Source organism: Dipteris shenzhenensis, chromosome 32 (assembly GCF_047967505.1).
Source record: "Dipteris shenzhenensis isolate YYH24624 ecotype China chromosome 32, Dip_SZ_1.0, whole genome shotgun sequence".
NCBI classification, from domain to species: Eukaryota; Viridiplantae; Streptophyta; class Polypodiopsida; order Gleicheniales; family Dipteridaceae; genus Dipteris; species Dipteris shenzhenensis.
The window spans coordinates 45,359,349-45,431,437 of record NC_141627.1 but is presented as its reverse complement, the minus strand read 5'-3'; the positions used below and the strand labels follow the sequence as shown (position 1 = coordinate 45,431,437).

General features: G+C 44.2%; 1 protein-coding gene across 2 annotated transcripts; it reads left to right on the top strand.

The window, feature by feature from the left end:
• The first annotated feature begins 11,607 nt into the window (after positions 1-11,607).
• On the top strand, positions 11,608-71,379 carry LOC147880840 (uncharacterized). Of its 2 annotated transcripts, none has more exons than XM_087371328.1 (3): positions 11,608-12,005; positions 44,996-45,123; positions 70,300-71,379. In XM_087371328.1, exons 1-3 carry the CDS (start codon positions 11,874-11,876, stop codon positions 71,135-71,137), a joined length of 1,098 nt encoding a protein of 365 aa, XP_087227454.1. In that variant the 5' UTR covers positions 11,608-11,873; the 3' UTR covers positions 71,138-71,379. The 2 variants fall into 2 exon arrangements, with proteins under 2 accessions (XP_087227454.1, XP_087227453.1); XM_087371327.1 differs by having other exon boundaries at positions 70,297-71,379.
• Positions 71,380-72,089: the final 710 nt, after the last annotated feature.

Below are 72,089 nucleotides of genomic sequence, written 5' to 3'. Positions count from 1 at the left end.
AACATGATCAAATACCCCTGATACATGTAAGGGATACAAAGTCCCACACTTGGCACCCCTGGCCAAAAGCATAGAGCCCTTCTGAATTTTCCAACTCTGAAAGCCAAAAGTGGTGTGAAAACCAGCATCATCTAGCTGACCCACTGAAATAAGACTCTTGGTCAGCTTAGGCACATGTCTCACATGTTTCAAAACAAATGCAAACCCATTTGCAAAAGAAAACTTTATGTCACCTGCTCCCACTATGTCACATGCATAGTCATTTCCAAGATGCACACAACCTGTTTTTCCACTGTCATAAGTGGAGAACCATTCCCTATGGGGAGTAACATGGAATGAAGCACCAAAATCCAAAATCCAATCCTGGGAATATGCATCATCTGAAGTGGTAAGCAACTCTGTAGATAAACTAGACATGAAGAGAACATCATTGTCACTATCATGTGTGACTACATTGATCTCCTCGACCTTCACTTTTCCTTTGTCCTCCCTTGGACTCTCTTCCTTTTGATTTGCACCCCAATTTGCATTCTTTTTCTTATCCTTTTGCTCTCTTTTCAGCTTGTAGCAATCCTTTGTCATATGGCCCTTCTTGCCACAGTGGTAACACTCAATGTTCCGTGCCCTAGATTTGCTACGAGACTTCCCTCTCTCTTGGGACTTCCCCCTGAACTATGATCTGCCCCTTTGCACATTTAAGGCTGCATCCTGCTTGTTGCCATCCATAGACTTTCGTCTAATCTCCTCGGCCAACAAGCTACCCACAACATCATCAAATTTCAGTACTCCACCAGGTGCAGAGTTACTGACAGCTGTACGGAAGGTATCCCATGAGGATGGCAATGAACATAAGAGAAATATTGCCTTAGTCTCCGCATCAAAATTCATCTTCTGAGCCTAAAGCTGGCTGAAAATAATATTGAATTCATTCAAGTGAGAAGCAATGGAGACCCCTTCCTTCATCTGCAGCTCAAACAACCTCTTCATGAGGTAAACTTTATTAGAGGCAGTTTCCTTCTCATAAGTGGCACACAGTTTCTTCCACAAATCTTCCGTAGTCTACTCATTTACTACTGTGAAATAAACTGACTCTGCAAGATGAAGTCTAATAGTAGACTTTGCTAATGCATCCAACTCATTCCAATCATCCTCAGACATATTTGCAGGCTTAGCTTCAATCCCTGCCAAGAGTTTAATCTGCTTCTTTTGAATAAGCACATCCCTTATTTGTTCTTTCCACAAAGAAAAGTTTGTCCCATCAAACTTTTTAATGTTGAAAAACTCCTTTTCAGACATGGAAGAGGATGCCATGATGCAAATGAAAACAAAATCCCAAATGCTAGTGCATACAAGAGAGAATCACACCAAATACCAGGTGCACCCAAATGTGTATGCCATAGTAGAGTGAAATATCACCAAAACTCAAAGCTCAAAGCATCAAAAGATGCATCTGACTCATGTGCATATACTATGCATCCATATGAGCAAATCTGGCCCAAAAGAAAATGCCAATAAGTGCCAAATGACTCAAGCATAAACACCGTCCACTGGCATATGCATCAATAATATCTCATCCAAGAGAGCATAGCACTATCAGTGCATCACCTGCAATGTGTCAAAGCTGTCCCTTAGCTTAAAATAGCATCCATGTGCAAAGCGTCCATAAAAAATAGCATCCCACAAGGCAATTTGGGTCTATCAGCGCATCCAATAAGGACCGTAATGCATCCAAATGGCCTATAAATCATCCACTGCAACCCAATGCACACCACGAATGAGCGCACACACTGCTCAAACTGCAACAAGAGTGATCTGCATAAGGTATGCTCAAGAAATCATAGTCCCACGGTAATGACCGCTACTGAAAATAGAACCTAAGATGCCTCAAAACATGGGTGCCATTGCATAATCGGACTCAGCAAGAAAATCTGCAAATATCTCTCTTCTGCCAGAACTCCAAAATCCCAACCGATGAGTGAGAAATGGGAGTCAATACTTATCCACTGCCATGTGGCATAAATCTAAGGTTTCAAAACCTTAGAATGAAAAATGCATAACAGAGAGACGAAATCGAATACACAGAGATCTATAACTTTGAAAATCCTCCACTGAATCGTGCAAGAACTGACAGGTAGGGGTTTTTGGGCATCCGGAACGCAATGGGACAGACGGTTTTAGAAACCGTGGTCTCAATCACTGGGTCCAACACACGAACTGAAAAACGTTTTTGGAAACAGAGCTGTTTGTAAACTCAACCGGAGTGCAAATGATGAGAAACATAGAGGTTTTAGGACCTCCTGAGTCCATTGGAACTGACAGATCTGCAAATAGTTGCTCCAAACTTGAGTTCCAATACCCGGGCAAAAAACGCAGAAACTAACACAGTGAGCCAAAAATCCAATGAAATGATCCCAGATTCAAGAATGAAGGTGTTTCCAAGCTCCTGAAGTGAAGTGGACACCAAAAGCAAGCAATAGTTGCCTCTACAATCAATACGGAGTCTCTGTAATCGAACGGAACAATCGAACGGAACAGGGAAAAGCTCAAAAAACGACTTTTTCTTTGAAAACTCTTAACAGGCTCTCAAAACCACTTCGCAAAGCCAAAGTGACTTTTCCAAAGGTCTCTCCACACTCGGATGCAAGTAAAGTCACCCACAAAGCTTCCCACAGAGCTTCTCCTTCCTCCCACAGAGCTGCTGAGCTTCAAGCATTCATGCACGCTCAGCTAGATCACCCAGGCTCTGATACCAGTTGAGAGTGCTCTCAACGGAAGCAAGAATGGAAGAGGGAGAGAGAGAGAGACAAAGACAGAGAGCCACAAGTTTTGGTGGGTGCGAAACCACCCTAATCTTCTTTTTCATTCATTTATATATGTGTTTGAGTATTGTACATAACCGGGGTAAAGGCACAGTGACCTTTAACCCCCACAGATACAAGGTCTCATGCTTCAAAAACTCAGGGTTAAATTGTTTTGCATATAACTCTCCCACCTTAGAATATCTAGAATGAGATTCTAAGATGGGTATCATGCTCCATTAATGTTTTACTATAAATAGGACATCATCCAAAAACACCACCATAAACTTGCCTAAATAAGGCTTGAGTTTATAATTCATTATTTGTCGAAAGGTGGTAGGAGTTATGATACCAAAAGGTAAGACTACAAATTCATAGTGCTCATACCTTGTTCTAAACCCAATTTTGTATTTGTCCTTTTCATAGGATTATATACTAAGTATTATATTAAATGGAAAGATAGTCCAAATGAAAATTCAACGTGCGAAGGGTTGCTGCCTTAAAGAAAAGCTTCCCTATATTTTTTTTGAGGAAGTAAATACATTAAGGTGGGAAGAATGGTACATCTCTAGCTAATCTTAGTTAGCTAGTGATTCACCTATGGTTCAAGGGAGACCCTAGTGGGTGGAGTGAGGAGGTTAGGATGAGTAATTATAACTAGAGTATTATATCTAGAAGAAGCTCTAGTAGGGGATGGGACTTGTATACTAATTATAGATGTGGATAGTGGCTATATTGGCATAGAGGACTCAGTGTGAAGGATATTGATCAACACTAAGATACTGATTTTTGCTAAAGGTATGGCTATACTTGACATCCTACATTGATGCATCCCTTATGGATGGGGGTTTTGTGGCATGGGACACAAAGCTTCATTGTTTAGAGTTAGGCCGTGTGTCTTCCCTATGATCTCTGGTGCTTGAGGGTGAGTTGATGGCTCTATAGAGTGATACATAGACAGTCACAGGAACAAAACCCTCATTGGATGATTTGAGAGCGTTTGGCTCTATAGCTTATGCACATATTACCAGTGAACTCTAGAACAAACTTGATGTTGAATCCATCAAATGTGTTCACAAGATATTTGGAAGAATTCAAAGCATACAAATTGCATGATTCAGTTAGGACAAGGTGTTTACTCACTAGAGATAGTTGATACTCTCTAGAGATGTCACTATTGATGAAACTTCATCATACTTTGATCAACTTACAATAAAGAATCACTTTGCTAGCACAATTAGACAATGCTCAATCCACATTGACAACACAGTGCAAAGGAAATAAAAAATGCAAGAGATTATTGACACTCTAACCACCACATTCATCATTGACATGCTAGAAAGTTCTTCCCATGAGAGAAAAGAACCAGAAAGGTGGATGCATATAACTAGTTTTACTTCATGAAAAGTTATGGGAGTTGATGATGCACATCTTTCAAAGAAAGAGTTCAAGTTTGAAATGATAGCATGCCATTTCATGGATGAGGGGTGCAATGCTCCAATAAAGAACCAAGGTTGATCTTTTTTAGGTCTTCCAATAGGAAAGAATAAAGTGGATTAGAGTAAAAGTTGACTCAAGACTATACTATCAAAGCCATACTTTTTACAGTGCATAAAAATATAGCACAAACTATGAAGAAACTTTTGCATAAGTTGCAAAAATGGCAATCGTCAGAATAGTTTTTCTCTAATATCACCCTTTGATTGGCCAAAACATTAGATGCACGTGAAAAATGCCTTGATAAATGGATTTCTTAAAGACAAAATATATATGCAATAGCTTAAAGGTATGTTTTCAAACATCAATTGTAAACAAACATCAATTGTAAAAAGTTTATAGATTACTTAAGTCATTGAATGGATTGAAGCAAGAACTCTCGCAAACTCACAGTTCAAGAAAGTCTTAGATTTTGGAGAGCCGTGAACTTGAGGTCAAAATCTAGTATGATGCACCACAATGCATCCCTTGCCAAAACATGCAATCTAATGAGCGCATTGCATTGAAAAGATCCACATGGCTATCACATAAGCAAAATAATACTAATTTATTGGTAAACCCTAAAGTTCAAGACCATCATGATCGTTTAAACAACTAAAAAACTGAACTTTCATCCTCCCAAATCTATATGTTTATTAGTTCACCTATCGCACTTCATGGTGCTATCTATATGCACTTGAGCACCTCCATCACAGCCAAAGGGCCCATTTTGATATACAAGATGAAAATTTTATTTTGGATGAAATTTGCATTTGAAGGTCTCTAACAAGCATTTGAAAAATTAGTTGAGCAAGGATGCATAAGATTTGGAGCTAAAACCCTTGATTTTTGAACTCGAGTTGTACTCACAAAGATATGTCCATGTAGAGGCAACAAAATATTTTTTGTAAATATTTGCATTTTTGGGACCAATGATCCTCTATGTTTGAAAGCACATCATTCGCCCAAAAAAATGCTCATTAAATTGAACTCAAGTTGTAGACCCTTTCTTCATCTCAAGTGCATGAGATCTTTGAGCCCTATCAACCCAATCTTCATAAATGTGTTGAAATTCAAACTTGAGTAGAGCAAGTTGATATTGAGTTCTAGAGTAATGAGGGAAATTTCACTTTTTTAAAAAGTGGAATATTTGGGTCACAATGTTGCCAAAGATCTATGAAAACAAGGAAGTCTTTATATTATTTGAAGGGGACACTTATAGAAGACTCATTTTGAACTCAAATTTGTGTGTTTGAACTCTAGTAGCAAGAGGGAACTAGGGAGGGGAGACGCTTACCACCATCACACATGACGAGCAAGACATGTAGATATTGATGGACAAAAGCATGATCTAGAAGAATTGCATGCTGAAATGCCTAGAGGTGGAAGAGGCCTATACCTTAAACATTGAGGAAAGCTACTTAGTCTCATTAAACCTCTCAAAATACCCCAATTGAACACAAGTTCATGATATGGAGCTCAAGTTACATGCCATTTTATCTCAAGAGAAAATATAAAAGAGCTCCCAAATGGCATATGCCATCCTTCCAAGGTCTTGAGTGGCATTTTCATGGACTAAGTGCATAAATGCACAAGGAAGAAAAATCATGAACCCCATCAAATCAAGATTTTTAAATATTTGCATCTAAGTTTCTATTATTTACACTTGGAAAAACCACTTTCAAAATAGGGTGATGCGTAATGAGTTGCCCAAGCTACTAAACCCATGCATCACAAAGCATCCTCAGACTACCTTATGGAACTTAGTGTGTGAGGAACGTGGAACTTGGTTGGGTGGACTAGGGTTTTTGTGAATTGACCCTAAAATAATTTAAGAATTACATCCATAAACAAGATCAAAATATGGGTCTTATGTCACATTGGTGAGGTAGAGTAGAGTCCAAGAATGTTCCCCTAGGCTGTTTTGATATGATTGGTGCACGTGGAACTTTGTTGGGTGGGTTTAGTTTACCTTATGGCCCTCGATAATGGCTATGAGCAATAGTTACTCTGTTTTTCATGGTGAACTTTTTCCAATTCTATCCTAGGTTTTTTTCAAGATTTATGTATGTTAAAGGATCATCTACGAGGTCTTGAAATTGCCATCTGGATGCTTTCTGAACATAAGCCAAAATAACTTAGGGAATTAGGTTATGGTCCCAAATTTGGGATTTGAGAAAGGAAAAATGGTGGGTTATAGGCTTTAATTGTTCTTGGTTCTAATATGCATACACCCTAGAGACCACTAGGGAATTTTTCCTAATACCCTAAGTGTTTGGTGGGCTTGCTTTCATATGACCAATCATCTTTGGTCCACTACAAGAGTTGGCTTTGAACTTAGAGTAATGCTTTGGGGTTTTGAATTCTAGTTTGTGGATCCAATGATAAGTCTTATGATTGCCCATATCCCCTATCAAATGATTTATATGAATTTATGGTTCATTTTCCTAATTTGTAAGTTTTGAAAAGTCATACTTCCCCCCCTCCACGTGGAATTCAAAGCTTTCTCAAATGAACTATCTGACTAAAAAATCATGCATACACTTGAAGTTGGACCAACATTTGGCTAGAAATTAAAAAAACTTGCATTGCTTGAGAGATAATCAAGACAGCACATCCCCTTTTGGGAAGGTGCAAAGGTGATTCTAAAATCTACATAGGGCGTGTCCAATAAGGAACACATATAAAGAAAAGCTCCTTAGTTTGTAAGTAACAAAATTCCTAAGACCCAAAGCCTATCCAAAGGGGAATTCAAAGCCAATTAATTGAAAATATTGATAGACACCAATAGCATACACACCCTAAATACTACATGCTTTCATCCATATTTTGAGTGATTTTAATCTACACAAGGAGTAATCTATATTTTGCATCCGGATTTTGAGGGCGTTCTAATCCAAACAAGGAGTGGTGTCTTACTTGCAACTAATCCAGAGTCCTTACTTGGTTACCAATATTGGATTGGGGGAATATAGGTCAAAGGAAGTTTGATAATAACCAAGTCTCACTCCCTTATCCACCTAACTTCAAGAAAGAAAAAATCCCAACTAGAATCTTGTTTTGGAAAAGCTCATAAATAGAACCCACATCGGATACTAATACTATTAATTGCCCACAATATATATACCATAGAGTAAATGCAACAACTAATACAGATTCCCAAAATCAATATGATTACCCCCAAGACATGCCATCGACAAAATCCAACCACTAGAGGCCTTTTAGGAAGGTCTCATTCATGAATCATATCCATATTTGTTTGTGCCCACATTGTTAAGCAGAGGATCTTGTAGAATTGATTACTTTATTTGAGAGGAAGTGGTAAGTAGGCATGTTAATGCTAGATCAAGATTAGTTGAATCGATTTTCTCAAACTTTTAATAGGGGGATCAGTTGATTGGTATCTTGACATAGAGAGGGAAACTTAAATTCATGCCATAGAGCTCTAACATTTATTTATGATGCACTTTAGCTCATTGCCAATCTATCATCAACATGATCTTATAACCGTGAGGGATTCATATATAAGGACTGAAGGGTTCACAATTCCCAAGGTAGTTAAAACAAACAAGGATAGATATCTGCTCATGCACTTCAAAAGGTTGTAGGACATTATGAGTTATAAAATTTGACATTTACATATTAGCAAATGTCAAACGCCTTGTCCAGGGTCTATTATGCATGAGGAAATTCTAGAGCAAGTGGTGCACTATCCATGTGCAAGAATGAAGAACATTTGCAATGCCTCCATGAGAATAAAAGACAAAAAAAACAAAGACTTTGGAAGAATTGATGCAAAAGACAACTTACAAAGGTCCCATTGAGGAGATAGGTGTACAGTTTGAATTAGAATCCTGCACCTATGCTGATTCTCCAAGTTTAATGGCACATGCAAAGAGTCAAGAATCAAAGTCAAAGATAGACGTACTATTTGATGATGAATCTACGGTAATCAATAAGTCAAAGTTTACCATTTAATAGGTGTAACTTTTTGTGATGAAACTATGGTAATCAATAAGTCAAAGATAGATGTACTATTTGGTGATGTAGCTATGGTAGTCAATAAGTCAAAGGGTACCATTTGATAGGTGTAACATTTGATGATGAAACTATTGTAATCAATAAGTCAAAGGGTCAAAAGAAGAAAAAGAAGAAAGACTCAAGAAAGATTTGATAGACATACAATCCATAAATTGCAAAGAGTTAGATGCACAAGGGAATGAAAAAATAACAAATTAGTGTCAAATGCATGAGACTGGCCTCTTTGATGTTGAACAATGAAGTGATAAGGGGGAAACCTGGAAAGGAAGGGTTTCCAAATGAATCACAAGAACAAAGAGATGGATTGCAACCAAATGTGTTTGATAAATCTTAGTCAGTTCCAAATAATAAAGATAGCATGAACATTACAAAGGAACTTCAAGAGATAGAGGAGAATCAAGAACCTCGGGTGACATTAGCCCTAATGACAACACTTGGCCAAAACCACAATTAATCAAGATTGATAAGAATTAGATATTAAAATGCAAATTCGAGAACCATATATGAAGATAGACCAAGTTGACATAGCTTTCCAAGAGCTATTGAGACTAATAAAGAATACTTGGATATAGTAATCGGCTGATCTCAAGGATAAGCTAGTACTTGATACTTTCACTTAGTTTTCCAAGGGTAGTTGAGATTAATGAATGACATGAAGAATGCTTGGATAGAGCAACAAACTTAGATCAAGGATAGCTTAGCAAGAGGTTATTGGGGGAGGCAAGCATGAACATTGCAATGGAAACTTCAAGGGATAGAGGAAAATCAAGAACCTCAGGTGACACTAGGTCTCATAACAAAAGTTGGCCAAACCAAAACTAATCAAGATTGAGAAAAATTAGATACTAAAATGTAAATAATTTGAGAACCATATATGAAGATAGAACAAGTCAACATAGCTTTCCAAGAGCTATTGAGGCTAATAAAAAATACTTGGATAGAGCAATTGATTGAGCTCAAGGATAACTTGATACTTGATAATTTATTTAGTTCTGCAAGAGTAGTTGAGAATAATGAATGACATGAAGAATGCTTTGATACAACTATCAATTTAGCCCAAGGATCAGCCCAAGGATTAATTGATGCTTAGCAAGAACCACTTGGAGGAGGCAAGAGGACAAGGAACTCAAGCAAATTCTAGACAAGGGAATTTTCTTGTGCAAGAATTGATATCACTCACATGCATTGAGAAGGTGATACAGAGAATACATCAAATCAACAAAAATAAGCACATGCTGAAGAAAATGGCAGTGAGAGAAAAAGGAGTACAAATTACTAATTGTATACCATAGTGAAATGAAGAAGAACACACATAGATATGTCTTTGCACCTCAGAGTTAGGGTTTGTTGTCCCCATGAACCCTATGTATTTGTCTCTAAATGGTGCAATTTACACCACAACACCCTATCTTAAATTACACTTTATAAGCAAAGGAGCTAGCAAAATATATTTTTGGATTCTTTTATAAAAAATGTTGCATTATGACATGAAGGTGATAGAAAATAAACGCAATAAAATTTAAAAATATGCGCAAAGACTATAACATTCAACTATCAATTCCCTCTCTTTAGTTGTAGCTAGAGCTAGAAGATACCAGGTTGATGCTGAAAATGCTAAATTTTTAAAGGGAAAATTGCTAGGTGAATATATCTATAACTTGTTTTTTGTGACAACAAATGAGCATGATCAATTTGACCATGGAGGACTTTCTCATAGATGAATAATAATGCACTTCAATATGCTTTGTCTTACCATGAAACACTGGGTCCTTTGCTAATTGAATAAATCTCATGTTGTTGGAGTGGGAGTGTATCACTAGGTTGAACTACTTCACATGCAACATTGGTATATTCCTTTTATTATATTTTTAGTAGTTGATAAAGCTTGCTTCTTGCTTTGCCATGACAAGGTTGCTAAGCCAATACTAAAGGAGAAATCAATAGTACACTTTCTATCATACCTACTACCAAGCCAATCTACATAAGTAAAACCATAAAGGCTATATCTGTGGAAAGTAATTTGTACTATTGAGGGTCTATATTTAGAGACCTATCATAAGGTGAGTCTTTATGTCAAATTCTATGGGAGTATGTAATGTCAAACTCAAATGTGACCTTTGATAGCTTTTAGAGCATTTGTTGTGTATCTTAACTAGCTTGAGATCCTGACATATGATTATACATGTAACAACAAATAATGATGACTATTCTCCCACACCTTTATAACACTTTAAGCAAAGCAAAGCATCAAGAAAAGCTTCAATGTATGAGCAACTAAAAGAAGCTTGAGAAAGGTAACATCCCCTCAGAGTAAGTACCACTTGTACTCCTTAGAGACAACCCACATGAAAGTCTTTTGCTAGCATTCCCCCCTAAGGCAAAATGTGAGGGGAGCAAACAAACCCAAACAAAGAATGCCTAATGAGCTAAATATTGATCAAGACATCATCTCAAACTTTAACTAAATGAGTGCATAACCACAAAGAGCCTAAGCCAATCCATATACCAGGAATGCCCACAAAGACCTAAATCACTCCAAGAAGTTTGTACATCCAAAGAGCACTAACACAACCTTGAATGCACTGGTCAAGGTCTTAGAATGCCCAATAGTCTTCAACCTACAATCAAATCTTTAATCAATACATGCTTTCACTTTACCTTTAAAATCTTCATTTTCTCATCACGGTGCTTTGTGTAGGAGAGTCTTTCAATGTGTCCTTCCTTTCCACAATAGTTGCAAACTCTAGTGTCTTTGTTCCCACTCCTTGCAGCCTTTCTTTTTCTTTCCTTTACAACATATGTAGGTTTTTCGACTGGCAACAGAGCTTCAGAGTATATCGTCACTTAAAAACAAGAGGACAACATCTAGAAAACCTATGTTATCATCCATGTCCATTCATAATATAGTGACAATTTCATAATACCAAGGGGGACAAGCTCGCTACTAGTATTGGCTTAGCATTGTCTTTGTTTGCTTTTATCATATTTTTGCCTATAATTGAAGCTCTTTTTTCCCTTTTTCGTATAACTCCCTTGTTGGTCTAACTCTAACCTTCCCATTGGTCTTTGTGAAAGGAGGAATCGTCATAAAAAAACTCTTTAATGCTTGATTTTGTAGGATGGTCCTCTTTAGAGAAGTGATAATAAATGGATCAACATATAAAACAACAAAAATGGATAATTTCAATTTTCCTCCAAAAAAGTTTGACATGTTGGTACTTTTAGAGAACATAGCCTGAATATGTGTTGTTTGTTTAATGTTACCACGTTCATTGTGAGTGTGAGAAGAATTCGTATAAAATGAAATAGTCAGACTAGCCCCGAGACACAGGATTGGTCAGGAGTCAAGAGATCATTATTGCTCAGATCCGAAGGCAATAATTCTTGAGAAGTAGATTCCCCATCTTGGACATTCTCGTCTGTGTATTGCGAGCATCGCCTGCTACGATCTCTTCCCCTTGTGCAAAACGATTTTCCAACCACTGCGAGTTTCGCAGTATTTAACGGCATAGTGCAAGATTTCCAGGATCCATCCATGTCATCCTGCCCGAGGGTGACATGATGCTGAGAGAAGAGCTTCCCATATCCAATTGCGCCCCAAATGCTTCTGCCTGGACCGATGGATACATTGAACATCATGTATCAAAGCTCGACACTTTGGTGGGAGTTGCTATCAAATACGGAGTTGAGGTATTTATCTGTTGTGCTCTTCGAATTTCTAGCAGCTAGAATTGCACTTTTACTTTTGAACGGGAACTCATGTCTTCTACAAGATCAACGTTTTCATCGTCCTGAGTTCTCTGCATCCACTGCTCCTCTGCTACCTTGCCATCATGGACTCCTGATTGCAACTGGAGTTGTAAGTTGATATTACAGTTAGGAGGACAAGGTAACGAAACGGGAAAACGGCCCCAAGTTTGAGACTTCTCACCTTCGCTCGTCAGAGAATCAAGGTCTCGTTGATGGAAACAGGCCTAGTTTCAAAATGGAATCGATGCAGATGCAAATGACTACGTCATATGTTCGTCGAGCGGATACAAATAACTAACAGGCCTAGTTTCAAAATGGAATTGATGCAGATGCAAACGACTAGTTTCACGCATTCGTCGAGCTGCAATCCCAATCAGAGTCTCTAACTAGGAGAACTAGAGAAGGAAACAGCAAAATGGTTCTCCATCCTGCCTACTTCAAAATGGATTTGGAGCAGATACAAATGACTAACAGGCCTAGTTTCAAAATGGAATTGATGCACATGCAAATGATTAGTTTCACATATTCGTCGATTTGCAATCCCAATCAGAGTCTCTAACTATGAGGACTAGAGAAGGAAACGGAAAAAGGGTTCTCCACCCTGCCTACTTCAAAATGGATTTGGAGCAGATACAAATGACTAACAGGCCTGTTTCAAAATGGAATTGAATCTACTTTTCTTGTTGTTAGCATAGAGCTGATGATTTTGTAGCTCTTGAAAGATAGTAGAAAGCTATTGCCCTTGCTCGCAGATGCAAATGAGTAGTTTCACATATTCGTCGAGCTGCAATCCCAATCAGAGTCTCTAACTATGAGAACTAGAGAAAAGGGTTCTCCACCCTGCCTACTTCAAAATGGATTTGGAGCAGATACAAATGACTAGCCTCTTCTTTAACCTTGTACAATTAATGGATGGGAAATACCAGCTCTTATTACGTCAATGTCCATCACTCATCTGTGAAGGCACATGAATGTAAGGCTACTAAAAGTCCTCAAATAGTCAACCTTAGGCTTTCTATCACACCAGGCCTCAAATGGAGTAATGGTATTCAAAGCCTATGTATGGCACTTGTTCAGATTCCAGAATGTGTGCAAATATGGCCTCAAGCCAAAACTTGTGAGGCAGATGTTTAGCCTTTCCCATGCTTGCCTTCTTTATCAAGCTCTTGTTCTTTCTTTCAGCAACACCATTCATCTGTGGCATAGTGCATTGATGCTTTTACCCCCTTTTCTACTTGACTACTAAAGACCCCTTGTAGGGGATCCTTTAATAGGGCTGAATGCTCTCCACAAATAACCAATTGTTCTACCCCAATGCTGACCAAGGCGCTGACGTGACCAACATATCCAAGCCTATACAAGGTAAGCCCTTTTGCTGGGCTTAGCCCTAGTCAATTTGCCTACATCTGGGGCTTATTATTGGTTTTAATATTAGCCCCATGACCTCTCTAGTTGGTCCCATAAGTAGCCCTAATTGAGGTGTCCAAATAAAGCTTAAGATGGCGGAACTCTTGCTGCCCATGTGTTATTTTGTGTGCTGGCCAATCGGAGCCTCTCTCTGTCTGTGCCATCTATTGGTCTGACTCCCCTTGTCCTCCTCATGCAAGCGCTCACAAGTGGGGAGTTGACCTCTACATTCCAACTCCCCCTCTCAATGAGCCCTTGTGGCCGCTGAAGAGATGCTCCATCAGCTCCACATTTAGAAGCTGTCAGGAACAAGCTCAAGGCGTTGTCAAGACATTGTTGTCATTAGATATAAGATCCTGCACCTCCTTTAGTTCAAGGTTTTGCTCCGCATCAAACACGATAGGGGAAAATGTTAGAAAAACCTAGACCCTTGGCTACATTTTGTAGAAAAAGGGTAGGGATAGATTGGAGAAAGAGGGGATTGAGGAGAGGAAGGGAGAGAGAGGAAGGAGATGGGGTTGGAGAGAGAGGAAGAGGATGGAAGGAGAGAGAGAGTTTATAAAGTCTGCTAAAGACCGATGGGTATATAAGACTGAAGAAAAACCTGATACAATGAGCAAAAGGGTGGAGCTACTAAGCGAGCATCCTAACCCATGCTAGAAAACTGTGTAGACATAGTCAATGATATCATAGTAGGAGGGAGGAGGAGGGAGAGTAGATAGGATTAGATGTCACATCAAAAGTGTACAATGAGTGGTGGAGGGAGACTTATATAGTCCCTCCACATTTCCCACTTAAAGGGCCACTAAAGTAGCCCTTTTCCCCCTTCATTACAGCCATCCCTTCCCATAGAATTTTGCCCTCAAAATTACATGTACCAGCTGCTCGCAAGGGTGCTGGGACGTCAAGGTGATGCTGATCAGCTTGGTAAAAGATAGGGGTACTCTTGGACAGTATTCTCTAGCTGCCATGACTTTTCATCCTCTGGAAGCCCTTTCCATCTTATGAGGCACTCAATGTATACCTTGTTGCGGAGTACTTGATCTTTGAAACCCACAATGCACTCAGGAACATAGAGGATATGACCCTCCTCATCCATAGGTGGCAACCTTAGGTAGGGCATGCACATGCTCTCCCTCATGTGGTTTCAGCAAGGATACATGGAAAACATCATGGATCATGGAGGTACTGGGTAGCTCCAATTGATACGCTATCTCTAACCTTGCGGATGATCTTGTAAGGAGCATAATACCTATGGATCAAGTTTTGTATTGGTATCTCCTTTTAGGGAGGCAAAACGGTTCTTATGGAGACGCAAGTGCACATAATCCCCCTCTTTGAAAGGAATATATCTCCTTTGTTATCTGCATACTTCTTCTGCTTGGCTTGGACATCCTGCATATTCCTTTTAGCGAACTGTAGAAGGGCATCCATCCTTTCCAAATCATTCGGTGCTTACTTTCACAGTCATGTGTGCACGTGAAGAGGGCATTCCAACCTTGCATCCGTACATTGCCTCAATAGGGCTCATGCCAATAGAAAGACGCTTGGTACTGTTGAAGAAAAATAAAAATTCAGCAAAGTTCCAACCATCTATCCCAAGACTTCTGAGTATCATGACAAAGTATTCCTCCACCCATTTGTTCACCCTTTCTGACTGTCCATCAATCTCAGGATGGTATGCAGTGCTAGGTGTAAGCAAAGTACCCACTGCTATAAATAACTTCTGCCAAAAGTGACCCATAAATTTTGCATCTCTATTATTAACTATTTCTTGAGGAAAGTCATGATGCTTAAAGACATGCTCAATGTATTGCCAAGCAACTTGTGATGCTGAATAATGGGTCTTCATGGGTATGAAGTGGTCCTATTTTGTCATTCTATCCTCCATAACATAGATGCTGTCCCATCTCCTCTTAGTAGAATGCAATCCTATGATGAAATCAATTTCTATGTGCATCCATTTGCCCTCTGGAATGGGTAATGGCTGCAAGAGACATGTGAATTTTATTTTTATTTTGCAAAGAAAGGAACCTTCTATTAGTGCTTGAAAGACTGCATACAAAACAACAGCCCCGAAGGTACTGAGTATGGAAAAAACTAGAAAAAGGATGAAAGAAGAAAAAACCAGCTTGTTCCAGAGAAACCCAGCTCACTGCCTAGGGGATCTCTGGTACAGGGGGCCGGGGCTAACAGCCAAGTGGGGGGACTATACAACCAGCGAATCCCTCGCGGAGTGAATATGTAGAAAACTCATGCAGGCCAAGCCTTGTAGAAACGAGCCCCTCGCGATGACAATCGCCCTAGAGCTCCAGGTCCCATGCTCCCAGGTGGAGCGCAGGGTGTAGATGATATCTTGCCAAATGGCGACCAAGGTAGCCGAGGGTGGAACCAAATGCTCACCCATCACCAGACTACAATGAGCAACCCAAATGCTCCACGTCGTGATACTAGCTACTACCTCCTACATGCTATTGTTTGGAAAAGAATGAGGATCCGGGCTATCAGGAGGGACTGCCTCATGGAGCTCTATCCTTTGAATGCTCTGACCTTGTATCCGGTAAGCTGGAGAGACCTCATCTCAATCTGGAACATGTGTCCTCCCTCAACCAAGCCACCATCCCCCAAGTGTAGTCCCTCTTAAGGCTCTTCATGATCCCGAGGGCTCCCATCCAGATCCTCACTGCGCTGCAATAGCTCCAGAGGTAGTGCGGGAGTGTCTCCAAAAAACTAGTAGAGCAGCAGTGACATTGCCCCTCCACCCGCATCTGCTCCAACCACGGGCCTATGGGTAACCCTCCGTGGGTGGCTAGCCAAAAGAAGTAGGAGATCTTTCTCGGCCGCAAACTGGACCATAGACGCGTCCAAAATTTGGAACGGACCTTCTGGGGCACCCTCTGGGCTACCCAATGCCTCTCCCTCAAAGGGGTCCAAGTCGAAGAGTCCATTTGAAGCGTCCTGCCAATCCGAGTGGTGTATGAAAAGAAGGGCACCTTGTCCACCTGCTCGACGAGGCCGATCCTAGAGGGCCAGAACCACTCTCCCAGATCCCATTGGACCTCTCTCAGGGGCCTACCTTCCCAAAGCCAGAGGCGCCATCTGGGGGCATCTTGCTTTGGGATGTTGGGAGGATCAATGAGCCACTCCTTCAAAAATAAGTCTACCACTCTAATCATTTGCCAATGAATCCCATCTAGACTCCCGTCCATCTCTGGGTCTCTCTCAGTGAGTGCTTGGAGTAGGCCGCCAGGCCCTACACAGAAGAAGCCAAGCTGCATGTTGCGTCGCTGAATCATCATCCTCAGGGGGAGCCTAGTCCAAGAAAACTGATCTAACCATCTGTTGCCATCCACACACGGAGTCCCTCCCGCCAAGACTCGGGGATGGCTAGATCAATCTCCCTCATCCGCTGCCCCGTCCCTCGCATATGAGACATGTTAGTAATTTGCTATCCACTTTATTCTGTTGGCAAGGCAAGTATTGAGCCTCGTACTTAACCACATCCTGCCACATGCCTTTCTAGATAAAGCTTTATTTGATTTGTCTTAGTCACACCCACGTCAGGCCATGGGAGAGGAGTGCATTTCTTGCAAAACCAGCTATCTATATTACGAGTCTGGCACTAAAGTCCTTGCTTCACAACAGCCCATAATGCAATCTGAAATCTGGATGACCCTGGCTAGAAGGCTTCTACAAATCTGAGAATATGGGAGCTGCCTTAGAATTCTGCATATACTCTTCTTGAATGCCATGAATCGATAGTGGGCTTCATGGAGCATGGCTCTCTTTCACAATGGTACTTGGATCTTGACCCGCTACTCATTGCTCTGGGCTCATGGAGGTTGTGGCTCTACGGAGGTATCCCAATTAAGTTCTTGTAGTGGGACCCTAGGGAATGGGAGTGGATAGATGAAGGGCACCAAGAGAAGGGCATCCCCTTCTTTTGTTACACGGTCAGTAATGTCAGGGAATTCGAGCTCAACTATAGGGGTTGGAGGCCCACCAGAGCTCCTCATTGGGAGAATTTTCAGATTTCTGTAGACTTGCAGAAATTTTTTTGGCAAAGGCTCTGGAAATCCCACCGGAATAGAAAAATCACTCTCTTCTTTTGGCTCTCAATTCATGGTGGGATAGCAGTGAACCATTGGAGATCCAGGTTCAGGGCTGACCCTACTTGCCCTCGTTGCCTTTCTGCTTCGGAGACAATACAGCACTGCCTTTGGGATTGCAGACAGGGGAGAATCATATGGAAGGGGATTGCAAGACTTTTCAGCACTTTTGTTCGCCTCCCCTTCTATATGACCTGGGGATCAGTGGCTTGGCTCACTCTTTCAGGGCCCCAGGTTTTCTTTGAGAGACATGACTCGTCTTGGGCTCTTCACATCCGACGACACCTTGTGGAGTCATGCTCTTTAGAGGATGTTCCGGCCACTCTCTTCAGGGCTGCTCATTCCTTGGTTGACTCTCCATGGGAGGTTTTAGCTAGCATTGTAACATGGCACATTTGGAGAGCCAGATGCATTGAGGCTATGGAGGGTTCTCAGGTTCACCCTTCTTAGACCTTGGCTAGTACTTGGACAGATACGGTACACACTTTGATGGCCATATGGGCGACCATGCAAGGATCCTCTCGAGCAGCCTCCTCCAGGAGAGTTTACTTTCTCAAGGATTGGAGAGACTCTCCCTTGTTGATACTTCTATAGGGTTGAGTTGGCATTTTCAGCCTCAGCCTTGGTTTCTTTCTACCTCATTCTTCTGAGGTGTTTTTTATTACATGCTTAGCATGTTGTATTTCCGCACAGAGCTTGCTCTAGTCTCTTTTTTGCAAAAAAAGAAAAAAGAGAAAAAAAAAAGCCATGAATCCACTCTTGATATATGGTAGAGATAGTAGACAAATTGCAAGCCCACATCTTGGACAAGGCATCTGCAACCACATTTTCCTTTCCCTTTCTGTACTCAATGTCAAAATCATAGGATTGAATTGCAGCCAACCACCTCTTTTGCTTATTACAAATTTGGCTTAGTGAGGAAGAATCTAAGTGTCCTATGATCTGTTTTCACCTTAATCTTGCTCCCGTATAGATAGTGGTGCCATTTCTTGAGAGCGTGCAAGATAGCCAACGTCTCCTGATCATAAACACGGTAATTGAGTTACTTGGCATCAAACTTCCTGGTTTCAAAGGCTATTATCCCGTGTTCCTACCTCAGAACAGCCCCCAATCCTTTGCCCACTGGCATTTGCGTCCACAATGAAAGGACATGAAAAATCAAGGGACACCAAGACAAGTGCACGAGTGAGACCAAATTTCAGATCTTTAAAACTGTGTTGTGCTTCCTTTGACCACATAAAAGCAGCCTTCTTCAAGAGGTTAGTAACAAGACCTGCCCTCTTGGCAAATTTGCGAGTAAAGTGCCCGTAAAAAGAAGCAAGACCTAAAAATCCTCTAAATTGGGTGTGGTTTTGTGGCTGTGGGCAATCTTTAATGCATCTCACCTTTGCGGGATCCGCCCAAATGCCATGCCTACTCACAATATGCCCCAGGTACTCAACCTCCTCTGCCATAAAAGTGCATTTGTTGGCCTTTGCATAAAGCTGATGCATCCTTAGAATTTCCAACACATGCTTCACATGCTTAATTTGCTCCTGCCTATCGTTGCTGTAAATGAGGATATCATCAAAGAAAACTAGCACGAGTATGAAAAGAAGTGGCTGTAATATCTTGTTCATTAGCACCTGGAAGGTGGCCGGTGCATTAGTCAATCCAAAAGACATCACCTTGAATTCATACAAGCCCCGTTCTGTGTGGAAGGCCGTCTTGTGCTCATCTCCTTCTTTCACCCGGATTTGATGGTAGCTAGACCTCAAATCTATCTTCGTGAAAAACTGAGCACCCAGTTCATCCAACAAGTTAATCAATCCTGGGGATTGGAAACCTGTTCTTGATAGTGGCCTTTTTAAGATCCCTGTAATTAATGCACATGCGGTACGATCCATCTTTCTTCTTCACCAAAAGCACTGGGGAGGCAAAAGGAGAAGTGCTATGAGAGATGAAGTTCTTGTCAAGCAGTTCCCGCGCCTATACAGCCACTTCCTCCTGCTCAACTTTAGAAAGACATTATGGAGCTTTGTTTACGGGCTTTACTTAGGCTCAAAGACCTCTGCAAGTTGGGCAGCTTGCTCAATGGTATGAGGTTTATGTGCCCTCACATTTGAAGCCAAAGGACAGTGCAGTCCATGTACAAAATGCAGCAATTTGCCCTTTTCAGCTATGTCCTGCACAAACAAAGAAAGCCTCCAAAAATGCTGCAGATACTCCTAGACCGTTCTGGTCTATGATAATGCATAGAACTCAGCCAAGTACTGCTCTAATATGAGCGAGGATACAAAGGTAGTGGCCATGAGTTCTTTGAATCCCTTCCATGTGGTCGGCTTTTGAGGTGAATCCCTCATATACAGCCACCACTTGTGAGCCTAACCGTGCATATGCATGTGAACAAAAATGATGCGATCCTCCTGAGACTTGGGGTGGAAGCGGAAGTAATCTTCTAGCTTCGTGAGCCACTCTTCCATCATTTGGAGTGTGCATGTCACCCCTATACTTGAGCACATTGAGCTTATCCTTGAAATCTTTTGCTGGATAGTTTCATCTCCTCGCGTGTCATGTGCACGGATTGGTATCTGACGTGTACTAGGTACACAGAACTAGCTCAGGTTAGCCTGGGGAGGCTTAGAGCTAGGCAGGCTTGATTCTCGGGTTGAGTGGCAAGGGTACGAACTATTTATAGGTCTTCGCTATTTTTGGCGCCGGGGGCCCAAGTCTATAAAAGAGGCCCAAGGGGTTCAGTTCTCAGTGTGCGATTGGGAGCAAGTCTCGTTCCCAGGTGCTAGGTCTGATCCTGGATTGAGTCGCGGACACGCGCCTGCATCTTAGCGTAGCCCAAGGCCCAGTGGCAGATCGAGGGCTTCACAGTGCCACCTGGTGGTATGGGACACCAGGCTGGTTTGGATCTGATTGGGAGTTCGTGCCAGTAGCTCAGCTCGTGGCTCGGAGGGGACATCTTCTGATTCGGGATCACATCCCGTAGATGTCACGGTTGGGTGGTGAGCAGCCTGCTCAGTTCTGATGTTGTGTGTGGTTGTTTTGCAGATCAGGGGTTTCAGGAGTGCTGGGCGTGTCAGTTGGTATCAGAGCCAGCTCCTGAGGTAGGAACTTCTGATGCGAGAACTTTTGACGAGTTTCTCCTCCAGGTATGCCCTAAATTTCGAAAATCTGTTGCTGCGTTTTTGCTGGCTACCTGGGATAGAAGGGGTGGAGAGATATCTGGAAAAGAAAGTAGAATAGGAGAGAGAGAGAATCGAGATCTCTAAAGGCCTGTGAGAGAAGTCTAGAGGAAGGGGAGAGAGAGCAGAAAAGCAGGAGAGAGGGGCGGAAAAGTGCAGCAAGGGAGGCATGGAAGTGGCGCTTGTGAAGGTACGGAGTAGGCAGGGGCAAAGAGAGGCTTGTCAGCCTGTGCAATAGGCTGAGTATAGCCTGCGCAATAGGCTGTGTACAGCCTACGCAACAGGCTGCGAACAGCCTGCGCATAGGGCTGCGTGCAGCCTGCGCAGGGGGGTGCTTTTTTCGAAAAAGCACCCCTCCAAAGCTAGAGGGGCTTGGCCTTTTTTGGAAGCTCAGCTTCCAAATAAGGCTGCCCTGCACCCTATATAGGTGGGGGCAGGGTACTAGCCTACCCACAAGCAGCCTAGAGCTTCGAGCCATCACCTCGATTTCTGCGCCAGCCTGCCTCATCCGTACCCTGTCTGCGCCAGCACTGCCCTGCATCGTGCAGTCTTCTGCATCCGCACCCTGCCTGCGTCAGCCTGTGCAGCCATCGAAGGCCCTGCATCAGCCCCGTACAGACTGTACGGACTATCTGCGCCAGCCCCTGCACCTGCTGCTTCAAACCCCGACTTGCGCACCTGTACCTACAGCACTGTACGGACGCCGTACAGTTACGTCAGCACTGTACGGCCTCCGTCAGCATATGTACGGCCTGCGTCAGCAGCCGTACATCCAGGTCAGCGACCGTACGGCCTGCGTCAGCAGACCGTACAGCTACTCCAGCAGCACGCGCATCCGGTTACGGGTTCGGAGAGGTCTCGAGATTCGTGGGCTTCCGATTTGCCACGTCAGCATCATTCGGGACGGTTTTCTTCTGCTCCATCCTCCTCTGTGCTTCGTTTCAGTCAATTATTTCTCTCAGTTTGTATTCAAATCAGATTTCAGCCATGTCTGATGCTCAAAATCCCGAGTTCACCATGGGAGAGCAGGACTTGGATTACACTCCTGTGGGAGAGGAGGATCAGGGTCTCTATGACGACCTGATAACTAAAAAAGCCTTCAGTGAATTTACGACTGCTCTTGATGGCAAATTCGAGCAGGTCAATGCTAATCAATCAGGGTTGACACAGCAACTCCAGGGGATACAAGCAACTCTCACTCTTCTGGCTAGCACTGTACAGGCCCTCACGCATGTGGATGCCATGGCTTCAGTGCTAGGCCCGAATATAACTCCAGATCCTTTTCCGGGTGACCAAAAGTCAAGAACAAAGGAGGTAGTTGACACTTGGTTGCACAAGTGGCAGGTACACTTCCAATTCCACCCCTATCCAGATGAGAAAAAGATCCAGCTTGCAGCAGGGTTTATGTCAGGTAAAGCCTTGCTATGGTGGAAAGAACTCCAGCCTAAGCCTGATACTTGGACAGATTTTGAGGGCATCTTCAGGAAAGAGTTCCTGAAGAAGGAGGATGATTACGATATCGTTGGCAAGCTCAAGGCCCTCGATATGTCAAAATTAAACTTGACCTTTGAAGTTTATCTTCAAAGATTTAGGGATCTGCAAACCAGGGCCACTAAAATGGATCCAGTGACCTTGTTAGGTTTCTTCGTGGATGGTTTGCCAGACTCCTACAAGTTGCAGATAAAGAACAACAAGTGCACAACGTTGCAGGAGGCCATGACATATGCACGCATATATGATGATACCATGGCCGGTACCAAGGCAACCACAGTTACCGATACGAGTGGAAAGAACAAACGCAAGTTCTTTCAGCATACGACTGGTGTGGAGACGAAGTCTATGGACAACGCCTCCAGGAAAAGCTTAACTCCAGCAAAGAATGGTAAAGCCCGTTTCCTTCGCACTCTGAGGCTCAAGAAAGAAGGGCGATGCTTCTATTGCGAGGAGCGGGGCCACACAAAGAATGAGTGTCCTAAGCGGAAGAACCAAAAGTTGGTGCTAGGACCGAAGCTCCAGGCGGGTCCCCGTATTGCAGCCAAGGGAGCAAACCAAGTCGCGATGACAGGTATTTCAGTAAATGTCATTACCTGCCCACTCTCTTGTAATTGTACTTTCAATACTTCGTTGTTTGGTTCCCATGATCTTTTCCGAGTTTATGGAGAAGTTAGGGACCAACAGGTTCACATTCTCTTTGATCCGGGCAGCTCTCACAATTTTGTTAATTACAAATTTGTGCAGAAGATGGGGCTGTCCACAGTACCTAGCGACCACACCTACGAGGTGCAGCTTCCAGCTGGGAAGCAGTTTTGGGATCGCAAGGTTGAAGCGCTTCCTATCCGGATTCAGGCCTACACGGGAGCTCTTACATGTTATGTTATGCATCTAGAGCATGTAGACTTGTTGATCGGGATAGAGTGGTTTAAAACCCACAATATTCAGATCGGATGGACGGAGCATACGCTTTCTTTTGTAGATAAGGACACCCAATTTTGTATTCAGTGCGATAAAATTCCCCCTTCTCAGGGGCCTATTGTATCTGCGATGCAGCTTCGGAATATATTAAACAATTCTCATTATGATGTCTATCAGTGTGTTTTGATTCCACTTTCTTCATTTGTTGTTTCGGTAATTAACAAGAATGAATTAAGTGTGTTTGAAAACCGGGAATTGAGAATGTTGTTAGATAATTTTAAGGACGTATTCCCAGCTCAATTGCCGAAAGGTTTACCTCCAGAACGGGCAGTAGATCATCGCATAGACTTAGTCCCAGGGGCTCAACCTATCAGTGTACCACCTTATAGGATGAGCCAGGTAGAGGAGGATGAGTTAGCTATCCAGCTTCAGGATTACCTGAATATGGGCTATATCCGCCCAAGTAAATCACCCTGGGGTGCACCTGTCCTCTTAAGAAAGAAGAAGGATTCTTCCTGGAGAATGTGTATAGATTATAAACGATTAAATAAAGTCACAATTAAGAACCGCTATCCTTTACCTCGTTCCGATGATTTGATAGACCGTTTGGCCGGAGCGAAGTATTTCACTAAGATTGATTTGCGTACGGGTTATCACCAAATCCGTATCTATGCTAAACACATAGATAGGACCGCATTCCGGACTAGGTATGGTCATTACGAGTTCCTCGTATTACCTTTTGGTTTGACCAATGCTCCTGCTACTTTTCAGCAGATGATGAACGATTTGTTCAGGGGTTTTCTGGGCAAATTTGTTGTAGTGTTCTTAGATGATATCTTGGTATATAGTAAAACGCTTGAGGATCACATAGGACACCTCCGGGTTGTCTTAGTTGTTCTAAGACAGCATAAGCTTTATGCCAAGATGAGTAAATGTGACTTCTTTATGAAGGAGATCATTTACTTAGGACACAAGATTTCTTCTGAAGGTATTAGCATTGATTTGGATCGTATCCAGAAGGTTTTAGAATGGCCTATCCCTCAGACTATGAAACAACTTCGTTCTTTCCTAGGATTTACGGTATTTCTTCGGAAGTCAGTGCGTGATTATTCACATATCACGGTCCCCTTGACCAACATATTGAAAGGTCGTGGACGCAGGTCTACCCAGCCGATTTCTTGGAATGATGCAATGAACAAGGCTTTTGAAACCTTGAAGTTTTCTATCAAGGAAGCACCCGTTCTTGCATTACCCGATCCTATCCGGCCTTATGTTTTGGAGGCCGATGCGAGTGATTATGCGATTGGGGCAGCTCTATTCCAAGAGGGCAGACCTGTAGCTTTCGAGAGTAAGAAGCTAGACGACACTTAGTATCGTTGGCCCACACTTGAGAAGGAACTTTATGCTGTAGTGTATGCTCTCAAGGTTTGGAGACACTACTTGTATGGTTCAAAGTTCCTTGTATTGACTGATCACCAGTCAATTAAGTATGTGTGTGATGGCTCAGAATTGAGAGGAAGGAAAGCTAGATGGGCAGAATTAATGCAGGATTTTGATTTCGAAATACGTTATCGTAAGGGTTCGTTGAATAGTGTGGCGGATGCCTTAAGTCGAGTTAAGTTTGTAAATGCTTTGTCATTTACGGAAATATCCTCAGACCTATTTCAATCCTTGAGAGGGCTATACGCAACTGATAGTCATTTCAGTTCTTATTGGCAGAGAGTCCAGGATGGGAGCTCCATGGTTGACCAGGACTCAGGGATTGTGCCACCTAGGATACAGGCGGCAGGAGGTCAGTGGATGATTAGGAACGGCTTGCTGTTCCGGAATGAAAAGATTTGTGTGCCTGATGTTTTGGACCTTAAATCCAAGATTCTCTGGGAGTGTCATGATGCTCCTAGTGCGGGACATCCAGGTATACATAGGACTCTGTCTCTTGTGAAGCATACCTTTTATTGGCCTAAGATGCGTGCATTTATAGAGAACTATGTAGTAGGTTGCCGGGTTTGTCAGGTTACTAAGGCTGAACGCCTTAGAAGCGCGGGCTTATTACAGCCTTTACAGATTCCAGGTAATAAATGGGAAAGTATTTCCATGGATTTTATTACTGGTTTACCTCGAACGCGCAAGGGTCATGACTCTATTTGGGTCATAGTCGACCGTTTGACAAAAATGGCTAGATTCTTACCTACAAGAACAACTATTTCAGCTGTTCAGTTGGCTCACGAGTTTGTGGACCACTTGTTCAAGCTGTATGGTTTGCCATCTGACATAGTCAGTGACAGGGACTCAAAGTTTACAAGTAACTTTTGGACACTTGTTTTTGAGAAGTTAGAAACTACTCTAAGTATGAGTTTCTCGGATCATGCACAATCCGATGGCAGTGCAGAAAAGGTCAACCAGTTGGTTGAAGACATGCTTCGGGCATATGTATCTAAGAGACAGTCTTCATGGGAAGATTATCTACCTATGATTGAATTTGCTTACAATAGTGCAAAGCATTCTAGTACAGGTTACAGTCCTTTTATGCTTATGTACGGGTTTCAACCTAAGTCACCAGTTATGGTTGGATTAAAAGGGATTCAAAATGATGCTGCTAAGAACTTCTTGCAAGACATGCAGGAAATGTTGCAGTTTGCCAAGGAGTCTATTAGAAGTGCCCAAGATTGGGACAGATTTTATGCTAATAGACATCGTTCACCCAGAGAGTTCTCTGAAGGAACGATGGTATATTTGAGAATTCCTAAGGAATCCAAGAGCCTAAGTACTGGTTTGGTTCCGAAATTATCCCCCAGATATTGTGGCCCATTCAAGGTCATTAAAAGAATTGGACCAGTTGCATATCGACTAGAATTGCCTCCTGATGTTAAAGTACATCCAGTCTTTCATGTCAGTAGACTGAAAGAAGTCTTGGGTGCAGATGATCAACTTGTTTCTCCTCATGAGATTATAGAAGTTACAGATTTGACTTTTATTCCTCACAAACCTGAGTGTATTCTTGAATTTCGTGAAAGACAGATTCGTAATCGTACTATCACGGAATACAAGATCAAGTGGAAGGATCGTGTTGAGGAGGATGCAACATGGGAGACATTACAAAACCTCCAAAGAACATTTCCAGATTTCTTAGCGAACTCAGGAGTGAGTTCTTAGAGGAGGGGGAGTATGTCATGTGCACGGATTGGTATCTGACGTGTACTAGGTACACAGAACTAGCTCAGGTTAGCCTGGGGAGGCTTAGAGCTAGGCAGGCTTGATTCTCGGGTTGAGTGGCAAGGGTACGAACTATTTATAGGTCTTTGCTATTTTTGGTGCCGGGGGCCCAAGTCTATAAAAGAGGCCCAGGGGGTTCAGTTCTCAGTGTGCGATTGGGAGCAAGTCTCGTTCCCAGGTGCTAGGTCTGATCCTGGATTGAGTCGCGGACGCGCGCCTGCATCTTAGCGTAGCCCAAGGCCCAGTGGCAGATCGAGGGCTTCACAGTGCCACCTGGTGGTATGGGACACCAGGCTGGTTTGGATCTGATTGGGAGTTCGTGCCAGTAGCTCAGCTCGTGGCTCGGAGGGGACATCTTCTGATTCGGGATCACATCCCGTAGATGTCACGGTTGGGTGGTGAGCAGCCTGCTCAGTTCTGATGTTGTGTGTGGTTGTTTTGCAGATCAGGGGTTTCAGGAGTGCTAGGCGTGTCATCGTGGATAGACATAGGTAAAGCACGGTAAGAGTGCAATGCCTTGGACAGCATATCATCAATCCCGGGCTGTTGTCCATATTCGAGATGTAGAGCCAAGTCTCTGATGCATGGGCTGTGTATGGCTCATCGGTGGTGGAATGGGAGCATGAATCCCTGGCTGTGTATACCTTCCAAATGCATCTCGCTGCTACAAGGACGGCATACCAAAGGTTGAGAGGAGGATTGACCTCTTTCCCATTGCTGTGGATTTCCAAGTGAACCCAAAACAAATCTAGGCATGCTGACTGGTGTGGTGAAATGGCTAACTATCAGAATGCACCAAATGTCATGTAGGAAGATCCTAATCCAGCAGACACGGCTGCCGCACAAATGAGTATGAACGTAGTGCAAGAAAAAAGCAGCTCAATGAGATAGATAGAAGTAAATGTTGCTGTAATAGCACCGGATGCTGTGTGCTAACACACAGGACATGTTGATGTCAAAGCTCGAGAGGAAGCTTGATGAAGAGGCTTCGAAATGAGCCCAAACGAGCCCAAATGGGGCTGTGGAAGGCCTTGAAAAGAAACTGCAGAAAAAGCCCTCTTTTCCTTCTTTCTCCCTTTGTTTTTCCTAAGTCGCTTGAGACAGTTAGGACAACCCTTACCTAAAACCTCTAGGGCAGTTAGGAGAGGTGATTAGTCTTACCTAACCTAACATGACTAAGTCTAACCTTGAGTTAGTTACAGCTAACCTAACCCAACTAACTTGACTAGACCTAACTCTAAACCTAATTGAGACATGCTAACCTAACCCAAGATGCTAACGCAACCCTAACCTAACTAACTAACCATAGCTAATCTAACCTAACAAGGTTGGAGGCAACAACAGAATATGCAAGGCGGGCAATAGGCGATGACATCGATAGAAATCAATGGTTAGTTAGGTACCGGTGAGATGTTCATCTGCCTGGTGCATTGGGTTGAAAGAGTAGAAAGTTTGTATGCTTGTCACGTTGGACTACTAATTCTGTTGACGGGTTTGCGGGCTCACGTGTGGCAGCAGGGTCTTTGAGAATGGCAGCGGGATCGTTACCTATCACCTCCACTCGTCGTTAATCGATCGCCATGATTCACACCAACAAACTGCCTGTCAACGAACCACTATTGTGTGACATATCTCATTCATCCCGTTGTGGTATCTCTTCAATTCGTCCGTCAATTTCAGGCTGAGCGATCGGGCAGGAGGACGTTTGCTGCAATCACTTTTTGTTGCTTGGCATAGACCTTGCTGACGAGGTGGGAGAGCTTGACGAAAGGCAACATAGAAAGAGTTCTTACTCGGAATCCGGATTTTGCTCGCCCTTGATGGCCGCGCTTGGCTGTGCGTCACTCTTTGTTGTGTGGTTGTTTGTTGCTTTCTATGCTTGGTGTTCGCGCTTTAACTACCCAAAAGTCTCTCATTTTTGTAGATCAGTCAAAGCAGGGAAAGGAAAAACAAAAGTGCCAAGGTTGGAGCTCTAATACCAATATAGAAAAGGGGTAGGGGACAGATTGGAGAAAGCGGTGATCGAGGAGAGGAAGGGAGAGAAGGAAGGAGAGGGGGTTGAGAGAGAGGAAGAGGGTGGAAGGGGGGGGGAGAGAGAGAGACAGAGAGAGAGAGAGAGAGAGAGAGAGAGAGAGAGAGAGAGAAAGAAAGTTTATTAAAGTCTTCGGAAGACCATGAAGGTCTATGAGACTAAAGATAATTGATACAATGAGCATAACGGTGGTGGTCTCAAAACGGGCCAACCAACCGTTTCTACAAAAAAGAGGTTATGAAAAAAGAGGTTATGAAGGAATGTGTGTCTAGTCCTGATACAAAAAATATGTGTCTACCTCCAGATGATACAAAGAAGAAGAAGGGGGGGGCACCAAAAATGGGGCAGAGGGGGGAGATACAGTATACATGTGCAGGTGGTGATCGTCAGAGACCAATCATAAAGGGGCCGTCAAATGGGAAGTCGAAAAAAACCCTGCGATAGATGATTGGCCTTTGACGTCACGCGGCCTAGTCGAGCTCGATCATCGGGGGCGGCGGGTGGCCCTGTGGATGAGGGCAACGGTAACCCCAGTGGGGCGGGCCGAGAGCAGAGACGAGATGTCATGGACCTGGATGTGAGTCTGTCCGCTGACGCAGCTGTCGTGGCTCTGGCTCTCGCTCACGTCTGCGTTGTCGGCTAGACTGAGAAGAGGTATCCTGTGACTGAAAGAAGTCAGTGATAGGCCGCTGGGTGTCCTCACGCTGTGTGTGTTGCTCGTGTCACCGTGCTCGGAGAGAAGTATCTCGGTGGCGGGTCATCTCATGTAAGAAAGCGGCTAGGCATCGCTGATCCGGGAATTGTAGCATGTGTGGGAGGGAGCCGAATCCGTTGCGGAAGAGAGAGAGAGAGAGAGAGAGAGAGAGAGAGAGTTTATTAAAGTCTTCGGAAGATCGATGGGTCTATGAGACTGTGAAAAACCTGATACAATGAGCTGTGGTAGTGGAGCTACTAAACGAGCACCCATACCAATGCATAATGCAAAATGGCAATACTAAGTCCTAAGTACAACATAGTACGACATAGTTATGTCGATAGTCGACTATATATCAATCTCAGCATCATCATCATCATCAACATCATCATAATCATCATCATCATCAGCAGCAGCAGTAGGGCATCAGGATGGATGAGGCAGTGGAGGCATGAGGTCAGCAATAGAGCACTATCGGCCCTTCAAGGGTGCAATCCTAGTACGTCTCCTGGTCGTAGCTCTGCATCTAACCAGGGCCAGTGTGACCCCCGTCGATCGGGCTCCGACCCTAAACAAGGAGGGGATGTCCCCAAGTATGATCTATGTGTCAATCCTCTGTCTGAGTTGTCAGATCATAGGCTCTGGGTCACGGTCATGTCGAGGTCTCATCTCGTGGAGGTCTATGTGATCTGGTTGAAAGAACTTCGTGATAGAGCTTTGAGAGGTATCAGTCGAGGAAGAAGTCTGCGCCTGTCTCTTGCTCAGAGTATCCTCTCGCGGTGTCTTAGCACCTCATGAATGAAACCAGCCAAACACCGCTGGTCTGGGTAAGAGAGGAGACGGGCCAAAACCCCATAACTATCTCTGAAGAGGCAGTAGAAACGCCCTCGAATCTCATTGTAAACAAGACACTTGAAGATGAAATGCTCCTCTGTCTCAACCTCCTACATGTCACACAGTGTGCATATGCGCCTCTCCTTGGGTAACTGCTTTGCTCTGCCGCTCTTGATATAAAGTCTGTGTGAAGAGACCCGAAACTGTCCAAGAGAGATCCTCAGCGAGGGGTAGGTGAATCTGTGTGTATCCTGGTGGATCAATGAAACCCTCTGCTGTGATATGTAAGAAGTGATCTCTATAGAAGCCCAGCTTCACTGGAAGATCACTTGGGCCCAACCAAGTCCGGAATGTGTGTAGCTGTAGTAGATCCTCACGGATAACCTAGTTGACCTCGTGTGATAGGAGGGGAGAGAACAGAGCATCCATGCTGCATTGGAATGGAGGTAGTCTGTCCATGTGGAGCCCTAGTCCCTCAAACCTTCTCTCTGTGCGTGCATACCAGCACCTCTAGTCTCCCCCTACTGCAAGTGCCATAGAAGAGGACAGTGCTAGCCATGGTATCTTGCTATGCCTAGAGGTGTAATCCCCATACTCCCTGACTCGGTACAGGTACGTGATGACCTAAAATGCAGCATCTAGCTGTAATGGGGGTGACCCAAACTCCGCCTGAATGATCTAATGAGGAACGAATGGCTTACCACAGATCATCTGTGATAACACGAGAACCTGTAGCCGCTCCACCCTAACCCACTCTGTATCCGACAAGTCTGGCCCCTAGCATGGACTGCCATACATCCCTGTTGGGCGGACCAAGGAGTCAAAAAGGAACCCTTTGGTCCGTGGATCTTGAAAGTGAGAGCGGAAGCACTACCTCTCTAGTCTAGCCAATGAAGCATATCCTCTGCTCAGACGTGCATGCATCGCGAGTCTCATAGTGAAGATGGGTTCAGAAAAGACGACCCCAAGAAGTGTATGATGAAACTACCTCAACAAGGGACCCATCAAATGCGAACTGCTCCTGGCACATGACGGTTCGAGACGTATTGAAGATCATAACCTTGGTTTTACCCAAGTTGACCTTCAAATCATGAGACTCACAAAAGGACTGTAGTGCATCAAGGTGTCTCTAGAGCCCCTCTGTTGAGGAAGACGAGAGCCATGTCATCTGCGTAAAGCAATATCTAGATCAGCGTGCCTACGAGAGAGCAACCTACCCCCCTATGTTTGCATCACTGTCTCGAGCTCGTCAATGTAGAGGCCAAACAAGGTAGGTGATAATGGCCCTTGTTTAACCCCGATAGTGCTCATGATCTCGTCTGTTTATCCAAATCCTGTCCGGACTACTCTGCCTGAAACTCGCTCATAAAGTGCCATGACAGCCCAAATGATCTCCTGGTCGTAACCCAAATCTTGTAGGCGTCTTATGAGGCGGGCTCTCGGAACCATTTCAAATGCCTTGCAGAAATCCACAAAGCAACAATAAACCCTCTGCTTCCGTGCCCTCGCCTCCTTGATGATACATCTGAGCATGAGAATGTGGTCCATGGTCCCATGATCCCGCCTTAAACCGGCCTGTCCTGCTGCTCTAAGTCCTTGACACTCCGCAAATCTGCTGACCTCAGAATCAAGTACTGATGCATAAATCTTGGACATGACATGTCTAATCCTAATGGTCCTGTAGTTCTCTGGGCTCATGGGATCCCCTGCCTTGTGAATGGGTGAGATAGTGTTAATGGTCTAGGTGCGTGGAAACCCCAAGCAAACAACTTCATGGAATAGCTTTGCTAAGATCAGGGATAGGAGGTTAATCCCATATGCAATGAACTCAGTGCGCATAGTCCCTCATGATCCTTCGCTCGGCCATTATGAAGTTTCATTACGGCATCCTTTATCCCCCCCCCCTAGTGAAGAGGGTGCAGGATGTGGGGCGTGGCATGTGTGATAGGAAAGGGACTGGCTGATTTGGGATATCATAGAGTGTGCATGCATAATCAAACCATGCCTGAGTGTCACTGAGTGGTGAGGGGGAACGTCCCTCTAGAAATCTCCACCAAAAGTCCTTAGAGTTGTTACTGAACTGAATGTTCAGTAGCTCCTCGTTTCGACGCACAAAGTTAAGTTTCTTCCTGTGTACCAGTCGATAGTACCCGCGTAGTGTCTCTAGTTCACTCGGAATACTATTTTTGGTTTCGAATCTGAGCTGACGGCGTAAAGCCTTACACTCATCATCATACTAGCTATTACAGGGTACAATCCCAGGTGGTGGTGGGCGGGTGGAGCGGGTGGTGTGGGGGAAAGGCGTGAAGAGCAGTCTCGTGTAGTGAGCGGGTGACAAGGGCAGCTCGGTCCTCTAATACGGGTATAAAGTCAATGTATGCGAGAAGTGTGTATAGATGGCCAGAGTGAGTAGGTGAGTGATCGCGATCAAAGCGTATATCATGGCAGGTGGAGTAAGAACTCCACGGGGTAGAAAGTGTTGTGCGATGGGGGGTAGAAATGCTAAAGAAAAGACAAGTATGATCAGCCCTTGGAGGGAGAGGTGCTATGGGAAAGTCAGTGATGCGAGATGTGAAGGTAGGGAATCCCAAGATGTAGTCCACAACACGAAAGCCTCCCCCATGTGGAAAGCACGTGAAGCCACCAGATGCAGGCCATCTGTCAAGACCATTATAAATAATGAGATCATGCATCCTGCCGAGGTCTAATAGGGCCTGTCCATAAGATGTGAATGGTCCTCGTCTGTCAGCCGAAACTCGTAGCATACCTGCCTTCTCGAGGTCAATGTCTGGCAGTAGAGTGAAATCATCCTTGAAGTCGAGGAGTGGTGCCTGACGAGCGCCTATCCTCGTGTTGAAGTCCCCAACTAGGAGGACTTCTTCGCAGCTAGAGAAGTCAACGATGGACTGATAAAGAGCAGAAAATGGGGATGTCTCATCCTCCCCTCGAATATCTCTGGCAAAGCGGGAGGTCTCGGGGGGGGGGGGGGGGGGAGTAGCAAACTACAATAAACAGATCTCGGCTGTCCATGTGCCGAATCCGGATCCAAAGAAACCTGGAATGTGTATCTCTATGCTCCATTGAGATGGTCCCCAAAAGTGTGGAACTGTAAAGGACTGTGACTCCTCCTGACCCTCGAACCCCTCTTGTATCCCTCGTCTCATCTTTCTAGGTAGACTCCCATGTATACCTCCTAACTACTGGTAGTGGGCGCTCTGGACTTTTATGTGTCTCTGTATAAAAGACCATGTTGTGACCTATATAGGATTCCAAGAAGTTCCCTAGTTCTAACCATAGGGTACCATTACAGTTCCTGATGGTACAGGATAGGGTCTTGGATGTCTGAGTCTCAAAGACCTCGCCCCCCCATGCGGGAGGAGAGTTGGGTGCCTGACGGGGGCCTATAAGGAGTCGTCCATCTCGTACCATTGCCCACTTCCCCTCCTTGTGGGCTTGATCCCGCTGCTACAACAGAAAGCTCCTCTCCTCAACCTGTAGTGAAGTGAGATCCTCATCCATGGAGATCGCTGGTTGGTCTCGTAAGACTGACCTACGACGTAAAGCCAAAAGTCGTGCCTAGGCGTCATGGAACCCTATCATGGAACCCTATGATAAGGGATTGCTCTTAGTTGGGGTCCCTCCCAACCCACCATGCTCTCTCAATCCTGTGCTCAGTCGCCCCTAGAGTAGTGGCCACGAAGGCCGTCGCATCTACCATCGGTGTAGCCTGAGTGCGTGGGATCCCATGTACTTTGATGTTGAGAGCCTTGCTGGCTCTCTGTTGCTGCTCCAGGAGGATAGCCGAAATGGTTACTCTTGCAGGTGTTGGAGATAAGTGCACACTAAGTGTACTATTTCCCTAGTCTACATTTGTCTAGTCTAGTCTAGTCTAGTCTTTGTGTCTTGAGTGTGTGCCATGTGGCACCTCTACAATTATCCCATAAGCACTCTTGCTTTATGTCTTGTACTTTGGCCCATATATTCATGGGTCACATCATTGCAATCTATCTATCTAGCTTGTGTCTTGTCTACACTCTTCTCAAGGTACTTCTTTGTCTTTCAATCTTGTTCTTATTTTACTTCTAGTTTTCTAGTTTCTAGTTCTTGCTTTTATATTCCTACATGGTATCAGAGCCATGTAGATCCCTCTTCTCTCCCCTCAGTTTGCTGTAGCCATAGCCGCCTCTTCTCAGATCTCTGCCCCGCTCAGCTGGTCGCCATCATCTCCGAACGGGCTGCTCGTGTCTGCCCTGCCACTCTCTGCACCACAGCTTCTCTCTGCCAGATCTGCGCGCCAGATCTGCACGCCATTGTACTGTCAGATCTGCTGCGCAGTTCCGCTCTCTGCCAGATCTGCACGTGTGGCGCTCCGTTCGTACCGTACGTTTGCCGTGTGTTCGCCGTCTTCGCTGGCCGTACGTTGGCCGTACGTACCTGCACCCGTTGTACCAGCGCTGTACCTGTGAGCTGCCGTTCCTGTTCAGGTTGCCTCTACTGCTGTAGATTTGCCCGCCATTTCTGCCCCGATTTCGTGAGCTGAAGGAGCTGCCCACGACTTTCTGAAGCTGCTGCCCGTACCTTTTCTGTTCGAAACAAAGGAGGAGCTGAAGCTGTTCTATCTCTGCTCAACCTGCATTCAGTTCTGCATTCAGTTCTTGCTAAGGTACTGTGCATTGTCTCTTTCAGTTTGCTAAGCAGTCTTTTTTTTAATCCTCATATCTGCAAACTGCTTCTTGGAGAGAGAGCCGGCTTCTTGGATCTCCTCTTTCATTTCTGCAATCTTGTAAGGGAATAGACACTGCCCTTGCATCTTAGCAAGAGGTAAGACCTTCCCACATGGGCTCTTCTACTCATTCTCTCATGTCTATTGACAAATTTAATGGGTCCAACTTTCATACTTGGCAAATCAAAATCAAGTGCCATCTTATGAAAGAAGGTCTTTGGGACATTGTTCACCGTGCTGCTCCCGAAGATCCCGACATTGAGCAAGTTGTCACTGCCAAGAACGACAAAGCCTATGCTATCATCTTGCTCGGTCTTGGAGATGATTACATTCATCACATCTCCGACATACAGTCTGCTCCTCAAGCATGGATCACTTTGGATACCCTTTTTGGACCCCGATCTAAAAACTCTAAGATTGCACTTATGATCTCATTCTTTGATCTACATATGCAGGAAGGAGCTACTATAGCCTCTCATGTCAATTATCTTCGCAGTCTTATGGTTCAGCTTGCATCAGTAAAGTCTCCCATCTCCGAAGATATTGCTATTGCTGTGCTTCTCAAAAGCTTACCTGACACCTATGCTACTCTTGTCACTACCTTCAAGTATCATAATAATCCTTCTCTTGAAGGTATCATCAATGCTCTCCAAGAGGAAGAAAGAACTCAACAACGAAAGGTAACTGACACTGCATTTTTAGCAAAGAAAGGAAGTTCTAAGGTAAGAAAGCCTTGCACCCATTGTGGCAAAACTAATCATATGGAGAAGGACTGTTTCAAGGCTCATCCATGCACCATTTGTGGCCGTGATAATCACCGGGAGAGGGACTGCTACTCCAAACCCTCTACATCAGCCCATGTTGCTGCAACATCTCCATCAGTAGATCCTGCTGTTCCTTCCTCATATGATGAGAAGTGGGCTTTCTGATTACTTCATATTTCTTGTCTACCACTTTGACCACCGATGATGTAGGTCAAGGGGTTCTAGTGTCTTACTCATTCTGCTTTTGGACCTGAGGAGGGAATGTCTCCAAGGTCTATCTATTTGTCTACAGTCAGTCTTCTGTCTATCTAGTCTTATCTGTCTGTCTATTTGTCTATCAATCTGACTGTGTTTTGCTTTAGATCCATCTTGTCCCTACCCTTGTGGACCCATATGAGGATATCACTTGAGGAGGGGTGTCTCAGGATCTTTGTCTGTCATGTCTTCCGTCTTGTCTCTCAGTCTATCAGTCTTTATGTCTGTCTTCTAGTCTTGTCTTTCTGTCTTACTCCTAGTGTCCACTTAAGGAGGGTGTTGGAGATAAGTGCACACTAAGTGTACTATTTCCCTAGTCTACATTTGTCTAGTCTAGTCTAGTCTAGTCTTTGTGTCTTGAGTGTGTGCCATGTGGCACCTCTACAATTATCCCATAAGCACTCTTGCTTTATGTCTTGTACTTTGGCCCATATATTCATGGGTCACATCATTGCAATCTATCTATCTAGCTTGTGTCTTGTCTACACTCTTCTCAAGGTACTTCTTTGTCTTTCAATCTTGTTCTTATTTTACTTCTAGTTTTCTAGTTTCTAGTTCTTGCTTTTATATTCCTACAGCAGGTTCCCGTTTGGCTACGTCGACCCATCTGGAGGTCTCCTCGATGGCAGATTGCATGCTCGCAATCTGTGCCTCCACAGCTGGGGTGCTCCGTGGGATTGTACATATAGCAGTGACCTCCTATCGGAGCTCCGAAATCTCCTGTCCGAGCCCTTGAATAAGATCAGCCTGGTCTCGGATAGCCTGAGACTGCTCCTGTATGAGACGTGCCTGCTCCTGGGTGAAGCGTGTCTGCTCCTGTGCGAAGCGTGACAGCTCCCTCTCGCGCTCTCGGAGGCTATGAACCTCCATCAGCAAGCTCGCCCAAGCCTCTGATGGGTCAGCTCGTTAGTGCTCTAGTGGAAAGTGAAAGGACTGTGGCATGAAAGTGTGAGGATGAGACTGGAGGATGGGTGATGATTGGGTGCGGTAAGGAGATAATAGTGGCTTGGAGGAGGCGATCTCAATAGGGTGTGGGAACGTGGGCTGACTGAGAGGCAGAGGGGAGAAAAAGGTCGAGTAGTGCAGAACAGTGTATGACCCCTCCAAAGTAGGTGTCATAATCGGAGAGAGAATTGTAGCGGGAGAAGAAGGGAGAGGTGGTGTCAGTGACAACTCCTCTATTCTAGGGGAGGGTGGAGCAATCGATGTCATGGGTAAGGGTATATCAGAGCCAGTAGCTGTAACTGTAGAGGCTGTGGACAGAACTGGAGCTGAAACTGGAACTGGAGCTGATGCCGAGGCTGAAGCTGAGGCCGAGGATGTAGCTGAGATCGAAGATGAGACTGAAGCTGAAACTGAAGCTGAGACTGAAGCTGAGGCAAAGGTGGACCCTGCCTTTGCTTTGCTGTCAACTCCGAGTACACTGCGGTTGTAGCGTGTGTTCACATCCTCGAGTTTCAGCTATGTTTGTTTCTTGGCTTTGTTGTCATCTTTCTTGGCGGCTTTATCCGTATCTTTGCCACCTTTGTCCATTTCGTTTGACTGACCTGTGTTTGGTGCAGGTCTTAGTGCAGGAGAGCATGAGCCCCCCCGCCCTCCCCCATGACGGGAGGTACCCCCAGGGGGCTGAAAAAAGGCAGGAAGCAGGAGAGCTCAATGGAGGGGGCAAAAGGCGGGGCTGTTGGTTGGGCATGTAGGTTGGGGCGGAGGAGAATGGGTGAATGTGGAGGGGAATGGAAGAGGATTTTCTTTGATTTTTCTGTTGTTTTGTGACAGGTACAGATTGTCTCTGATTGACAGAAAATGACAGGTGACACCCTTTTTTTTGGGTGGTGGTGGTGTGGAGTAACTAGGTGAGTAACTGTCTAGTTACACTAACCAGATTGATTGGTTCTAGTCTAATTAGCTGACAATCTAGTTAGCTTGTAACTAGCCTACTAACTAGAGTTAGTTGACCAGGGTTAGTCTAACCACTGGTGAGCATGGAGCGATGGAGTGAAGGAGCAGGTGCAGACGACAATGGCGTAGGTGTAGGCGTAGGCTGAGCAAAAGAGGGTGAGCGTGGAGCGATGGAGCAAGTGCAGATGACGATGGTGTAGGCGTAGGTGTAGGCATAGGCTGATTTTGGCGTAGAGTGCAATCGGATGCGCGCATGCGAGAGAAAGAAAGAAAGAAAGTTTATTAAAGTCTTCGGGAGACTGTGAAGGTCTATGAGACTAAAGATAACTGATACAATGAGCATAACGGTGGTGGTCTCAAAACGGGCCAGCCAACCGTTTCTACAAAAAAGAGGTTATGAAGGACTGTGTGTCTAGTCCTGGTACAAAAAATATGTGTCTACCTCTAGATGATACAAAAAAGAAGGGGAGGGCACCAAAAATGGGGCAGAGGGGGGAGATACAGTATACATGTGCAGGTGGTGATCGTCAGAGACCAATCATAGAGGGGCCGTCAAATGGGAGGTCGGAAAAAACCCTGCGATAGATGATTGGCCTCTGACGTCACGCGGCCTAGTCAAGCTCAGTCGTCGGGGGCGGCAGGTGGCCCTGTGGATGAGGGCAACGGTAACCCCGGTGGGGCGGGCAGAGAGCAGAGACGAGACGTCATGGACCTGGATGTGTGAGTCTGTCCGTTGGCGCAGCTGTCGTGGCTCTGGCTCTCGCTCACGTCCGCGTCGTCGGCTAGACTGAGAAGAGGTATCCTGTGACTGGAAGAAGTCAGTGATAGGCCGTTGGGTGTCCTCACGCTGTGTGTGCTGCTCGTGTCGCCGTGCTCGGAGAGAGGTATCTCGATGGCAAGTCATCTCATGTAAGAAAGCGGCTAGGCATCGCTGATCCGGGAACTGCAGCATGTGTGGGAGGGAGCCGAATCCGTCACGAAAGAGGCAGTGGTACCGGCCTCGAATGGCATAATAGATAGGACATCTGAAAGCAAAGTGCTCCTCCGACTCGATCTCCTGCAAGTCGCAGAGTGGGCAAAGGCGGTCCTCTCGTGGGATACCCTATGCGCATCCGCTCTCGATCCGTAATCGGTGTGACGAGACCCTAAACTGACGGAGGGAGATCCGGAGCGCATGTGGTAGATGAAGCTGTGTGTAACCCGGAGGTGTGATGAAGCCCTCCTGTGAGATTCGGAGGCAGTGTCGGCGGTAGCAGTCGAGCTTCACAGGAAGCTCGGAGTGAAGAAACCATGTCCGCCAGGTGTAGAGCTGGAGCAGATCCGCTCGAATGAGCCGGTTGACCTCCTGGTCAGTGGGGGAGAGGGGAGATGGTGGAGCGTTGAGGCTGTACTGAAAAGGAGGCAACCGGTCTAAGTCGAGGCCCAGTCGGGTGAACCAACTGGAAAGACGACTATACCAGCATCGCTGGTCCCCATCAACGGATAAGGCCATAGAGGAGGATAGGGCTAGCCAAGGTAGGCGGAGGTGACCGTCGGCGGAGGAGCTGAAATCCCTGACTCTGTGGAGATAGGTGATAGCCTGAAAAGCTGCATCAAGCTGTAGGGATGAGGCGCCAAACTTTGCTAGAATGATCTGGTGTGGTACCGATGGTTTGCTGCGGATCATCCGAGCAAACATCAGTATTTGTAGGCGCTCGACTCGAGCCCACTGTGTCTGAAAGGTCGACTCCCCACCAAGGGCTACCGTACATGCCTGCTGGGCGGACCAAAGAATAAAAAAGGAGAGACTTGGTCTGCGGGTCCTGGAAGTGGGAGTGGTAGCACTGTCGCTCCAGCCTGGCAAGAGCGGCGTATCCCCGGCTGATCCTAGCCTGCATGGTCGGGCGCATCGTGAAGATCGGGCCTGAGAAGACAACGCCCAAGTATGTATAAGAGTCGAGTCAACTATCTCAACAGGGTCGCCGGCGAAGAGGAACTGCTCTCGGTGCATAGCGGGTCTGGAAGTGTTGAAGATCATCACCTTGGTTTTCCCAAGGTTGACCTTCAAGTCATGTGTATCACAGAAGACCTGAAGTCCATCCAGGTGTCGCTGAAGACCAGTAGCAGAAGAGGATAGTAGTACTACATCGTCTGCGTATAGGAGAATCTGGATGACAGCCTCCGCAAGAGAGCAGCCTGCACCTCCGAGTGTCCTGATGGTGGTCTCGAGCTCGTCGATGTAGAGGCCAAATAGAGTCGGTGACAAGGACACCCTTGTTTGACTCCGATAGTGCTGGTGATCTCTGGGGTTCAGCTAGTGCTAATCCTGACCTGCCCTGTCACCCGCTCATAGAGAGCTACTACTGCCCAGATAATCACCGAGTCGTAGCCTAACTCCTGCAGACGTCTAATGAGTCGGGCGCGGGGAACGGTGTCGAATGCCTTGCGGAAATCCACAAAGCAACAATATACTCTCTGTCTCCTGTGTCTGGCCTCCTCAGTGATCCCTCTAAGTGTAAAAATTTGATCGTAAGTCGAGTGATCCGCTCTGAAGTCGGCCTGTCCGGATGCCTTGAGCCCCTGTACCTCTGCGCAAGCACTGACCTCGCCATCTAACACTGATGCATAGATCTTGGACATAACATGTCCAACCATGATGGTCCTTTAATTCCCTGGATCCATGGGATCTCCTGCTTTGTGGATGGGTGTGATAGTGTTTAGGGTCCAAGCTCTAGGGAACCCGTGGCAGACATCTTCTTTGAACAGCGTGGCCAGGATGGGGGCTAGAGTTTTGATGCCATAGGCAACAAACTCTGTGCATAGGCCCTCATGATCCTTAGCTCGACCGTTATGAAGCTTATGCGCTGCGTGGGTGACTCCCTGGGTTGTGAAGAGGATACAAGAAGTGGGGTGGGGGGTGGCTAAGAGGTCGGGAGGAGGCTGATCAGGGATATCATAGAGTGTCCGTGCGTAGGTGTGCCAGAGGGAAGTGTCCGTGAGGGGGGAGGGGGATTGGCGTTCTAGGAATTTCCTTCAGAAATCCTTGGAGTTGCTACTAAACAGAATGTTCAGTAGCGTATCCTCATTCTGGCGCAGGAAGGCGAGCTTCTTGCGACGGACTAGTCGACGATAATCCCTGGTGAGACGTGGGTTGGCCCTAGCGTTTCGCTGGGTCGTGAGTCGGAGTGTGCGGCGTAATGCTTTGCACTCGTCATCATACCAGCTGTTGCAAGGGGTGGAGCCAGCGGGTGGAGGGCGGGTGGACCGCGTAGTGGAAGGAAAGATGTGGCGGGCTGCATTGTGAAGGGAGTGGGTGATAAGGGTGGCTCGGTGATCTAGAGAGGGTATGGTGTCTATGTGTCTGAGAAGGGAGGCTAGGTGGGCTGAGTAATCAGGTGAGAGGTTATGATCGAAGTGTATATCATGATAGGTAGTGTAGTGCGGGGTGTGGCTGGGAGGGGCTCGGGGTGCAAGGATATGAAAGAACAGGTAAGTGTGATCGGCTCCTGGGGGTAAGGGTGCAGTGCGTAAGTCAATGATCTGTGGGGCTAAAGCAAGAGATCCCAGAATGTAGTCGACGACACTGGCTCCTCCGCCATGTGGGAAACATGTGAAACCAGAGGAGGTAGGCCACCGGTCTAGTCCATTGTAGATGATCAGATCATGTATACGTCCAAGGTCCAAAAGAGAGAGAGAGAGAGAGAGAGAGAGAGAGAGAGAGAGAGAGAGAGAAGAAGAAGAATAATAATAATATATTATCGTCCTCTGAAGACCAAAAATCGGCCTATGGGACCTGAGCAATACAAAATCCTCGTACACAAAGACTCCTCCCTTGGAGGGGAGGGTATTAAGAGAAACTACCTTTATATCTTAGGTGAGTTCCTGTGCTTGAAAAGCTTATAGACAAACGTTCCTAAAGCTGGGGGTGACCCGCTATGTAGCATGTCAGCCAGTCTGTTATGTCCCTCGAGAAGAGAGCTAAATGCTTTCTGGATGTGAGTATAGTAAGGGCATATCATTACCATGTGTTCTTCAGTTTCTGCCATTCCCTGGTCACATAATTGGCATATTCTGCTCTCTTTTGGCATATCTTTCCATCCTCCTATTTCAATCTGCAGCTGGTGTGATCGGGTGTGAAGTGAGGCCAAAGCTCTTCGCTTATGTATTGCCATAGGTGTGCAAATGTACTTCTGCGTGGTTGTTTCTCTTCCTGTATAAGTAGCCCAATATTCGGGGTTGATAAATGTACGGTAGTACTCAAACTTATCTCTGTTTTCAGCTGTTTGCCATTTCCTGTGTAGTGCATTCAGCAGGTCATGATGAAAGGCATCCTCATCTACCTCCTCTGGAGAGTAGTCCAAGTACCTCTCTACCTCCCATTTTTGGAACCATTTTTTTAAATCTAGTGCCCATCCAGATGCCAAAATCTTACCCTTATTCGTCTTTTGGGACTTTTGACTTTCTACCCATGCCCTCTTTGGCAGCCTTTCATTATTCATGCGCTTGACCTTTGTGATGTATCTGAGTACTCTCTTCAAGGCATGCAACTCTATGGGTATGCATCCTGTTTCTAGGAGTAGGAGAGAGTAGGGTGTGGTAGCCTTGATGCCAAGGTGTCTTCTAATGAAAGATTTTTTTCTACATCATTCCATTTTGATGATGGTATACTCCCCCCCCACACCTCTACCGCATAGAGCACTGTTTGTACCACATATGCCCCAAAAATCATGTTTCGTACTTGCCACCTTCTTGTGTTGGTATTGCTGCAGTCATTTTCAAATTGATAATACTTTCCCCATCCTGCATCAATTCTCCGTTGCACACAGCTGCTCCATTTGTTATTGTCTGGAATTTCAATGCCTAAGTATTTGAATGAGTGCACTGTATCAACAAGTTGACCCATATATGAGATTGAAGGGGGATTACTTGGCTGTATAGTCTTGACTATCATGAGTTTAGTTTTGGAAACATTCACAGCCAGCCCACTTTCCGAACAGAACATGCTGAGGATATCCATCATTTGTTGCATCTTACCCTCACTATTAGTGAAAACAACCACATCATCCACATAAAGAAGCAAGTGAACCTCAAAATCTGCTAGGTAGAGGCTGGACAACCCTCTTTTACCTGCTTCTGTGTGCATCAGTTCCTCAAGTCTATCAATGCATAAACCAAACAAGGTGGGTGAGAGTGGGCATCCTTGTTTGACCCCCATATTGCTATAAAATTCTTGTGACATCCCATCCTTACATTTTAATTGACATTTTACTTTCTCATAAAGTCTAAAGACAGCAAACCTTATTTCCTGAGGCACTTCTATGCATTTCATTCTCTCCCATAGCACATCCCTAGGCACCGTATCGAATGCCTTCTTAAAATCAATGAAGCAACAAAAGAGTGCCTTCCCCTTAAGGCGGCTGTCCTCCATCAACACTCGGAGAGTAACTAGATGATCCACAGTGGAGTGTTTGGGCCTGAAGCCCGCTTGTCCCATTGCCCTCTTCCTTTCTTTCTCTGCCCAAGCACTCAGCTTTGCCTCTACTATTGTACTATATAGCTTGGCTAGAGTAGAGCATACCATAATGGTTTTGTAGTTTGACACTTGATTGCGGTCACCTTTGCAGGATCTGGTCTGTTCCAAGTTTTTGAGGGGAGGGACTGACTAGACGACGAACCTCTTAATGCCATGGTGTCAGATGTCTTGAAGACTCTGGTGTGTATGTGACTTGGATTGGCAATGACATTGGTGTGTGGTTGCCATGTTTCAAGGTGGTTCGCTTGTGGTACGAGCATTAAATTGCCATAATCGACATGCTTGAATCTGGCATGCCACAACTTTGCATCATGCATGGCTGAGGTAGAAGAAGTGGCAATACAAAGCATTGCATGATAGCTTTTTAAAACTATGAAGCTGAAATAGTCGAGGACAAAGAGTACCAAACATTGCATGATAGCTTCTTAAAACTATGAAGCTGAAATAGTCCAGGACAAAGAGTACCAAACATTACTGAGGCATACTCATTTTCTCTATCTCGGACCATGTACCTATAATCTTCAAAAATGACAAGATATCCCTTTTTTGTCAAAGAAGGAACAAACAGCGAAGTCCTCTTGATCCTAGGAACAAACAAAGAATCATAAAGATGAACCTTTTGTACTTGGTTACACCACTGTTAAAATACCGTGTGTTAGCGGTCTCCTTAACACTAAATGTGCATGATTCCGAGAGGTGTCATAGGCGCAAGTAAAAAATGCCCAATCATGCTCTACAAAGTTGGTTGTATGTAAAGAATATGCAAATTACCGTGCTAGACTCTTTCTTTTTGTCCCTTGTGATCCTCTTTGGACAATCGTTGTAGTGACCTGGGCTTGGATTACCCCTCAAGGATAAGTTGAGCGACGTGTGAAAAGACTAATACAGCTCCGACGGGAAATTCAAAGTAGTGGAGACAAGCTGAGCATCTGGAATAACCTCATCAATATTCAGGAGTTACTTCCTGAGATCTTGAATTTGAGGCGCATGGTCTGACATTGAGTCTCCTGCATGCATCCTCACTGAATCAAGTTCACATTTAAAAAATGAGACCCTTGCCTCATTGCAGGCTTGATGCATGCTTCCAAACCGTCCCATGCATTTTTAGAAGTCCGACAGGACTTCTAAAGACAAGGCCTGTGCATCTTGGGCATCCCATCTTTTTTGATATGGTGTTAGTGGAGCAAGTGCTTGGCCCAGGGCTTGCTTCCAACCACAGCCAGTACCTCGACGAGCTTCTTGTTGTGCAGAGGAGTGCGAGGAGCTATAGGTCCTAGATGGGCTTCATCACCTGTCACGAAATGCTAGAGTCTTTTTGAAACCAAAAGATTCTTAATCATAAAGCTCCAAGGTGGAAAGTTGGTGCCATCCAACGTGTCTTCAGGAGAGAGGACTCTAAACACATCACTGGGATCTTGATTCATCAAATAAATGCGCAAATCTCGATCTCTGAAAAAGTCACTTGGTTTAAATTAAACTGCACCAACAAAATCCCATTTTTGGCCAAAGTCTGCACAATCTGGCTGAAATCTGACTTGTACCTGCAAATAAAAATCCCATTAGCACACGGGCTAACGAATGTAATTAATGGACGCTACGATGCTTCGGAATTGCATGCATTTGACTTACATTTTGTGTTGTACCTTTTAGCGCTAGGTTATGAACAAGGATTGTATGGAGGAGGTAACTCTTGGTTTATAATCGCGATTAACAGCTTCCCTTTGCTTACTTACATTGTTTTGTTGCAACACCCCTTGTACTTGTCTTTTGTTGTTGTGGTGTGAATATCTTCTATGAAGGTGTGGTTAGTTTTGTCACTTCCACAAAGTCATGTCCAGTCATTTTGTTCTTATGAATGATTTCATAGAAAAACTTTATGGAATGCGGATTTTTACATTTGTAGGTGGCAGATATCAAGCGCATAAATGGATTGGTTACAGATCTCCAAATGTTTGCTCACAACACATTGAAGATTCCTCTCCCTGGAAGGCATCCTCCTTCAATCTTGTTACAAAAGCAAGAAGAAGTAGGGTATGTCAGGGCCATATGAGTTTGTTGCATTCTTTCTTTTGTGACTATTTCAAATGCATTTGTAGATTTGTGTTAATTATAGGAGAAAAAGTCAAAAAACAATGGAGGAGATATAATTTTTTTAAAGATCAGGTTTAGAAAATCGAAATGGCCTATGAGACAAAGATAGTATGATGGGAATAAAATGCAAGAAGGGAGAGCCTAATGCTCTATTACTCGCTAAAAATCATCTTTAGAAGATCATAATGGCTTATGAGACAAAGATAGTACGATGAATGAAATACAAGAAGGGAGAGCCTAAATGCTCTACTACTAGCTAAAGAAAATGAATGAAGTGCAAGGTACCACTCTGCCATGGTGTTTTGCAATTGTTGGGATGTACCAATGGCGTTTTGGAATGGAATGACTTGTTAACATGTGCCATACATGAAAAAGGTGCTTGGAATGCTAGGAATTCCCTTTTGGCCATATTTGCTATGCGAGCGTGCTGGGCTGCCATGTCTGCAGCGTGCTTGTTGTGATGCAGATGCATCCATCCATCTCCCATGCTGTTCACACTTATGTCCAAAATCTAGTTGATTGCTCCAATTCCAAACAGTGTCTCCTCTATTGAGTGCCTATAGTGAAGATATCTATGGCATTCTCCTTTGTAGAACTTATCAATGTAGGATAATATTAAATAAAGGAAACTACGTCTTTTATGATGATATTTTCTTGAACAATGTGGTAGTGAACCTCTATTTGCTTTGTCAGAACATGGAACACTGGATTATTTGCAATAGTTTGGCTTTGATTGTCACAATTTAGGATGGTCGACTGATTCTGTTCAAATCCAAATTTTTGAAGCTCAATCTGATCCATGTCATAATGCAAGCAGCCTTGTACGCTGCCCTTGTTGGAGAGAGTGCAGCTGTGGGTCGCTCAATGCTTGACCATGTTATGCAACTTCTAACCAGCATAAAAGCAACAACCAGAGGTCAATCTCCAGTTGTTTGGATCGTTTGCCGAATCTGAGTCCAAAATCCTGTAAGAACGTCCCCAAAATTATACTTGACTCCATGTTCTTGAATACTTGTGCTGTACTCAAGAACATGCATAGTGGTTCTCCCTTGATTCCATGGGAAATCAACTTAGCAATCCTATTGCATGTCAGGTTTTTACCTGCCACCCTCCAGTCCTTTGCAATGTTTATTGTTGGGGATGAGGAGTCCTTGAATACTTTTACATTTAATCTTAATGGGAGTCGATGGCGGTATGCATTCCTCCATCATGTAAGCCTCCTTTTGTTGTCTCTTGTGTACCTCTATTCCAAGGAGATAATGCAATAGCTCAAGGTTTGTCATCTCAATCTTTGACTCGTTGCTCTAGTATGCTCTACATTCTTGATTAGTAATCGATTTCATCTTTGAGCTTTTGGTTATAAGTTGAATCACTTTGTTTATTGTTTAGTTCCATATTTTATCTATGTACATCAATAGTCAACTTGTAGAATTTACTTGATTGTTGATGTTGATTAATCATTGCATTCTATGGAGTACAATCACTAGTATATTGTTCCTCCCCCTCTCCCTATTTACCAAGATGGGGGTCATCCTCACTTGTGAGGCAGCCTGGAGGGTGGGCAAGGCTGATGCACCAACAAGACCATTGGTGGTGAGATTAAAGTGCATGGGTCTACTCTTATGAGCATGAGGGTGACATTGAAGGGAACCAAGACTTTTTGGGATGATGATCTCACCCTCTTACAACAAGAACATGCATGTATATCCAAATGGTTTCGCAATCAGGGTATTCGGATGGGTCGCCTCCCTCCCTTTCAGTACAGCTTAGACGCCCCAACCCTCCAGATCCTGCGAGATGAGATCAACCTTATCATATGGTTGGACCTACTTAGCTCTACACATCACGGACTAGGGGGGGACTAGATTTCCCCACCAAGATCTAGTTCTACTACGACCACTTCCTAGGCCCCAGTATTTGAAGGACAGACATGTCACACACGTACTGAGGATCGCTATATGACAGATGCGGGTATCGTCTCACTAGCTAAGGATCGAGGTAGGGAGGGACAAGCATACCTAGAGAGTAGCGGATTTGCAAACTATGCACATTAGCAACAGTGGAGATAGAGGAGCACATTCTGTGCATTTGCCTTGTCTATCACGAGATTCGAGGATGATACCACTGCTTCTTTCAAAAGGGACACGGGGGACCACTCTCCTTGCTGATCCATTTTCATGACCAAGTGTGCGTTGGCCTCTTTTTTATGGAGATGGGGCGACATAGAGAGACCATGCTATAGCAGATTAGACAGAAGGAGGTGATAGTACCATAGGAGATTGACTGAGCACAACACAGAGACACGTCATCGACTTCTAGGCATTCGAGTCATCCCTAGGACATATTGGGATGGAGGAGCAAGAGATAGCTGACATGAGGGTAGTATGGATCGGCGGGAAGAGACGGTGCAGAGCGGTGGAGCTTGCGACACAGAGAATTACTAGAGCGCGCACGATAGAGGTCCAGCCCATTGTTGCTCTACTTAGAGGAGGCCTCCCAACCCAAGGTGTCACCCTCAATATGGCCCCCACAGCGAGAGACAGTTGCAGATATGCAACATCTTCGCCACTGCCACAATGAGAGATTGCTCGATAGTTGTAGATACGCGACATCTTTGCGTCCATCAGAGATTTACCATGGTCTCTGGATATGTGTTTGGAGCATTAGCATTACCTGCTTGAGTCTCTTGGGATTTTGAGATTATTAGCTTAGCTTAGCACTCAAGAAGGACCTTAGTGAGCCCTTTGCTTCAGCCCACTGTGGCTTGTATGAGCTATTTTGTTGATTGTACTTATGTCTCATAGGCCCACATGGCCTCTTGAAGACATTAATACAACTTTGTCCCTTTCTTTCTCCGGCTCCCTCTCCCTCTCTATTCCTCCTTATCTCCCCCTCCCCCTCCCCCTCCCCCTCCTCTCCCTCCTATGTCTCTGGGGAAAAAAATAATAATCTACAAAGCAGGTTGTCACGATCTGTGACATATTCCTTTCTCTATTTCTAGACTTATGGATGGTCTGATGAATGGACACTTGTGGAAGGGTATGCCCTTTCAACGGGACACTTGCCCTTTCGACAGGACACTTCCTAATGAGGCACAACCCTTCACAAGAGACATTCTATTGAAGAGACATTTCTATTGTAATGTACCCACACACCTCTTCATGCACATACCCTTTGGAGTACACACCTTTTCATGTGTGACTCTTCACTCTCTATATAAGAGAGGCCCAATTGTATGGATGACACAACATCTACCCTACAGACATTCAAGCAATACAATTATTCCTTGTTCTCTGCTATCTCAGTCTCCTTTCTGTTCCTTAGCACATTTCTAAATATAGTAAATCTAGGATTTCTTACAGTGGTATCAGAGCAAAATTCACTCCTGTCTGTAGGAAATGCCCCCCACCTTCTAGCGCCGATCTGATACATCTTTTCCGCTAGAAGGACATCCGTGCACATTGTGCATGGAAGAGATGGAGAGGATGAGCATAAAAATTTTAAGCGCCAACCCTACCTAAAGTCATCTATGGCCTCTCCATCTCCCACACATCACGAGTTGATGTGAATGGACACGACAAAAATCGTGTCTTTTCAGGTGCTTGGGCTGTCCCAAAACCAAGGGACGCACCTTTTTCCACCATCGGACACACCTTTTGATGAAGAGTCTCGACTCCTCACTCAAGGGACACACCCCATCGTGGACAAAAGGACACACCTACTCATGTAGGGACACCCCTTTTAAAAACAGGGACACACCCCTTCATGAAAAGGTGCACCTATTCCAAGGGTCACACCCCTTCGAATAGGCACACCTTTTTAGGCACCAAGCACCTATAAAAGGGTACCTAGAGGGGTAAAAAGGGGAAAAAAAAAAAACCCATCCCCTACCCTTAGGTTTACCCTAGCTACCCTAGGGTTAACTAAACCCCAAATTAATTTTTGGGACAACTAACCACTTTAGGCAGCCCCAACGAAAAGAGGCGCCCCTTCTTTGATATTCCGTACGGCCTGCACCGTACGGAACTACCCGCAGCAGCAGCCCACCTCAGCCGACCTGCACGCCAGTCTTGCACAGCCCTAGCCTCGCCAGCACGCCAGCCCCTGCGCAGTCAGTTGCCTCGCCAGCACGCAGCCCCCCCCCCCTGCGCAGTCATTTGCTTTGCCAGCCATGCCAGCCTACTGCGCAGCCCTGCATTCCCATTTTCGCTGCCAGCCCTGCAATTGAAGCACGCGGCCAGCCATCTGCCTTCTATGCTGCCAGCCTTTGCCTCTGTCGCTGCCAGGTTCTGTCCCTTTACAGCCCGCTGGTATTGCCTCGCCTGCTCTTTTCTAGCCTGCAACGGGAGCACAGCATCAGCCAGCCTTTCGGTCAAAAAACAGCCTGCAAACAGATTTTTTTCGCCATGACAGTAGCAGCCTGGTGTGCCAGCCTCTATTGCGATCCAGAATCGGGTACCTGCAGCCTGTTGCGCCATTGATAGCCTGCTCTCATTGCCAGGTGGAGTCTTTCCATTCTGCTTTTAAGGATTCTCTTGTCATTATCAAATTACAGCAAATGAAAGAATCTCCCTTGAAGCATGGAAACCCCTGGTAATTCACCCGGCATTTCAAGGACACCTTAGGCATCATCTACCACACAATATCGTGTTCAGATTGCACAACCAGCCCATTTCGGAGCTTTTGCATCGTGGGTCTTCTGTGTCACGTGCCCTCCTAGTGATTTGGACCACATCCTATATCTTCTGCGTGAGGCACCTCAGTCACATTACTTCCTCAGCACAGTACAAGTTGTGTTCCATGAGACACGAAGATACCCAGAACCCGATATTCCTCAAGAGTTTGTTGTCCATCGTTGGAGAGAATTTTACCCCTCACCTTCGGCATCTACCACCCATACTCGCAGTACCACCCATACAGAGGATGACGTGATGCAACCAGACGACTATGCGGATTCATTCCCACCAGAGGTAGAAAACACTGAACTACGTGCCCTCTACCATTTACTTCAAGCTTCCAAAACTAAAAGACTTGACATCAAACTTCCGGAAGCCTACACTGGTCAACGCAATCGCCGAACAGTTGACCAATGGCTCGCAAAAATGCGCATGTATTTTGATATTGTTGACCTCACTGAAGGCAAAAAGATCGCCTTGGCAGCCTCCCTCCTCAAGGATACAGCTTTTCTATGGTGGCAAAGACGCTTAAAGGACAGCAAAAGTGTGTTAACATGGGAACATTTTGAACACGTGCTCTGTAAGCAGTTCATACCTGCCAATGCGGACTTCCAAGCACGTTCAAAACTCCGACAGTTGGAGCAAACAGGCTCCCTGTCTTCCTACATCTCTCAGTTCACCACATTGGTACTGGTGGAGATTGATGGTTTAACTGAGGATGATCGCCTTCATGCTTTCATCTCAGGCCTAAATCCCTCGTTACGCATTGATGTCCTTAAAGCTAACATGACCACCACAGCTGGCGCTATTGCTTACGCAGAGCACATTACAGATTTCCAAAACACAGGGAAGCAGAGTGCTAATCGCACACAAAACTCTACTATGGCCAAAGGTGCTCACCCTCAAGATAACACCAGGTTTCGAAAAAACTTCGGTAATCAAGGTGAGCGACAGTCTCAAGTTCCCCAGAAGATGCAGAAATCATATGCTGGATTCCAACAGAAGCACTCCTCCAAGGATCGCGCCTCTTCTTCTTCACAAAGTCATTACCGACATCCCCAACATAAAGGTGCGGCCACTGACAAGAAGAACAACTCCAGCACAAAAGGACTTTGTACCATCTGTACAGGCGACCATAGATGGTTCGATTGTCCCAAGCGACCAAAGCAAAATTCCAATATGGAACGTAGCACTTCCCAAAGAGAAGATGCTACCCCAGCACAAGACAGGAAAGGCAAAGCTGTTCGAATGGCGAATACCATCCACCTGAGCCTTGCCCGCAACCCCGAACCTTCCCTGGCCACTGAAGTACTTTGTGTTCAAGGATCGATTCGTGGAACAACGGTCACTATCCTCATCGACAGTGGCTGCTCTCATAATTTCCTAGCTAGTTCGATGGTCGACAAACTTCGGTTGGCCACCAGTCCTAGTGTCATGGACTATCAGATTGAACTCGCAAATGGAACGACCTTCTTGTGCAACACCAAGATCAAAAACTTGTCTTTTCGCATCCAACATTATACGGACAAGTTGAACTTCAACATCATGCCTCTTTCTTGGTACGATGTCATACTCGGACAACAGTGGCTCTACGACTATGATCCATCAATCAGTTTTCGCAGCCATACTATCCAGTTTGTCCACCAGGGAAAACTTATTGAGCTAACTGGTTCTAGGGACTCTCCTTCAACCCCAGTTGCCTCTGCCCTACAAGTAAAGAAGTGAGTTCGTAAACGTCAAGTAAAGACTTCACTTCTGTTGGTTACGGCAGTAGAGGAGACACCAACAAAGGATCCTCCTGAATACCTCAACCAACCTTTTTTCCAGCCCTACCTGGACCTTTTTCCACAAGAATTGCCAAAGCACTTACCACCTCGACGACCAGTGGATCACTCAATCGAACTTATTCCCGGCAGTAATTCACCGTCGAAACCTCCTTATCGGGTTTCTTACACTCAAAATAAAGAAATCCAAAGACAGGTCACCGAGCTTCTCGACAAAGGTCACCGAGCTTCTCGACAAAGGTCACATTCGGCCCAGTCGCAGCCCTTTCGGATCTCCTGTACTACTTGTGGAAAAAAAGAATAAGTCAATGCGCCTCTGCATCGACTACCGAGCCCTCAACAAGCTCACTATCAAAAACAAGTATCCATTGCCTCGCATCGATGACCTCTTCGATCAACTTCTACATGCAACACAATTCTCAAAGATTGATCTTCGTTCAGGTTATCATCAAATTCGCATACGAGAAGGTGATGAGTACAAAACAGCTTTTCGAACAAAGTATGGACACTATGAATGTCTGGTCATGCCCTTTGGGTTAAACAATGCCCCGGCCACATTCATGACACTCATGAACGACATCTTCAGGCCTTTCCTCGATAAGTTCGTCATCGTTTACCTCGATGACATCCTCGTTTTCAGCAAATCCCTACAAGAGCACAAACAACATCTTCACCAAGTTTTTGAAGTTCTCCGCGCAAATTCTCTCTACATCAACATTGAGAAGGGTGAGTTCTTCAAAACCCAACTCGAATATTTGGGACATGTTATTTCAGCTCAAGGCATCTTTGTGGATCCCAAGAAGGTCGAGGTAATCCAAAACTGGCCTACTCCTAAGAATGTTCATGATGTCCGCTCTTTTCTCGGATTAGCAAACTTCTACCATACAAAGGTCTATCAGTTTTCCGAAATCGCAGCGCCTATGTCCGAATTATTAAAAAGCTCAGCAGTTTTTCAGTGGCTTCCCGAAACAGAGTATAGTTTCCAACAACTCAAGCAAGCACTCACTACAACACCAATTATGGCTATTGCTGACCCAAACCTTCCATTTGAGGTCATGACGGACGCTTTCGACATCGCTACAGGACCAGTCTTGATGCAAGAAGGCAGAGTTATTGCTTTTGACAGCCATAAACATTATGATATCCAAACCCGATATCCGGTTTATGATAAGGAGTTTCTTGCTGTTGTACATGCTTATGGCTCTTGGAAACATTATCTCATGGGAGCCGACTCTGTGGTCAAGACAGACCATCACTCTTTAAAGTATATCTTTACTCAGCCAGTCATGAACGCTCGACAAGCACGCTGGGTTGAGTTTCTGGCCAACTTTCACATGACCATTGAGTACATTCCAGGACTACGCAATGTAGTTGCAAATGCTCTCAGCAAGTTACCTCTAGCATCAGCTATGGTAATCTCTACATTATCTGTAGATGTTCCGAATTCATTCAAAGGAAAGTATTTCAATGATAAAGACTTCGGCACAGCAGTACAGGTTCTTTCAAAAGATCAACCTTCGACTTCCGAACAGAAGATTTTCTCATCCTATTCTTATACGGACGACCTTCTGTATTATCAAGATCGCGTCTGTGTACCACATGACAAGGATGTTCGACGTCTTTTGTTAAAAGAGCATCATGTAGTTCCTTATGCTGCCCATCTAGGCATCAACAAGACTTATGAGTTACTCAGTGCAACATACTACTGGCCTCAGATGAAAAGCGACGTCATCAAAATGGTTACATCTTGCTTATCTTGTCAACAAATGAAAGCAAGCCGACGACTTCCAATAGGACTTCTTCAGCCTCTTCCAGTTCCAACTGAAAGGTGGGAAAGTATTTCCATGGATTTCATTACAACACTACCACGATCCTCCCGAGGTAACACTCAAATTATGGTAATTGTTGATCGATTGTCCAAAATGGCACACTTTGTTGCTTGCAAAAGCAGTGCACAGGCTCCAGACATCGCCAAACTTTTCATACAACACATCTTCCGACACCATGGATTGCCCAAGAATATCATATCCGACAGAGATCCTAAGTTTACCAGTCACTTTTGGATTTCATTGTTCGAATCTTTGGGTACAACTCTAATGTTCAGTTCAGTCCACCACCCAGAATCCGATGGCCAGACTGAAAGAGTCAACCAAGTTCTGGAAGAAATGCTTCGACATTATATTCAGTCACGCCTAGCAGCTTGGGAAGAGTATCTACCACTCCTTGAGTTTGCTTATAATAACGCTTTCCATAGTGCCATCAGCATGACTCCATTCCAAGCAGCTTATGGACACACTCCGATTGTACCAACGAATTTGGTACTTCAACATCGAGTGGCCCTAGCTGATCAACTGGTTCAAGAAATGCAAGACATTCTACTGCAAGTCAGGGATCATATGCGAAAAGCACAAGAGCGATATCAACAGTCTGCCAACAAACATAGACGTCACCTGGAATTTGACACTGGTGACATGGTGCTATTATTTGTAGCCCCACATCGCTATAAGACGGTTAAGTCTGTGTTTCCTAAGTTGCGACCAAGATACTATGGACCTTTCCGGATCGTAGAGAAAAATTCACCTTTAAGTTACAAGTTGAAATTACTACCATCATGGGGTAAAATCCATCCAACATTTCATATTTCTTGGCTAAAGACTTACATTCCAGGCGATGAAGCAGTTCCTCCTGCAGGGGATTATGTCCTAGAAATCGAAGACGATTATGTTCTCCTTATTCCTGAGCGTATTCTCGACCATCAACAACGAGAGACTCGACATCGACTTATCACAGAATTCCTTGTTCTTTGGCGAGATCTGGACGACTCTAACGCTACTTGGCAGTCTGATGAAGACTTACAGCAGTACCCTGACATTTTACTGCAATATTTTCAGAATTTACCGTGATATTTTCTACATCAGTTCATTATCTCCACCAGGGTCTTCTTTTGAGTGGGAGGGGATGTCACGATCTGTGACGTATTCCTTTCTCTATTTCTAGACTTATGGATGGTTTGATGAATGGACACTTGTGGAAGGGTATGCCCTTTCGACGGGACACTTCCTAATGAGGCACAACCCTTCACAAGAGACATTCTATTGAAGAGACATTTCTATTGTAATGTACCCTCTCATCAAGGGTCACACCCTTCACAAGGGGTACACACCTCTTCATGCACATACCCTTTGGAGTACACACCTTTTCATGTGTGACTCTTCACTCTCTATATAAGAGAGGCCCAATTGTATGGATGACACAACATCTACCCTACAGACATTCAAGCAATACAATTATTCCTTGTTCTCTGCTATCTCAGTCTCCTTTCTATTCCTTAGCACATTTCTAAATATAGTAAATCTAGGCTTTCTTACACAGGCTACCTTAAGTATCTTAAAGTTTTTCCATATGGCACAATTTATCGATGCTCATGCCATACGTATAGTACTTAAGATATAGGCCTTACTGAGGATGCATGATGTAATCTCTAAGAATCAAGTCAAACTCTAATAGCCGTTTTGCATTATGGGGAGGATGGCTTGGTTGTATCCACCATGGATTTGATAATTCTCTGAGCTCTCATGGATTGTAATGTGTTTGGCTATTTTTGGCGATCATCACCTATTTTTCCAAGATTTTATAAATACCATGTGGCTGCCTACAACATTCAAGAAAAACATTGGCGAAGATTGTAGAACTCAAGGTTCTACCACCAATCTTCCACATAGACATTAAAACAAACACTTCGCTAGTCAATCTCATCACCAAGACCTAGTAGACATTGTAGAAACCCCAAATCACCATCCATCTTTTTACCATCCATCTTCGGCAGAAAACTTCAACAAGTGCTTTACAAAACAAGAGGGAGAGAGATGTACAAGAAAAGTTCTCTTTCATTACAGTGATGCCAATCTCACAATGCAAAAGGCTCGTCCTCTTTCACATTCTCACTCACACAAAACTAGATTAGGTCATACTCCTATCCCTAATCTCCCATGATGTGGCATATCACCCAACACATGTACATCACCATGTATGTGTGGGAGCATCTATACACCAACAAGCTCCCCCTCAAGCTCAACATGAGTTGCACATCATACAAGCCCAAAGCTTCTCTAAAACACTAAACTTATCTTTACCTTGGTAAAGATATCAGCCAGTTGCTCATTGGTCTTCATATAGGCCAAATCCATTTCACCACTAATCACTTCCTCCCGCATGACGTGATAGTGGACCTCTATATGCTTGGTTCTTGCATGATACACTGGATTCTTTGCTAGCATGATGCTGCTCACATTGTCACAAAAGATCACAACACTACCATCAATGCATACTCCCAAACCATCAAGCAATAATCTCAGCCATGTCTCGTCTCAAGCTGCTATGGCTGCTCCATGATATTCAGCTTCTGTACTTGACAAAGCCACAGTAGGTTGCTCTTTACTACTCCAAGAAATCTTTGGAGTTTTCTCGCTTCTGTATGGACCATTGAGGGGGAGATTTCTTGCCACAAACAGGCTACAAAACCACGATCGCTGAGCTGTAAGATGATTATGACGATGGAGTGAGCCGATTCAGGAAGCGAAGACAATTTTTTTGTAGCAACTGACATCGTTATTAAGACGACCACGGGTCCAACATCGATGGGGAGACCAAGCGAATCTCATCATAGTACAGCCAGGACGAGAGATCTGCATGATGATTTGTCTACGTTCTCTAGCTCCCCACATCTGGATCTCTCTCTAAACATAAAGGCAGATCCCAGTGAGATAGAGCGTCACACAAGGTGTCAAACCACTTCAGAAGACATGTTCCTTTTTAAATTTTAGAGATCTTAATCGTACAATCAACACTGAATATGGATGCTCCTTTTTTCAATCTCTTGCAGTAGTGTTCACAACCAGGTGATGGGAAGAAATCATTGCGGAGCTGAATTAATAAGCTAAGAAGAGCATTGATGGATTTGAAGTAGAGCAGGAAGGTAAAAGAAAGAAAAGGAGGAGAAAAATGTGTTAGAATTATTAATATATTCTAGGCAGTGGCCAATGTAATGTAATAAGTGAGTTAGGGGCACTTTTCCCTTTTAGAGGTTTTTCCCCCTAACCACGGTCTAATCTCTAACTACGGTTAGTGATTAGATAGGGTTTTGTCACTTAGACAAAACCCTTATCTCTTTCTTTGTACTTACACGTCAAACGCTCCAGTTCAGTACACTTCGGGAGTGAACTACGTTCAGCTCACTCTCCATCTTGCTCACTCTTGCCCTCTTGCATTTTCTCACATTTGGTATCAGAGCACTTCCTTTCCGAACCTGCTCCGAGCTCCTAGCTTCTTGCTTCCAGCTCCCGCATTTTTGCTCCATCGCCAAGCTTCAGCTCTTGGACATCTTTACAGCTCCATCACGACCTGCTGTCCGCACAGTCCGTACAACTGTACGGATTCCATACCGTGCCTGCTTCTATCCGTACACCCATGAAGAAATCTGTCCGTATGATTGTACGGATTTTCGTACATGCACGTCAGTTTCATCCCATACAGTTTAGTACGGCCGTCTATACATTTCCGCACCTGCGTGTCAGTTTTGTCCATATAGTTCCATACGGCCATCCATATAGTTTCGCACATGTGCACCAGTTTCATCCGTACAATATGTCCGTACAATTCCGTACAGTTCTATACTTGGAGACTTTTATAGGCTGAAGGTGTCCGTTGTCCGTTATTTGCAGGTAGGGTTCTAAAGCTCTCTGTTTTCTGGTTCTGTGGTTCTTCCCAGCATATCTAGGATTCCTCCCACCACAGGCTTTGGCAGTTCTTTTGGCATTTTCTGCTCCCTTGGACCCGTTGTCCTATGGGGGCACTAGGCAGCCACATGCCCTGGTGTTCCACAACCGAAACACTTACCTTCCTTTCGGAAGGTCGCAATCTGTCTGGAGTAAACTTTGACTTTCCTTTGAAGGGCTTGAATGGACACCTTGGCTTCTGAGGCTGAAATATTTTTGAATCTTGAGTTGGTGGTACAACCCTCACACCCTTTCCTTTTTCTGCCATAGTCTGAAGAAGATCTTCCCTTAGCAGTTCAACCATTGAAGCTGAATGCATCAAATCTCAGAGCTTCCTCTTCTTTGGATCAATGCTTACTTGAGTCCGTATGTTGGGAAGCACTCCTGCTCGATACTTCCGAAGCTTTGTCTTTTTTGAAATTTCTTTGAAGGGCGTGATTTGAAGATAGGCTGTCCAAAACTTTTGATTATATGTGTCAATGGTATCAGTGGCTGCCATGCACACACTTTTCCATGCTGCATGAACGTTGTCATAGAAATTCTCAGGGAAGAACTGTTCATAGAACTGCTTCTTAAATTCTTTCCAAGTCTTTGGAGATTCTTTCGCAACAAGAAGAGATCCCCACCAAGCACTGGTACTATTTGTCAGATGAAGACTCACAATCTTTAACTTGGACTTCTCGCGATAGCTCGCGATAGTGCCCTGTTCTGAAGGCTATGTCAAACTGGCGGATGAACTGCAAAGCTTTCTCAGTGGCTCCATATTTTGCATTAAAAGTACTGAACTTGATAGACTTACCTCCTTCCTTGAAATCCTTACTTCGAGATCTGGATCTTCTTCTACGCTTATGACAAGAGTGTCCTTGGGATTTAGAAGAAGATGAGGAAGAGGAAGAAGAAGATGAAGAACTAGAAGAAGATGGGCTTGGACTAGGAGTTCTCCTTCCATGTTTTCAACTTCGTCTCCCATGTGGCTTCAGACTCCTCCCTCGTTTTCTTGAAGTTTGACGCTTCTAGCGTGATGCAGGACTCCGTGAATTCTCCCTAGAGAAAGGAGAATGCTTAGAAGACTCTTTCGATGGAGAAGTATGGGAAAGTTCTTCGTCTTCCTTCTCTTTTCGTGGCTGGATAGGACATCATCTCCTGGAATAATTGCTGAAATTGAGGTTTCTCCTTAAGAATCTGGAACTCCTTGATCTTTTCTTTCATGAATCCTTCACTAAGATCGTCCTCAGGTCCCTTAGATTGCTTCTTGAAAGCTGAACCAAGCCTCTTGGAAGCTGAACTCCCTTGCTCCGAAACCATGACTTCTTGTTTTGACACAACTAATTGCAGAGCTCCACTCCTCTTTGAGGTAGTAAATGCGTACAGGTGAAGACGGGAGCCGGCCCGATGCATGATGAAGTAAGTGTGGGAGTGGCTTTTAGTTGTATGGTGCAACCAATTGTCCAGGGAATCAGCACCAGAAATATGTAGATACAGCAACGGCCTGCGAATCTCTGCAAGCTTCTTGGATCGTGGTCACCAAAGAGAGCAACCAACCTTGGTTCTGATACCACTAAAACCGTAACTAAACCAAAGAACAGCTGTCAAACCAATCGCAAATTCCTCCTGGGCTCATGGGCACGGCTTGCAAGTGCTTACGGGCTTCAATCCACGTGTAGAAACCAAAATCTCAGCAAAGGGAGAACACTGACACATAATCACAGCAAAGGAAACACTCTCGGGCTCAAGAACCTGGCACGCAATCCAAGATAGGCTTTGTAGAAGAAATCACAATTTGGTCCTACACTAGAATTTGTAACCGGAACTTGAACAAAGCGTGGGAACTTTGAAGAGCTTGTTGAAACGTGATTGCCGACAAGTCGAGTAGCTAGGAGATGAGGGAGAGAAGCAAGAACACAGCACTAGGGGCCAGAACGAAGGGCTGGCTCCCCCAAAGGTCTTTATTGCAATAGAAAATAGTCTTTGTACAACTGGCTCTTCACAAGAGCATGAACTGAGTACAAAACTGAATGATCTTGAGCTCTTTGGCTCTTTTTTAATAAACTTGGCCTAGCAAAAAGCTAAACTTGCTTCCAGAAAGCTATTTCTAGCTTTAGTGCTTTTTAAAAGCTATTTTATGCTTTTGTTCTTCCTAAAAGCTATTTTTATACAAAAACCAAGCTTTCTAGCTTTTTCTGCTGCTTTTAGGGCTTTTCTTGAGAATTGCGCTGCTTTTCCTGCTTGTCTGCCTAGCTGGGGCCCTCCTCCATATAAGCGCCCACTTTCTGGATGCTTTTTGCACTTTTATTCTAATTCTGGGGCTTCTTTGCACTTTCCTTGGTCCTACACATTGCCACAAACAACATTCAACACTTTAACCCGTTAAAGGTTAGTCTAATGCATGCATTCTAGTTCTTGGACTATTTCTAGTCCCTTGTGGGCGTCCCCACAGTTCACTTTTTACTAATGCAAGGCAAAAGTAAAACAATAAAACTTATTCTTGGTTAATTAACTTAACCATTCTTTGACCAAAGTCAATTCTAATAAAGATTATTCTTTATTTTCTTGGGAGAAGCCCCAACTGGTCACAGCCCTAATGGACCGACCTAGTAAACCGACCCACCAGCCCTTTCCTTGGGTCTGTGGGGACTCAACTGGGTCTGTTGGCTGGCCGACCTGGTTGGTCAGCCAACCAGACTGTTTGGGCCCTATGTAAGGACTAGGGGTCTGCCCATTGCAGCCCCTTTGCTGTCCTGCATCTGTCCCCTCCTGGCCGACCTGGCCTATGCAGGACCCTATCCTACTCCAAACATGTGGCCATCTGTTCATATAGTCATGCCATCTGTCCCAGGTCATCCTGGACCTGCTTCTGCTTTTTAACACCTGCCCTAGGCTTCGCACTGTTGTTGCAGGCTCCTAGTGTGCCGCATGGCCCTTTGGTATAGTCCTTGGCCTCCTTGACAGCCTTAACACTGCCAGGTCCTCCACTTGTGTGCTGCCCACATGGAAGCCTTTCTGCTGCCCATGTGGCAGCCACATATCCATGCTGTAGTGAGCTTGTATGCTGCCCACCTGGCAGCTTATGTGCTTCCCATGTGGCAGCCACATCAACCCTAAGTCCAGCTCTGCCACACTCTCCTCATATGGGGGCTCACAGATGGGAAGGTGACTTCTCCAACAAGTGGGGTTACCCAAAAGAAAGTTCAAGCAAATGGATCCATTGACAAGTGTAAGGCAAGAGTAGTCGCCAAAGAGTACTCCCAAGAAGAGGGGGCAGATTTTACAAAAAAAAATTGCACCAGTTGCAAAGTCCACCATTGTAAGAACAATGGTCTCCACACTTCTCATGGTCCTTCTGGCATCAAATGAGTGCAGGCTTAGATGAGTTTTTCTACATGGAGCAGCAACTTGGGTTTGTTCAGAAGGAACAAGAGCTAAAAGTTTGCAAGCTTCTCAATTCACTTTATGGAGGCACCCAGGTGATTGTACACCAAGCTAGATTTCTTCTTTTAGGCATTTGACATAAGAGACATAAGATAGATTCCTTTTTCAGGCATTTGACATAAGAGAGCCCAAATGAGATGCAAATTATGTGGATGATCTTTCTACAGGTAATGATCAAAGTCTCATAGATCAACTCAAGGCAGCATTATGTGAAGTTGGCTGCATTATTTTTGGGCATAGAAGTATGCCAACAAACCATTGGCATTTTGTCAGTTGTATAAAGTATGGTAAGTGCTTGTTGGGAAACTTCCACATACAGGACAACAAACCAGTTTCCACTCCCCATGGACTACATGTGGATGCCACTGCGTACAGGCAATTAGTGGGCAGATTTGTTTTTTTATTATGACCACAATGCTTGATATTTTGTATGCAGTGAGTTGTGCACATTGTAAGTCTAGCCATTGCCAGGCAGCAAAAAGAATCCTCAATACAGCTACAAAGGTTTTGTGATGGTGATTGGGTAGATCACAAAAACAAAGACTGTTACAGGCAAAACTTTATCTCCTACAGGAGATGACATGTTCTCTCTCAGCTTCAGCAGTGTTTCATGGGTAAAGCAAGAAGCGAAACATGAAACCTGTTTCTTCCATTGAGGCTGTGATCTTGGCATAGCACAGGTGGGTGTAATTCCTATTGGTTGTGATAATTAGCCATCCATTGCTTTAGCCAAGAATCTTGTGGCTCATTTGCAAACGAAGCACATTGATGTCAGAAATCACATCATCTGTGAAAAGGTGGAAAATCAGCTAGTCCAGATGATCTGTTGCTCTACTAAGCACAATCCTATAACATATTTACAAAGGCTTACCGAAGGAGAAAGTACTCCTATCAGGTATCCCTTGGTTTACAAGCTAACTTGTTGCTTTGAAGGGGGTTGATGATGCAATATCTAAGAATCAGTGAGACTCTTACAACCATTTTGCATTAAGGCGCCAGATTACTAGGCTATGCAAATCATGGATTAGATAATGTCCTCAGATTGAGTCTATGCGAGGTTATGACATGCGTAACCGGTATATAGGGTCCTAAAGGATTTATGGAGTTCCATTCGGGAATTTGATTCTAGCTCAACGAAGGAGTCTTAATTAAATTTGGCACTATACATGTCACGTGTTATCGTGGGACTTAATATTTTCTAGCGTTTTAAGGTTTCTAGCATTTTAAGGTTTCCTACGAAACCTACAATTCCTTTGTATTTCAAAGTGTGTGCAATTCATTTCATGTTTTCTAAGATTTCTCCAAATTTATGTATTCTCTCCGCGATTCTTGAATAAGTACATCAGATAATTCCTTGATTCCAACTGTCTTAGTGATAAAATAATTTCCTCTGAATATGTGGAGTTGTCATCAAGTGTGACGGACGATATGGGATCCACCGAATTGATGAAGCTACACTACTCCGACCATTGTCAACATGCATGTAGAGACCCTACTAGGATCTAATCCTACATACAGCAATCAACGAGACGATTAGATAATTAACATGTGACTCAGCTCCCATCCACCACCGAGCACGTGGGCTAGAGATCAAACTCCCACAAGCCCGTGCCTAAAGCTCTGTTGTCCCATACCACTAGAACCCGTCTTTAAGGTACCGTTGGCAGATCTAGTTCCGAAACTTAGTACTATCATTTTGCATTTTGCATTGGTGTGGATGCTCCACCACCACAGCTCGTTTGTACCAGGTTTTTCATAGTCTCATAGACCCATCGGTCTTCCGAAGACTTTAATAAACTTTCTTTCTTTCTTTCTCCCATTTACGTCCAAGGATATCTAGAGGATGCGACAACCCTCTAACATTTAGGCGGTCCGTCTTGTTCACTTGGCAATGTTGGCATTTTACCACATAGTCAATAAACTCAGCCTTCATCTTAGGCCAATAAAATTTTCTTTTTACTAAGTCATAGGTTCACAATTGGAGCACCTTGATAGTCATATAAGATCTTCCTCCTAATTGCAGCATCATTAGAAACATACACCATTCCATTTTGAAATAGCAAACCATTGTAGAACTGACCAATTGCCACCTGAATAGCGTGAGTCTTTGTCTTTTTGTTGGACTTCCCTATCTAGACCTGTTGCCAATACTGGCCAAAATGACCGTCGGTCCTAGTCCATATGGATGAGAGATGGGTTGCAATTCTCCTCCATGAGGATGTATGACACATAGATTAGTTGCTTAGGATACTAGTTGCTTAGGATACAGAGATAAGACCGGGAGGCTTACTTAGAGTATTCAGCGAAAGGGGGATTATTGTTTTTCTTTAGTTAAATGAATGGACCAACAATCCTCAAGTAGATGACATAGCCAAGAGCCAGAGAGAGAGACACCACAGATCTGTCAATGCGTTGACACACGCATGAGGCTCGAGGATCTTCCCTCCATGTTTGCTACTCCAGGGACACGGTCGACTGGGGTGACCAGCAGCACTAGTCCGATGGAAGGCTGTTGCGAGGTGACCACAGAGGACCACACAGGTCGATGGACAACAACACTCTTTACATATCTTATTTCCCAGCCACACCGCACTGCTCCGGAGCTTCTATCAAATTGAGACCCTCCTATCCATTCTCAACTGGCCAGTGGATCTCGTCCCTCAAGTAGCATATAAAGGATCGTTAGAGTGACATCACGTTGCATATTTTCTTCTCCATGGGTTTGTAGATATTAATATTTATCTTGGGTGTGGATGCCTGCCCAATTATTGGTCCCACCCTTCAGGGTTTTCTCATCATATCTAGTTCTTTTAGTCTTATATATCCTTTGGTCTTTCGAACACTTTAATAAAATATCTTTCTTTCCTTCCTAGGGAATCGTAAAGGTCAGTTCCAATCTCGCTAAAACTCAAAGAGTTTACCTTACTCATGCGACTTAAAGCAGCTTAGTCAAGTCTTCAGAATTATTCAGCGTGAGCTGCGCCAACTTCAACTGCTCTGTTAAAGCTACTGTTTCGACCCCTAATTTCCATGTCAAAATCTTGCATCAACTCAGCCTACCTTGCCTGCACAATGTAGGCATCAAATGTCGAGACACCTCTTGTAAGTAGGTATCAAATGACAAGCTTGCCATTAGTGTGGTGAGCTTAGAGATTAGGTCAAACTCTCTAAGGTTGAAGGAATTCTCTTTAAACACTTGTTCAAATTCAGCCTAGGGTTTTGGTTTTTTTTTCCAACTCACGCAGCCAAGTAAATGCTTTTTCCTTCTACATCCCCTGAGCAATTTGAATTTTGAGTGCATCAGAGAATGAGGAGAGTGTGCCTACCATTGGTTCAACCATGTATCAATGCACACAGGCGTAAGCTCTTTCTTCTCACCTATGAAAGAAGATGGTGCTACGGGTATACTCCCTGCAACTCCTACTTTCAAGTAATTGTGGCTTGCAACACATCAATCGTTTGGGTTTGAGTCTTGAGGCGCACTTCTTGGGCTGTGAACTATGTCCTTTAATAAAATCAGATGTGTTTCAACATCTGTCTTCAACTAATCGTGGTGTTCTTTGGTTACTAGGTTGTCTTCACCAAATTCCATCTCTTCTCTCTCCTCCTCTCTAGACTCATCAAGTGGAGCCATGCTGGCTGCAGGGTTCGTCATGCACTCCCTTCAGCCATTGGTAGGGGAACAAGAAGAGGAGGAGAATGGGAAGGAGAAGAACTGCGAGTAGATGAGTAGAGAGGGGACAGTCTAGAGCTAGAGGCTGATAGCACAAGAACAAAATGCTCAGAGTGAGAGAAAGAAAGAAAGATGTATTAATTTCTTCAAGAGGCCTCGTGGGCCTATGAGACAAAGTACAATAAAAAAGTAACTCATGCAGGCCACTGTGGGTTGAGCCCTTGCTGAGTGTTATGCTAATAATCTCAAAAACTCACTCAAAACTAGTGCTCAAAATACATATCGAGGTGCCATGGTGGCTCTTCGATGAGATGCAAAGATGTCTTATATCTGTGTTTGTCGGGGGCATGGCCTTGTATCTCTATATCTGATGGGCCATATCAAGAGTGAAATTGTACCTATCTTTGCATCGAACCTGCTGCTACTACTGCCTGTGTTTTACCTCTGCTCCAACCTCTTCATCTCGTGCCTTAGCCTTCCCCTCTTCCTCTCCCTCTGCTCTCTCCCGCTTCTCTCAGACACCGCGAGAGGATACTCTGAGCACGGAGACAGGTGCAGACTTTTTCCTTGGCTGATCCCTCTCAGAGCTCTATCACGGAGTTCTTTAAGCCAGATCACATGGACCCCCACGAGATGAGGCCTCAACATGACCGTGACCTGGAACGTGTGACCCAACAACTCAGACAGAGGGTTCACACACAGATCACACTTGGGGACCTCCCCTCCCTGTTTAGAGTCGGAGCCCGACCGACAGGCTTCGACTCTAAACAGAGGGTTGACACACAGATCACACTTGGGGACCTCCCCTCCCTGTTTAGAGTCGAAGCCCGACCGACGGGCTACGACCAGGAGACGTGCCAACAAGACTGCACCTTTGAGTGGTCAACAGCACTGTATTGCCGATTTCATGCCATTGTCTCATCCACCCTGATGTCCTACTATTGATGATGATGATGTTGTTGATGATGATGCTGAGATTGATATATAGTCGACCATTGACATGACTATGTTGTACTTAGGACTTCGTACTACCATTGTGCATTTTTGCATTTTGCATTGGTGTGGATGCTCGTTTAGTAGCTCCACTACCACAGCTCGTTTGTACCAGGTTTCTCACAGTCTCATTGACCCATCGGTCTTCCGAAGACTTTAATAAACTTTCTTTCTTTCTCCCCCTTTTTTTGGGAAAAAATTAATAGTTTACAAAGTTGGTGTACCTAACATACCTTTAAAAATTTCCCATGCCGCACAACATACTTGTACTCATGCCATATGTACCATACCTAAGTACGGTTACCACCTTGGTATCCACCTCTTGTACCAATTGCCTTGACTAGTCTACGGGGGTTGAATAAGAGTCGTGCCATGTTCCCTATCTCTCTATCTCTACCTTGCATCGTGTGCTCACACAAGCTCGAGTTTTGGTCACTCGTCTAACTAGATGGTACAAGCGAGCATGCAGTTTCTCCTTTGCAGCATGACGAGTAGATGCCTTGTTTAAACCAATCTTTGTGATGTCCTTGGACAATGAAGAAATCGTAATGGACAAGGTGTGACCATTATTTGAAGCCTTGAGAGTTGAAAGCTGAAACTTGAGGCTTGATGCTTGAATTTATGAATTGATAATGATTGTACTTGCATATGGCCCTACAAATCTTGGAACTTTAAAAGTAGCATACTTTTTTCCCAGGGCAAGAATAACTTCTCACATTATCATTTGCTAAGCCTACTTGTGATCTTTGTGTGGAACTCTAGTTCCTCACATGCACCAAATGAACAATACTCTTCAAAATGTTTCAAAGTGAGCTTTGCAAGTTACCTTTTACAAGTTGGGAGAGCCACGTTTCATTGTTGCAAGCAATGAGGAGGTGTATGTAAAATATGATGATCAAACTTGAGACGACTCTTATAGCTTAGGAGAAGCTACTATACAACCCTTATTATATTTGTTCATCTCTTCATCAATAAGGCATTAGTACAATCATCTCTTCATCAATAAGGCCTTGATGCTTCCTTGTGTATATTTGGGACATATATCAAGCAATGCGTTTGTAAGGCTAGGATCCATGAAGGGAGGAAATCGAGTACTATCATGAACATGACATATGATTGTTTTATAAAATTTGATTACCACCTCAGATACAAGTGTTGTGGGGTTGAGAACATTGTCCACCCAGCTATCAATAAGCCCCACTCCAACCACCTAAGCATGGTTGGCCTAGTTTGGTGGGATCAATTTCTGTAGCTAGGCCTTGCGGTCATCTCATTTGATGATCAGGTGCCATCCACATGACACCTCTTGCCTACATGACTCTTCAAGCACCCAAACTCGAGAGGTCGCTTATGAGGTGCATGAGAGATGAGTATTGGCCTTTGGGTGTGTGCCTAAGTTTGATGGAAAGATGCAACACAAATTATAAGGAGTTGGTTCACGAAGCCCAACCCCAATCACTTAGGGTGGGCAGCCCAATTCGGATTGGCAGCTTCAATCTCTTGATCTAGGACCTGGGGCTCATCTTGGAAATGATCAAGTGTCATTCAAATCACATTTTTGCTCGCATGATCTTCAAGTGCTCGAGAGGTTGATAAGATGTCCACACGAATATGTGCATCCAAGATGAGTATTGGGCTTTGGGGTGTGCACCTATACTCTAGAATTGACGAAAAGATCCAACACAATCTATAAGGTTGCATGACTTATGGATAGGTCCTCCTAGGGGCAACCTCCCCAAGATTATGCAGTGTTTGTTTGGCACATTGACTGCGTTTTGTGCACATTGTGTGTGAACAAATTAGGTCATGCCTTTTTAGGAGGGTGCAAAATGTCTTTACTTGGCCAATAATAGCCTTGTGAAGATGCAAGACATGGAATGGAAAGAAAAGTAGAAAAGCAAGATTAGGCAAACATAATGGAAATGAAATAATGCTAGAATGTACAACCAAGCAAAGTACTTACATGATCAAGAAAGGCTTGAGGCTTGATTGATTTGACATGAGAAAGTACAATGCCTTTATAGGATAGGCACACACACTCTAAGTGTAAAGAAATGTACAACCAAGCTAAGTACTTACATGAACAAGAAAGGCTTGAGGCTTGATTGATTTGACATAAGAAAGTACAATGCCTTTATAGGATAGGCACACACTCTAAGTGTCAAATGTATATGGGATAAGTCCCATAGTGACACATGGCACTCTAGGATATAAAGCAGTATAGTACTACTCTAGAACACACTAAAAGTCACTCAAATTGACTCCATTTCCTAACACGTAGCACGTATTTTATTTGATAAAATGTGATGCCCTTAGCAATTCACTTCACTAGAGCTATAAAAAATGTAATGGTAGAGCACTCTAGCCAGAAATGGCCCAAGAGTGCCTAGAAGGGTTGGCCATACCACCTAATCAAGGAAGGAACCAATTGGGCCGAAGGACGTGACAAATACTCCCACTTATCATACACAGAAAGTTGGGGTGGCTCAAAGTATCGAGCCTATGGTTGGAAGGAGAGTTTGCTAGCTCACTCTATGATGGTTTTGATTGTTTGTAGGTTTTGCTCAAAGGAATCGAGTTTCTTATGGATTCTCGATTAAACAATGGGAACGGGTGAATAGAACCTTTGTTTAGAATGTGGTTGCTATTGTGATGATGTCCTTAATGTTATTATTATGCCCTAGAACTAGGCTAGGTCCGTGTGGTTAGTGAGTGGGTACTTTAGGAAAGGACCTCTAGGAAGCAAGTAGCCTTGGGCAAAGGTCACCCTCACCGAAGGTTAGTGAAGTTAGCCCATGAGGCTACAGTGTGTTGAGGTGGCAGCGATCTGTGGTTGCTAGGACCTTTTCGATGAAGAGAGAAGGGGGAACATAAAGGGGCTCTAGGGCAAACCAGGGTGGGTGGATCATGCAAAGCTCCTGACACAGGTCTCAAGTGTTTCGAGTGAGGTAGCCAATTTTTGTTTGCAACATGTTGTGGCCTCCCTTTTCACAATCATTTCATGTTCAGATTCTGTGAGCAAGGGAAATATCACGTGGTTGTCAGTCCTCTTTCTTAATGGCCTAGAATCATGACGAGCTGCTCTCTTGCTGGATCTTTAATCTTCTGGCCTTCCCCTTGCTTATCACCCATCAGCATATCCAAAATCACATCTCTGCAGCTGTCGTCTCCAACTGCTTGTGGTCGTAAAGAGGTTCAACTTTGCATGTGAAACCACCATTGCCTCCATCGTTTCTACATTTTTCATACTGGTGCCCTCATAAGGATGGCAATGATTGCCAAGATGTATGGCACATCGAGTGATACCATTGTAGTCCTTCGGAATGCAGTAATAAATCATAGCGAGGCATGTAGGCAAGCATTCAGGGGCTTGTCCACAATGGCAACAAGCAATATTATTAGTACACAAACATTCCATTTGTAGTTCTCTGTTTATATGCTATCCATCTTCGGTCAAAGTGTAGATTCCCATCTTTCGGTCTGATTGCCATGATAAATACTTTTAGCTTCATCTCTGAAAAAATTGTGCTTTTAGACTCACCTCCATCTTTGAAAACTTGCTGAATTCATTTGAGTGCATTTAAGAGTATTTGGAGATCAGACTTATCATTTGCAATCAACTCCAACATCTGTATGCAATAGTAGAGCAAGACATATCCAGTCATTTGGACACCTTCTCGTCCTTGTCTCCTCATCCAGTTTTCAAGCTTATCCAATATTATCTATGAGTGTTCCAAACTGGAGATAGTGGGCAGCCTTGTTTCATCTTGATGTTACTAGCAAACGTTTCTTTTTATTCCTCTTCTGAGCCATTTACCATTCATTTTGTCAGCGAGTTTGAAACGTTTCCATATAATCTTAAAGTTGCTTCTCTTATATTTTAAAACTGCCATTATGTTCCATAGCTTCTGACTTGGGACCGTATTAAAAACTTTCTTGGGAGAGAGAGAGAGAGAGAGAGAGAGAGGGGGGGGGGGGGGGGGGGGGTAGGGGGGGGGGAGGGGGGGGGAAAGAGACATTTGGAATTTCTCAGCAACGATATTGGCCTCTATCACAAATCCACACCATCCTCAGAGTTTGAGCATATGGATTAGGCATATCACGATGATGCATCTGTTATGTTTTTATGAGAGACCATAGTGGACTTCATTTCTTTCAAAAGACGGATGTCAGCTTATGCTTGGTTACTGATGAGAATGTAAGCATGACTTTGCTTACTAAGTGATTTTTATTTTTGATTTTTCTCATTCATGATTTTGTTTGAAATCACTTACAAGCTCCCTTCTTTTCTTTGTTCTTTTGCTTGTTTTATAAAAAATTTAATTTGTAAGATTGGATATATTCTAGTCTTATGAACCTATATATATGAGGGGAGAGACGAAGAATATAATTGTGGTAGAAGTAGACTTCTTCCAATGCAAATTGCCCAGGTACAGGCTGTGTATATTTGATGCACATTCTTCCATTGTAAACCAAGATGAGAGTTGGGTAGGTGTGGCATGGATACATGTGTGTGTTTTGGTGGAGAGATCTCTTGTCTAGCCTATGTATTCTGCTAACTCTGCTAGCTTGAGGGGTGATTTGATTATTCTGATTTTATATCAATGAGACACTAGTAAAGTTGCCTGTGGGGGAGTCTTGCAAAGTAAATGATTCAGTTTCAAAGTTCTTTCATGTTCAAAGTGGAAGTTTGTTTATTTTTATGTACAGAAACTGTCTTAACTCTGACAAGCTTCTGTTTTCATTTCATTGTAAGGTGACACCACAATGGTTTTTTATGTCAGCAGGACATTGGGGTCTTCTCTGTCTCAAAAACAGAAGATTCAGAGTCTGAATTTCCAGATGAGTTCAACAGAGAATCTAGAAAGCAGACACAGGGACAAAAGGCCATTGTCATCAGCAATGAACCTTCTGAGGGGTTATTATGGGCTGTCCTCACCAGCACAACAAACAGTTGCAGGTATCGAAGGGATGGAAATGACAGCTTTCAGATCAGACAGTGAGGATCACTCTGAAGATGAACCTTACTCTCCCATAACAAAATCCGTTGTTACTCTTGAAGATGAGTGCAATGTGTTGGAGAATGGAAGCCAGAACTCAAAACTGGCTTCTAGAAAAACCAAAGAGATTTCTAGGTTGGGTAATGGGTACACCTTAAGGGCAGAGGTAGTACGGAAAATAGGTGTGGGAGATAATGACAAGGCCAATGAGAGGTCAGTTAGAAGAAGGCCCAAGGGTGAAGCAATGAGTGGGATAAATTGTTCTTATGAGATTGAGAACAAGCAGGACATGGGCATCCTGGATAGAATGCTGCCAAGCTCTGGATTTCCTTCTGGAACAGAGAGTTCTGGTGGTAGGACCACTGGAATACCTAATGTTTTTGACGGGACCTTGGCTGGTGGAAAAGGTAAAGAAGTCTCAACATCAAGGGTAGGAAAGTCATCCAGTACCTCCAACTTGCAAGAGCAACCAATGTTTCTGGTTAATTCAGGAGGTTCTAACCATGGCACAATGATTAACGCAAAATTTGCCAGTCAAACGAACTTAAGTCAAGCTAGTTCAAGACCTTTGTTTGAAGGGCTTTCCAAACCCATTATTCATCGTTATAAGGCAGCTTTAGACTGATTTAATTCGCCAATTGATGGAACTTCAGTCCGATGGGCCTTGCCTCAATAATTTAGTTCAGTTGATTCTGTCTCTCTTCACCAAAAAGTTTATGGATGTAGATGAACCTTCTGAAGTTGAAGGTTCATTTGTTTGTAGTGGTCTTAAGTATTAAGAAAAAGATGCAAACATGCCATGCCCTTAGGTCCTATACATATATAGGCATATATTTGGGTTGGTGAATGAATCCAGCTGCTACATGTATATATTTGGGTTGGTGAATGCATCCAGCTGCTACATGTATAAATATAAATATGCATACCTTCCCACAAGGCTTCTTTGTAATGAACTGTCAACATTTGGGTATGTTGAGAATCCTTGAACGGGGAATCAAAATCAAAAGTGGGGAGCTTCAAAGCCGATTTTCTTTCTAGTTCTAGGTGGGTTCTATTTTTGGAGGTCATTTACTCTCAGGTACCTGTTAGGTTTAGTTTTGTTATTTATTTATGTATTTATTTATTCTAAAACCCACCCTCTTGTGTATTTTAAAATCTAAAATAAATAATAATGATAACAATCGTTTCCTTGTATTTGGATTGGTGCTTCATTTGTTTTCTTATATATATGCTGGTTTATCTTCGTTCCCTTGTGTTAGCACTAGGTTGGTTTGTTTTTTTGGAGGGGGGTTGTGGTGTGGTAGATATTAACCTAATTTAACTAATTCTCTCTCTCTCTCTCTCTCTCTCTCTCTCTCTCTCTCTCTCTCTCTCTCTCTCTCTCCCCTTCCTTATTTGTTGCTTTGTTTCTTCCTTTTTGCTATCAAATTGTTTGTGTTGGGATTTCAAAGCTTAGTAAGCACTAGATTTAGCCAAAAGATTCCAAACCCTAGATGGCAGCTTATGCTTGGGTATTGATGAGAATTTAAGGATAGCTTTGCATACTTTTAGTTATTTTTTAAAAATATTTCTCATTT

What these genes read in the sequence shown, in the direction of transcription:
- LOC147880840 (XM_087371327.1), top strand. Translation starts at nt 11,874, where the DNA reads ATGATGCTGAGAGAAGAGCTTCCCATATCCAATTGCGCCCCAAATGCT. An exon ending in CTATCAAATACGGAGTTGAG is followed by an intron (nt 12,006 to 44,995) that starts GTATTTATCTGT and finishes TTACATTTGTAG; the next exon opens with GTGGCAGATATCAAGCGCAT. An exon ending in CAAAAGCAAGAAGAAGTAGG is followed by an intron (nt 45,124 to 70,296) that starts GTATGTCAGGGC and finishes TTTTTATGTCAG; the next exon opens with CAGGACATTGGGGTCTTCTC.